This window comes from Drosophila serrata, unplaced genomic scaffold, assembly GCF_035046125.1.
Source record: "Drosophila serrata isolate PLE 108 unplaced genomic scaffold, ASM3504612v1 contig_240, whole genome shotgun sequence".
Taxonomy (NCBI): Eukaryota; Metazoa; Arthropoda; class Insecta; order Diptera; family Drosophilidae; genus Drosophila; species Drosophila serrata.
In genome coordinates, this window is record NW_028257138.1 from 5,152,973 (window position 1) to 5,223,724 (window position 70,752).

The window sequence follows — 70,752 nt, forward strand, 5'->3', positions numbered from 1 at the left end:
ATAAACAAAGGCTGCTTTGAGCTCAATAAGCCTTTACCAAATCTATGACAATTCCTCAAGCGTTATCAAAATCATCACAGACAAACTCATCCTGGACAAAATCCCCAAACGGTGTGGTTGGCTCCCCAAATCCCTGCTCTTCTCGCAGCCACTTGTCGTGGTCAATACCCTTCATTTCGCACACGACCTTGAAGATTAGCTCCTCCTTTTGGGCGTAGTAATCGGGTGAGTGGAAATTGGCATCCAGTTGATGCGATTCCAACTTGAGCTGCATCAGTTTCTCGTGTAGAATATGAAAGTCTTCGGTCTGGTCCTCACCCGTTTTCAAGGTGAGCAGGGCCAAGAATTCCGACAGGGTAGACTTCGGAAAAGAAGGTGTGAAAATTAAATGGTAGCCAGGACATCGAGAGGCTCTTATCCACTCACCACATTCCCGTGGCTCTTCAATAGGTTCTCGTCGTGGGCAAACTCCACCGCAAATTCCAAATTTCCTTCGTAAATTTCTTTCATGATGGTGAGATTCCAGTCCCAGGAGTGGAGACCTCGATGGTCTGAGGCAAACTGTCGTCGCTGTTGGAGAGACCCGCTTTCGTGCCTTCGTCACCATTTATTGGCCTGCAATTTGTTTACATTAAACACGGTGTGGTGATTCGATTCGCCTCACAATCTCCACCAGCTCAGCCCCCGCGGTTTGTTTATTTTCGCAGCCACTCATCGCTGTCGCCTAGACCCCGTCACTCTCTATATGTTTGTGGAAACTACAGAGCGTTTAGACACGTAATCACAACGGAAAAGCTTACTCAGCTTAAAAGGGTATAGTAAAAGTCAATTCTTTAGAATTTAATTAGAAATTGAGTAAAGAATTCAAGTGGGTTTGTGAACTATTTTGTACACAAATATTTCGTTTTTAAGAAAAGGTTATTCCAACATGAATAGAATTCTTCAATTAGAAAGAAACAAAGTCGAAGATTACATTAACTAAGCTTAAAAATTTATAAAAAATTAAGTAATTTTAATTTGGGAAGTTTTTTTTTTTGTTTTTTTCTGAATAAATAATAATTATCCTTCAAGGATACATATCAAGCTTTCAAATTACCTTTCTATAAATTGATAAATAAAATGTAAAACTCCATTCCCAGGCAGCTTCTTTTGAAAGAAAACCGATATCCGTTTTTGCCGCTTAAAAGTCAACTTTGCTTTGACTCAATTTCAAGTCTGTTGATTATTCCGAGTATTTTGAAATTCATTTGTCAGAGCTTCCCGAGAGTGTAAACAAATAAGAGTGAAGCGCGTTTTAGCTATAAATCAAAAACGAAATTGAACACACATGAGGAATATGTTTATCCGATAAAATGTTTTTCGATTCTGGATTCTTTCAAATCGACCATCGACCCAGGGAATGAATGCCAAACAAAAGCTGCCATAAGCGAGCATAAAAGTCATGCTGCTCCTGCTGCAGTGATAAAGTCAATAAAGCTGATATTCTGCCACGTGAAACACAAGCCGAGAAGTGTGTAAACAGAGTCGAAAAAATAAAAAGAAATAGCTCGAATGGCGCTTAGACAAATAAACATGCATGGCGGGGGAGTGCAGAGCAGAGGAAAAGCTGAAAAGTTGAAGGTTCCTGCCTCCACACTTCGCACTTTTCCCGTATATATTTTATGAAATTTTCCGTTTTGTTTATGTGACTTTTCGGACACCCCTAAAAGCTGAGACCGAGAGAGAGAAATATCCTTGAAATTGACCCAAGAGACCCGAGGCTTAGGGGCCATGCTATCCTGCCGAAATGTGCATAACTTTTGGGAAAAAGCTTCGCAAATGCAAAGTAATAAAATTTAAGTGTCGAGTGTATGGGAAAACTATATTCCCAAATGGTATGAATTTAACAAGGATAAGTGGAATATTTTCCGGGCTACCTGAGAATGTTTTACAGAGATTTATTTATTTAGCTAATTTAATATATACTTTGGTTTGAATTGAATTTATTTCATAAATGAAATGAAGTTGTGTAGCGTAAATTGCACAAACTTTGGGGAAAATAGGAGAGTAATAAAGGTAGTTATTAATATTCTTGAAATAAATAGAATTTGCACTCTTAAAACATTAATTATTAGGTTCCGTTTATATGTAAATTATTCCCATTTAATTAAGACCAAATTGCATAATGAAAAGAGTGCAATTTCCCCTGGCAGCCTTAAGATTTAATTACAAATAATTATCACAAAGATCTCACCAAAGTTAGATGCAGGAAATTTCAGTTAATTATGCAATTATATCTGCGTATAAGGTAAATTTGTGCCTCAGGCATCCGAAATTGACAGAAGCGAACTCAATTGGCTGCCACCAAAGGTTTGTGTCTTTGCCGTGGGATGTCCTCCTGATGACGAGGGAGGAAATGAAATAAGTCAAGGCTCATTAAGGGCCTTGAGGTAAACACGAGCTCACACACACAAACACCCAGAGACACATGTTATTTGTATTTCCATGTGCGATTTTGGGTATTTCAGGAATCCCCAACCCCCCCCCCCCGAAAGCAAAGTTGACAGTTGATGTCAACTTAATCATCGTCAAGGCAACATACATAGATTCTAAGGCGATGGCGCCTGCAGGAGTGAAATTTCAACTCCTTTTTTCGGGCGATAACAGGACATATTGCCAGCTCATTACGTCTGCGAGTGTGGGAGTGTCTGACAGACAGTGTCTTGCGTTTATCAGCCCTGCACTTATTCTGCGCCTTTGTCTCGGCCCTAATAATGGCAATATTACACAAGTAATTAGTCACGCATTTAATTATTATTTATGGCCTTTCTCCCAGTGTGTTCTTGTGTGTGGGGGAGTGTCATCTTCGTCTCGAAATTATCCTTTGGTGGCGTGTGTGTGTGTGTGCGTGTGCCTAACAATTATTACATGTAATTATCCACTTGAATGCTTGTCCTGAATCATCAGTAAATTTATATGACACATTGAGATAAAAGTTTGCGGAGGAGGTCTGTTTCGGATTGGCAAGCTATTAGCATATGCGTGATTGCGTAAGTAAATTATGCCACAGTCGACCAATGTAATCTGCTTAGCATTATAATATATAACGTAGCCGTAAGTTAATGTCTTAAGTAAAATATGTACTGGTATGATACAGTAATATAACTATTTTTAGTGAGACAGCTCAGTAAGAAGTTTATGGCTTTAAAGATATTTAATATTTTCTCACTATAAGAAATGTGTGTGTTCCTGTGTACTTTTACCAACAATTGATTAGTTAGAAAGAAATATGAACCAATTAATACCAAACCAATCCGAAAAAGATTCCATGCAGCAGCTGCTTTAGTCAATGGGGTTAAAGTTCAATCACGTACTTCACTCCTGACCAAATCTCAAGATGTTGAGGAGCCTGAGGCCGAAACTTTCATCGATTAAAAACTTTTCCGGGTTTGCCCAAGTATTATCAGCTAGCCCAAAAAAAAAATAACTTGTGACCGACAGCTGCCGGAATGGAAAAATGAGATTTGTTTGTTGCCTAATAATAATTGGAAGGCAGAGATTGGAGATTGTGAGATTGAAATGGCAAAAATCGAAATCCCAGAACAGAAATAATACGCCAGGATTCCCAGGAGTTGGAGTCGCCGAATCTTGGCCTGGCACGTCTCCCCTGTCAGCTGTTTATTGAGGCGTGATGTAATTAGCATAACACACCGACAAGGAAACAGCGGGGGCCGGGTGAAAAAAATAAACCAAGAAAAGACGGAGCAAAGACCTCGGCTTAGACGCAATTTGCGTAATGCTAAAACTTTTAATCACTCATACGCTCCGTGGCGCCACAGAGAAAGGCGATGGCGAAAGCGCAAACAAAAAAAAAAAAATTTTACGTCAGAGAAAATAGTCAACAAAGCGTTTTGGGGGCGAAATGAAATAAGTGTAAATACGACAAAAATTCACTGGCACACACACACACCAAACACACACTCACTCTGGGCCCCCAAATGTTCACTCAAATATGTATGTATGCGCATCTGATTAAACACAAGTGTGTGTGTTTCTTATATGACTTTTATCCCCAGCTGAGAAATGCATTCCCCTCGGGTTTCGCTAAAAAAAGAAACCTAAATTATATATATATATTCATCTGCTTTGCCTTAAGCTCGAGTTTAATTCCTGCTTTGACTTTTGCAATGAGCACTCAAAATGCCAAGTACTGTGGTTTACTTAAACAAATTCTGCTGTGAAATTACCAATTTTAAATTATAAATATTTTTTTTTAATATTTTTTTTTTCTGGCATTTTAACAAAGATATATTTGGTATATATGTATTTGTATAGATTATATTTTGTATATATGTATAATAAACCTGATTAATTAAATTAGAAATAAATAGCTTAGGTAGAAGTAATTAAATTATATTAAATAAATCTTTCACAAATTTTATATACTTGATTTAAAATATATTTTATTTTATATATACTAAGATTAATAAAAATTCTTTTGCTCTTTATAATTAAAAGGCCACTTAAAAAAATATTTGCATAAAGTCTTTAGGAATTTCTAAGTGACCCCACTGTCCCCTTTTATTAACTTCTTTTCCTCTAAACAGAGTATTATTTAATTGGGTATTTTGGAATTCATATAAATTTTATACATGTTCTTTTTATGTATTTTGAATTATAAAATAAAGTTCGAATAGCTACAGAATATATAAATATTATATTACCTTTCCTATCTTTGGTTTGGATTATAAACTTAGTGTGGCTTACAAAAATCCAGTTCTTTTTTAATTTCAGTTTTCAAGAATATTAAGTTTAATTATTCAGTTTAAGAACTAGTACTTTCCATTAATTAAAATTTCGTTTGTCAGTGCCAAAAAGGGTATTTAAAGATTCAACAAGCCGCAGCCTGACTTTGCGTCTTTTCTTGTGGTTTTTTTTTACTTCGCCAGTTCCTCAGTTCTTCAGATTACAATGTAAGCTGCGGCGCGTTAAAGTGCGACTGTGTGTGTGTGTGTGCTTATGCTTGCGGGTGGTGCTGTGGTTGTGTGTGTGTGTTTGTGTGCCGACCTATTTGCTTAAACACACTCTAACTGGCACTCTCAGCCCACTTGGCCACGCCCTCGGAGATTGACTCCCTTCCAAACCACCCCACCCCCGCAGAACCCAGTTCCTCTGTCCTCATAACACATTAGCGAAAGTGAAAGTGAAAGCCGCCATAATGACTGCCTCCAGTTGGTTTTCACTCGCTCCTCGTGTCTGGTTCGCTCGCCTGCATGCCCATACATTCATATTAGTTGAGCGAGTCGCCAAAAGCGAGAGAAATGCAAATTGGCCAGATGGAGAATGATGGGGGGATAACGGGAAGCTTACTTCTTGCTTCTTCTTGCTTCTCAGTTTCTCAGTTCTCCTTTCTGAATTTACAGTTCTTAGTTTTTTTTCTTCTCTGTTATGTGGCATTATTTCTCACTTTTCAGTTAACAGTTATCTGTTTTAAATTTTCAGTCCTTGCTATAAGCTAAAGATGTTTTAACCCTTAATTATCACTTTTTAGTATTTATTACTTAATTCTTTTAACCTTTTAATCAATTGTAAACATTGTTTTTTAAAGAAGCAATTCTAAAGATTTCTGTAGGAAATAATTAAACATAATTAAGAAGAACTAAGTAATCTATATAATACATAATATATTCAGATTTTACAATATTTTTATGCTAAAGTACCTATAAAAATTTTATTAATCAAGTTTACTGAAAATATATAGTAGATAGATATTTATTTTTACTTCTCTTTCCTTGCCGGATGTTTTTCCCTTATGAATCCCAAAACAAAAACCTCGAAGAGTATGTCATAAAAATCGAAAGAAACTCCAGTTGGCAACCGCAAGACTGATGATATTGTTGTAAAAAAAGTGTCAAGTGCTGAGTTTTCATACCGCCTTCCCAGTGTTTGATGGCCCAAAAACTTTTAAGCAAGTTAACAAAAATAAAATACAATTTTGAAGTGTCACTCAAACAGAACAGAGGCGGAGTATTCATGGGCAACTACTTTGGCTTCCATTTCAACTTTTAGAAATCTTATTTTCCATCGTAGTCCTGTCAATGGTTTCGTGATCTTTTTCTCTCTTCCCTATATTTTTTGTTTGCTTCAAAAGAAAAGTTGATAGAAGGAGGGCGAAAAGCCAAACTTTTATTAGTTTTCCGGCAGAACGTTAACCATATTAAAAAGCACTCGGCGCCATTAGTGGGAGAATATATATATATGTATAGATGAAGCCAAGTGTGTCGTCTGATAATCGGAAATCGGAGCCAGTAACAACAACAACAATAACAACAACAACAACAATAACGACAATAGGATGGAAATTGAAAAAACTGTAGCACACTTATTTCGGGGGCTCCAAGTGCCTCGAACTTCTTCAAAAACGCATAAAAAATCAATGGCAAGCGAAAGCAAGATGTGCGCAATAAATGTCAGCTACAAACGAAAACTTCACATGTTTTTTTCAGACTGAGTCTCGACTTCCTGTGCCAGGACTTCCGCTCTGTGCATGTGTGTGACTGTGTCAATTTGTAGAGCATACTTATGTGCGCTGTGGCTGTGGGAAGCGCCTGCAGGCGCCTGGCCCTACACACAAATTGAAATCCGCCATAAATTGGCGAGTCGAGCGAAGGAGAGACTGACTGAAAAGAAATAAAGCAAAGTCGAGTCGAGCCGGGCTGATGACAATTTATTGTTCACACTTGCAACTGATGATGGTGCTTAGGGGACTGTGCGAAAACAAACGTGTGTGTGGAACACACACGTGTATTGTGTGTGCGAGCGGGGTGTGTGTTCCGTTTGCCGAAGAATATTTCATTGTCTGGCCGTGCCCAAAAGTAGGCTCTACAAATTGCCAGCCATTATTTTGCTTCTATGCCAATACTTGCAAGCGCCATATATTTTCAATATATATACATACATAAACCTATATATAGATTTGTAATTTAGAGATGTGAAGGTATTCAGACAATTTATAAGGCCAGCTTGTGTCGATAGTTGTAAGAGTCAAGGATAAAAGCTGAATCAACTTTGATGCTTTTTACGTACGTAAAAGTTAATCGATATTTTTCTATGCTAATTTTTGGTTACATCTAAGTTTTTCAAACATCATAACTAAGCCAAAAATTCATTAATTTCAAGCTGGATAGCTTTTCTGTGGTAGATTTTTTAGGGTTAACAACATACTAAGTTGAAAAAATTTAAATAATTCAATATTTAGTCAATTTTTTGACAATTTTAACGATGTAACCCCTTATAAAATTATCAAAATTTTGAAAAAATTAATTTTAACCAAACATGGCCAGATCGATTCAGCTGTTTATGCTGATCAAAAATATATATATTTTATAGGGTCGGAAATGACTCCATCACTTAGTTTTTAGCTTTAGTCTGAAATTATAATACCACACTTTGAGCCGATAATTATCTATATTTTTATATAAAAGTGTTGATAAATCAATGCCTTAAGAAATGCATAACTTAGCCAAAAAGGCATTAATATTAATTCTGAAAGCTGCCCTATGCTAGTTTTTATAAGAATATTAAATCTGCATACTGAGTTTCAAATTTTAAAAGTTTTAAAATTTTGACAATTTTTACAATATTAGTCTTCTCTTTTTTTGACAAAAAAAATTGAAAAATTTTCGAAAAAAAAAAATGTTAACCGGACATGGCTAGATCGATTTAGCTTTTAATGCTGATCAAGGATATATATACTTTATAGGGTCGGAAATGACTCCTTCACATCATTACGAGCATCTGACTGAAATTATTATACCCTGCAAGGGCTTAGTAATATTACAATTAAACCCCCAAATATTATAAATAAATAATATATATGCTGTTTCTTAGTTTATTATCAAAGTTATATATTCTTTTTGTAACAATTACCCTATATTGCATGGGTATATTCCCAAAAGGAAGCCCATCAATTGTCACAAGTCGTTAAAGCGTAGCCAGTTCCACCGGAAGTACCGGAAACCTCGAAGGAATTTGAAAAACAAAAGCTTGAGGCGCTCAAAAGTAAGCTAAAGTGACTCAAGGAACCATCTCTTTTCGCCATTTATTTCCTTGTATATTACATGCACGCGTATCGAGATGTAAATTCATTTTATTTGCCTTATTTTTTTGGAAGTATGTATGTACAGGTGGTACAGGTAAAGGCGGTGTGCAGGCAATTTTCAATTGAGCGCCCTGTGCTCCTGGCAGGCGATGATTTAAATGCCTGGCAAGTTTTTCCGACGTGTTCCAGTATGGTGTGGCCTACTCTCTTTTCACACAACTTTTTCTGGAGAACTAAAACTTTTCCTAGGCCCCCCCAAAAGAAAGTTTGAACCAAAATACCACACCCAATAAGTGGAAATAAGTGGAAACTTTTGTGGGTCTTAAATTATGCCCTAGAATCATATGATTAAAGGTGATTTTTGCGGGGAATAAGATGGAAACTCCTTAGAATAGCTGGACAACCGACAAAGATGACTCGTTGCGGCTCGTTTAACACATTTAAATTCATGCCAAAAACGGCAGAAATCCACTTTCCACGGCCGTTGTTGGAATTTATGAGTTGTTTCGCTGGCCATTTCTGTGTGCCGCTATTACGGCTACTAAGTCTCGGCTAATAGCGGCTTTAAAATTTATAGAGTTTTTCGACTGGCAGCGACGGCTTAGCAACGAAGTGATTGCCCCTGCCAGCCTCAGTCCAAGTCCCCTTAATATTTATTCCACTTTGCTCACTGGCTGGCCGGCTTTCCTCGGCGCATGAAGATGATATCTTGAATAAGACAACAGTAATACGATACTTTTTTGGGACACGAAACCTTTCGGGGGAAAGACTGATGGGTTGGGGCCACCAATTAGAGGCTTAGGCCAAGAAATAACTCGGCGAATTGGAGGATGTTTTATGGCTTAAATGCTGCTCTTTGAGAAATACTTGTAAATGTCTTTTTAAATTCATAAGGTTATATAAATACTATTAGACTTCCTCTTAGATCTTGTCTGTCCAAGAATCCCTAGCTCTTAAGTTTATGCTTATCAATAAATAATCAATAAATATAACCCTTTTATCCCCAAGAAAGAGTATCCACACTTTGGCCTAACTAAAAAAAACCTTTGAAAGACGGGACGCCTTTCGTTGTTATTTAAGGCGTGGGGCTTTCTGTTTGCCTTTTGACATATTATGCCATAATTCCTGCGGCAAAACGTTTAGTTGAGCTACATAAATAATAAATATATACAGGCTCAGGCCCCCCAGCTACATATATCCTGACATATTTTGGGGGAGTGGGGTAAGAAGGCTGGAAGGAACCTTTTTCGGGATGTGTATCTCTTCTATGTTCTCCTGGTTTTGGGCCGTGATTTACAGGACACGCTCGAACTGTTAGGAAAGGCCTTTTAATTTGCATTTTGCCCAACTCTGGTCGTGCAGCAAAATTGTTTTCGCTAAGATTTAGCATAAAATATTGAAAACATTTACACAAACAGTAATACGACTTGTGTAAAATTTATTTTAATTGTTTCATCTACATTTTCTATTTATCTATTTCTCGATTTCTGTTCGCATCGATATGCAAATTTTGTGTGACAAGTCCGAGGGACTGCCGAGTAAATCGAAAAAGTTTTGATCTCTGCGTAAAAACTAATAGTCGTAAATATTTATGTGTGTAGATGGGAAAGCTCACAAATGTGTTCCGAAAGGCTCAGTGAGTCTTAGCTGCAATTGAATGGACCAGTATCAGGACCAGGACCAGGACCAACTCAATCTCTCTACTGGAGGAAAAACCGATTTTTATCAAATTCCCACTTTGGACTTAGGCAGCAGCCGGAAAGTCTCTCTTTTTCCTTGCATTGCTAATGAAATTAAATTGAAACTTTGCTGGCAAAGTCACAAATTTGCGACCGAGTTGGCAGAGTGAGCAAATAAGACTTAAATCAATGGCTTTCATTAATGCAAGGATTCGCAAAGTCTAGAGTCCTGGAGTCTGGGTGGTGAGAAAATGAGTTTCCTTTTGGGTTAGTTGAAAGCAAAAGAAAATCGATTAATGTCAGACAGTCATTTTTGTCTGGCAGCATAAATAATAAACTTTATAAATAATACAAGACTTAAGTGGGGTTTACCAAAGCAATTTGTTCATAAAAAATAACAATTCCGTGTTAGCTTGACACCAAATATATATACATATTTTAACCTTATTTTAAAAGATATTTCCAACTGAACTTTTAAATTCAAATAAATGTTAAACCCCTGCATATGCTTAGAAACTTCTTCCTCATGTAAAATTCAATAATATCAGCCGAGTTTCCATGATAAGATGGAACAACTGTCCGCAACTAATAGCCGTTGGCCATTTTGGGAAATAACATACGCTCCACTTTGCCTCCACTGACTGGCCATTATGCGCCTTCGACGCCTTTCGGAGGAGCAGGAGCTGGAATAGGAGCAGGAGAAGGAACCGTAACTGTCTGTGAAAACTGGGGCCATTAATCTCTCCTGGCCACATTGAAATCCATGTAAGCGAGACGTTTGCCAAGAGCCTCAAGCGATGCACTTTCAACCTCAACACGCTGCCATACAATATATGTACTTTGGAACGGAACGTTGGATTCCAAGCAAGGCTCTTCTGGTGGTGGCAATCTTGGGCCATCTCAGCCGAGTCCATTTAGCAGAGATTCCGCAGGCCGCAGGCTAGCAGCCCGTTTGCTTTGGCCACAGTAACAACCAAGCCAACTTCAATGGGTCCAAGCCCAGGACCTCAGAAATGTCCTGCTGCCGTCACTGGCCACTGGCGAAATGATATGCCGCTTAAACAAATATATATATATATATATATGTACATATATCCAAAGAGAAAAACAAGAACCAAAATAGAAGGGAAATCCTCTCGGGACATGCTTCCGCACAAGAATGTTTGGGGCCAACAGCCGCTCACAGACGCCTTTTGATATGCAAAATAAAAATTGTGAACAGCGATTTTAATAAATATTCCCCACACAGTCACTCACCGCAGATAGACAACTAGACCCGAGTCCTAGAGTCCTCCTCGAGGACATTGAGACAGAGGACTGCTTATTGAATTTTTCAAAAGGCGTTCTTTATTTTTTTTCCTTTTCTGACGTCCTGCAACTCCCCGAGGCGGAATGTGTTTAAAGTGCTTTAAGCCAAATGATTTTAAAGGACTTTGAAGGTGTCCTTGTGAAGGTGTCGGGCTGGGGGGTCAAAGAGTTTTTAAGGCGATTTTCCTAATTCTATAACAATAATTTTAAAGCTGTTTAAGCAGCTTAAAAGGTGTTATATTTAAAAAAATCGGGTTATAAATAAAGTAATTAATAAGCAAGTATAACTATTTATATTACTTACAAAACTTCTTTTAAGTTGTTTGCTTTAAAATATTGAAAAATTCATGCAAACCAAAAAGAAATCCTGATAAATAAATATCTTAGCTGTTTAAAGATTATTTTTTCACCCTTTTCTTATTTAAGTGATGAAAAGCTTTAGCTTTTCATTATATCTACTATCTGAACCTTTTTAGAAGATACCCAATAAAATAAACAAACTCATTGACACCTATTTATTGCCAGAGTCCTTTGCTCCTTTTTGTATCTCCATTATTACCGGGAAAATCAAGTCACCGTCAAATCAGCTTATACATTTTTACCCTCGAGCCTTGAAAGGTAAATTCGTCTCGAAAGTCATTAAGTCGACAAAGAGGCCTGAAATAATTTTTTGTCGCCCCTGAAAAAAAAGAAAAGCCGATTTTCCGTCTGCGTTAGATCGATTTCATGACAATCAACGCCTTATTTTTTTCTTTTGCTTTTCCGTCCTTTGGTTTAAGTTGAGTGAAAGGTTTTTATTTGTTTCGTTATGAGTCCACTCTCCCAGACTCAGAGCAGGTGAAGGGCAATAATTTGCTTTTTGCCTGCCGTTGATATTCATGGCGAATAAAAATATAGCCTGGCGCAAAACAAAGCATGAAGTTTATGGATGAAAGTTGGTACAAAAAAAGGGCCACTGGATGATGGCCATCAACCGCAGCCATTGGGTTAACCAACCAAACCAAGCCATTAAGCTGACTTCGCGGCACTAACAAAAAATCATCAGAAGTAAATAAAAAGCAAACAAAAACAGCGGCCGATCGTTAAATCAAAAAGCCGCATGCGAGTGCCTGCAACATCATTAGTTGCAGTTCACACACACTCAAGTGCAAGTTATGCTGCCATCACACCCACACCCACACCCAGGACACTCGTCCTGCCGATTCTCCTCTCTCGTGTGCGGCGCTTTTTTTTGCGAGGTGTCCAAATTAAATTTGCATCAGTTGCTCCACGAGCATCTAAATGATGCCAAAACTGAAAGTGTATCTCTGTGTGTGTGTGAGAGTGCAAGGATAAAAAGGATATGGCAAGGGAAAGAGTGAGAGAGTGAGAGGGAGAGAGTGAGAGGGCTAGCGAACTGCAGCACTCACTTTGGCATTTCGCATCTAGTTTTATTTTCCGGCAGTATTTTCCATGTTTAGACTACTTTTGCCATAAAAGCGTAGAGTTCTTTTCCTGCATTTTTTTTACCGTGATGATTGGTTGGAAAAACTAGATTTTTTTTAATAGTTTTTATTTATTTTTACCCATTTTAAGTTTATTTAAAATAAATATTTGCATTATTGATATCATTAAACTATGACAAATTATGTTAAAATTCTATCCAAAAATATTGAACAATAAATTCAAATATGTTGGCAATATAAAATTTTATTAAAAGTTCTTTTCATAATATGTAATAGAAGTTTGTTTCTAATTGTTTCTTTCCCCATTTCCCTGGATTAAAGGTTACTTTAATTAATTATTTTAAATAATAAAATATATAAAAGATCATGTAAACTATGGCAAATTATGTTTTAATTCTAAGAAAAATACTGAACAATAAATATAAAGATATATAATTTATTAAAAGTTCTTTTCATACTATACAATATTAGCTTGTTTCTAATTGTTTTAATTAATTGTTTAATTAATTATTTTAAATAATAAATTATATAACATACCATTTAATACCCGGTATCTACTGTAAATCGTACATCTCCATGTGGCTAGTTGCTCTCCCTTCGCATCAGCATCCTTTTGCATATGTGGGCATAAGTGCGGGGCAGGGCGGGGCGGGCACTTAAATAATTTAGATTTTTGTGTCTAACATGCACAAGTGCCACCCCAATGGCCTAAAAGATTCAAGTGCAGCCGGTAAAAGTGAGTGACCCAGTTAGGGATTGAAGGCAGTCGACAGCAGGAATATGGACATGGACATGGGACGAGGATGAGGAAAAGGATGTAACTGTGGGTGGGTTTATGCCATGACTATTCCGACAGTTTTGTGAGTTATGGTGACTCTGTGCTACCTTTCCTACCTGGCCATTATCAGCAAGCGAGTCGCGACTAGGCGACCCTGCCATTATGCGCTCATTAAAATGTCAAATAAATTCAAATGCAAAAACCTAGAGGGTGTGAGGATACGTGTCCTGGGCGCTGCGAATGAAGATAGTCCATGGTGCAGCATCGGTGCATCTTCTCCACCTGCAACATAGCAATGTTGCTGAGTGATTTATAATTTATACGCGTTTGTCGGCGTGAACTTTGAACCTTGTTGAGTCGAGCACGTTTCTGGTTTGGCAATGAGAATTCTCAAACTAGATGATGTCTGAATATGAAAAATGTTAAAAGAACGAACATAATATCTTCATAGAAGAAAAGTTATAAAAGTTAATGGCTTAAGGGGAGGCAATAACCTCATTTAAAGTTTTCATTTTTGATAATAAAACATTGAAAGTTATGCAGATGAGGTTAATTAAGGTTTAAAGTTGTGTGCATAAAGCTTGAAGTTATTATAAGAATTCAAGAATAGAAATAAACCATTTTTTGAGTGTATTATTATTTATATTTTATTTACTTCTGTCATCTATGTCCCTTAAGTGCTCTTCGCCACATTTACTTTGCTCGTTTTGATCCTTCCTGCCGCTTTATTACTAAATACTCTCTTCCTGAACTCATCACCGGCAGGAATAAATGAGTTTTATATTGCTGCAACTACCGGGAGTATCCTTTTCGGCTCTCTGATGACTCTGCACCCTGGATTATGGCTTATGGTATGTGTGCCAGGGCCACGGCCACTTGAGTCATTAAAAACTACTCATTTATTTTAATTAAAAACAATTTCCATTGTTTAGCCGAGCCTGGCGACTTGAAATGCGCCACGGAAATCGTTCAAATCGTTTGGCTATATATGATGTATATATATAAATGTTTATATATATAAATATAATGAGCATTTTTAGCCCATTGTTTTGTTTTATTGTTTTTATTGTCCTTCGCTTTGTCATCCTTTTCTGCTGCTGCAGCTAGCTTTCATCCTAACGAGCCGTAATATGCCATGTCATCGTGCATTTTTGAAATAAATTCAAGTGTGCAGTCCCACTTTTACACAAATATACATATATATTTTCGTATATATATTACGTATACGTATGGAACTAATACAGATCTGGATCTGGACTAGGAAGGATAGAAGCATTTGCTACCGAGTGTTGAGTGGCATTTAATTAATTTGCTCGCTTTTGACATATTCCTTTTAGTTTGCAGGATAGAGAAGGTCCTTCTAGCTTTTCTCTTTTTTTTTCTGGTTCTGAGCTCGTAAAGGACAAGCTGGGAGTAAAGACTTTTGCGGTTTTTAAACTGTTTCGGTTTTATTTCAATTGGAAACAGGGGGTTTTTTTCACAGAAATGATAGAAAGTGTAGAAATAAAAGATCAATCAGGAAGTGCTTTAAGAACTGGTGTTTAAAAATGGGTAAAACTGTTAAAAGAATATATATAAATGAATACAGTACATAATAATATATTAAACACGCATTACATTACATGAAACTGTCATATCCAGTGATATTTTTAACCTTAAAACCTTACAAAATCAGGAGAAAAAATTGTAAAACAAATATATACCTTGTTTCCCTTAAATGATGATTTTTCTATCAAATTTTCCCCACTTTTTTTAGCTCACATCGTCGATGGCAGGAACAACCTGTTGCCCATAATTTCCGCGCCACCGAGCATGGATAATGATTACGTTTACATTGCCTCTGTCAACAGCAAGGTGCCACAGTTTGGCAATGGCCTGGACGATGACCAGGAGGCTGAGGAGCAGCCACTAGACGAGACCACCTATCCGCCACCCGTTTTTGACTTTGGAATGCCGAGGAATATCACGGCCAGGACAGGACACACGGCGGCCATCAACTGTCGCGTGGAGAATCTGGGAGACAAATCGGTGAGAGTTAGAAGAGAGTCAAGTGATTGCATTTACCGGCTTATCATTGAATTGATTTCTTCCGCATTTTTTAATGCATTTTTAAAGAAAAATATTTGGATCGTCAGTGAAGCTGAAAATCAAGTTAGCAGCAACTTTTTCCCCTCTTTGAAACTTGTAGAATTTTCCCCCTTTGCTTGGTTTTAAGCCACCCTCCTTGTTTTGCCGGTTCAATGACAAAGTTTCCCTTCTGACCCGCTCAGAGTTTTCTTTATGAGCTTGGCTGTGTTTATTCAGTTCCTTGTGTTTTCCTTTCAGGAATTGTTAAAGAAGAGGGTGTCGTTTTTATCAGGGAGTTTTCCAGGGGAATAAAGGGCTTAAAGAGCAGAGTTTTGTTTTTTATAATTTAATTTATCAATTTCCATAAGTGTTTTATGGAAAGGTAAATGTGAAGAAGCATGATCTGATTTACTTTTAAATGTGATTAAATGTATAATAACTCTAATAAATGTTTAGTTCTCCCCGTATCCTTTATCCTTTCGCTTTCTAATTTTAATGATAACTATTTCGTGTCCGTTGCTGTATGTCCTTTGTTAATTTGTAAGGACTGCCAGTTTGTCCTTGGTCCACCATCATTCGCAATCATCATCCATCTCGTTCGCGAAATGGAGCGTAGTCTGATCCAGATTTACTATCGCGCACCTTGCAGGTTCATCTATTTACCACGCGTTCTGTCTGCGTATCCTTTGGAGGCACTTCCTCTCCATTCACCACTTTGACACTTTTAGTTTCGTTTATATTGTGGCTCCTTTTCCTCGTAATTTTTTCCTTTTGGTTTTGGGGTCGTTTGGGGCTCCGAAAAGTTTTTTGTTTGGCCCCGCGGCCGTCTGGGAGATTACTTTTTGCCTGCTGCAGTGGCTCTGGAATTTCTTTTTTTTTTTGGTGGTTCGAGGGGGATTTACTTCTGGCAACTTTAAGCCGCTGACATTTTGGGCACGCACTTGTCTCAGTTTTTCATCCCCGGCTCCTGGAATCGACTTTGTATTATGGATACGGTGGAATTTTTTACACCAAAAAATTATGGAATTTTCGCAGAGTTGGTCAGGAAGTTACGAACTTGAGAAATTAAGAATTCCGGTTGCCACAAAAATGTAACCGCATTCCAAGCAAGAACATTTTGAAGTGGTTTTAAAGGCGTAAGGGAATTACAATTTAAAAATAGATTTGTATACTTAAATTTTAAAATAATTAGCAGAGTAAATTGGAAATTAATAAAAGGAAAGTGTTTTATAATGAGGTTCCACTGTCTTTACTTTGGCTTCAGCAGGTTTAAGACTTTGCCTGCTTAGTTCATTTTGCCGCTTGGTTTATTAAATTTTCGTATCTATACATTTTTTTTTTGGGCTCCTTAGAAGAGAGGTCCTGAGCAGCCAGTCGAGTGGCAGGACCAGAGGCAATTTTGCAAAATTGACTTAAGCACTGGCACTAACAGCATTTGGTGTCCTTTCTTTCTCTTCTTCCATTTTGTGATTCCATTGCAGGTGTCCTGGATAAGAAAACGCGATTTGCACATTCTGACTGCAGGCATTTTGACCTACACATCTGATGAGCGTTTCAAGGTGCGTATACGTAATATAATCTTGGCCAAAATTAGGACGCCACCTGGTTGGGTTTACAGCAGGAGACGGAGGTAACTTATTAAATGTCCAACGGGCCTTGTAAGCCAAGTCAGCTTAATTGCGTATGCAATTCGGGCCAGGCAACTTGTATGCATTGATTAAATTTACCAAGGACTCTGCCAGTAAACCCCAGCAACGATTTATCTTGCCATCCTGTCTCATCCACCCACTCTATCTCCCTCTCTCTCTCTGGGCAGGTGGTGCGGACCGCCGACTCCAAGGATTGGACATTGCATGTGAAATATGCCCAGCCACGTGACAGCGGCATCTACGAATGCCAAGTGAATACGGAGCCAAAGATTTCGATGGCATTCCGCCTGAATGTCATAGGTGAGTAAGGCAGGCATCCAGCTGCAGCTGCCAACCCAATCTCCATTCCCATCCCCATCCCAATCCCCTCCAGCTTTCATTTTCCTTCTACTTACCTCCTCCCCTGTGGCAGGTGCATACGCATTGTCAGCGAGTTGCTGGCATTCGCACGACCTGCAATGGCAACTTTTTATACACTCTGCATTTCGTTCTCCCTCACTCTCTTGAAGGGCTTTTGTAAATTGGCCGTAAAGTTTGTTAGTTTCTGAGGACTTTCCCCCTCACGGAGATCCTGTGAGCCAGAGAGTTTCTCCTGGCAATGCTTCATAATGGTTTATCCCCGTCAGCCAAGGATCCTGGGCCAAGAGTGGAACATTAAGTCAAAAGTGATTTGCTGCTGGTTAGGGAAACAAGATTCTTCAACGTAATGGTTTAAACTGTTTTAAAATGTTTATGCTCTTGAATAAAACTTACTATGAAGGAATCTTAATATGGAAATTCCATAGCTTAACCCAGTTAAGACAAACCCCATGCCTTTAAGGAAAAGCACACAAATAAATTGATCAAATATTCACCACTTTTTTTTCCAAATTTCCTTATTCAAAGAGGCATTTGCAAGTGACTCGAGAAGGGTTCACGCTTTAAAGGTAAAATGGAAACTAAGTCGGTCAGGTTATGTAACAACTGTTGGCACCTGCCAGGAGCTCCCTCTCTTAACCCCAATTGTCTATTTTTCTACACGCTTTGCATGCAAACGCAATTTGCATTTAAATTCAATACTAAATTCATATGCTGGCTGTTGTAATACACACCCGAGAAGGAGCGTTACGTTGTTCCCCTTTTGCCTCATTGTCCTGCCATTTGGCAAGTTTTCTACAATGGATTTCCGTTTGCGATCCAAGTCAGGCTGGGCCACACAGGATACTCTCCCCCACTCGGTGTTTGTTTGTGGCTCTGTGTTGTTATAAATTGCTCCACAAAGCATACACGTTCATGTTTCATTCATGTACGTAAAATTGATTTGAAACTTTTTCGCCGCGCACCAGGCAGCGAAGCTAGCAAGTAAGTATTCCATGGCCGGAGATATCCTCATCCCGCCAGGGGACTCTCTTTCCCCAGTTAGTTTTCTCGTTTGTCGTCGTCATTGCAGGAGTTGAAGGATGAGGGTAGCAGGAGGAATATACTTTATACGAAGGAAAGTTTTTGTTTGTCCAGCGGGAAAGTTAATTGAAATAATCGGAAGGAGTTTTCTACTTTGGTCGTGATTGGTTTAGTTTCTGTCGGATTCCTCTGTTCAATGTTTTCCTGTAATGTTCCCTGAGTTTCGAGCAGAAATCTACACAAAGAGAAGGATTGTTTTTTAACAAAATATATGCTCTTAAAGTCTTTAAAGATTGCTTACAAAAATAAACCTTTAAAAAGTATAAAAAGTTATCTTCTCTAAATAAATCAATCAAGTTTTTGGGAATGTAAAAATACCCCTGATATTAAACTTTTTCAATTGCTTTCTAAGCCACAAGGAGTTATGTTGCATTCCAAAATATATTTCCCTATACATATGCCATTTCATTACTCAAACTATAAGCTTATTAAACTTTTCTCCCAAGTGCATTTAATTAAATTAACCAAAAACCATGGCCTGAATTTGTTCCGAGGGTAAGCTTGACTTAAACGGGATCGCATCCGGTGCTGATAAAAGATTGCCGCTCGAAATTGCCTGCCACCGGCAAGCTGCATGCCGCCAGTTTATAACGAACTCAAGTCAAAGAGTGTAAATCTCATCAAGAGCCATGTAGTTGCATCAGAGCTTCCAGCTTCCGCGGATCCGGATGCGATGGGGGAAAGGTGGGAAAACATCCTGCCCGCCCGGGAACTACACTGCGGATGTGCGCGAGGTAATCCCTCGCTCCTCGCTCCTCGCTCCTTGGTCCTTGGTCCTTTGGGGAAAATTGGGAGTGGAGTGAAGCTGAGCGGCGACAGGAAGCCGACAGCCATGTTATTCGCCAGGAAAAAGGCAGCAAAAGTCGCTGCCAAGTTAAGAAATTTATGCTAATGATTTGCAGCGACAGAAACGCTCGTCTGTGATGAAATCGTGATAAAAATATTTACGCCGTCGTCACGCGAATCACGTGAAGCGCCAAAGGAAATATTTCCCACTGATTTATGCCGGGCCAAATCCAAAAAAAGCTATGTATTCTCATGAAATGTGTGGGTAAAAGCCACTTTTGGATGATTTTTAATTCTTGGAAACAGACACATCCGAAGGAAGTTGGGGATTCTATAAAAAAGTTTGTTCTTCTTGGAATTGGAAAGATTGTCAAATCATGTGCGACATTTTTCGGGGAATGAGTTAAAAGAACAAATCTATTTATATAAATACCTTAAAAATTATCTTTAATTTTAAGAATATAGTTGCAGAAACGATTTGGTTTCAAAATGAAAATGTATAAAACTTTTACCCTTTCAAAGTATATAATTTAGTCAGAAGCTTCTTAAGATGTGAAGGCATAATTTCCGACCCTATAAATCATATATATTCTTGATCAGCAATAAAATCTGAATCGATCTAGCAATGTCTGGCTTAATTTTTTTTCGAATTTTTTTTTTTCATATTTTTTTGTCAAAAAATAAGATAAGATTAATATGTAAAAATTGTAAAAATTTTAAAACTTTTAAAATTTGAAACTCAGTATGCAGATTTAATATTCTAATTAAAACTAGCATAGGACAGCTTTCAGAATTAAAATTAATGCTTTTTTGACTAAGTTATGCGTTTTTTAAGGCACTGATTTGTCAACATTTTTATATAAAAATAAAGATAATTATCGGCTCAAAGAATGGTATTATAATTTCAGTTAGAAGCTAAAAACTAAGTGAAGAAATCATTTCCGACCCTATAAATCATATATATTCTTGATCAGCATAAAAAGCTGAATCGATCTAACCATGTCTGGCGAAAATGAAATTTTTTAAAAATTTTTACAATTTTATAAGGGGTTAAAATTGTCAAAAATTTGAACAAAAAATTTGAACTTTAAAAAATTTTAGATTGAGTATGCACATTTATTAACCTAATAAAAACTAACATAGGACAGCTTTCCGAATTAAAATTAATGATTTTTTAGCTTAGTTATCAGATTTCTAAACTTTGATTTGTGGAAAAAATTCTCATATAAAAATCTCGTTAAATATACATTCGAAGAAGGTGATTATTTTATACTAACTTATGATTGATTTCAAATTTTATCTTATAATTAATTTGCACATGGTGTATAAACGTGTGCTTTTCGAAGATAGCCTTTTCGAGGTATATATATTTAATTTGATTTATTATATCTTTTGCTCTAAACAAGAAATTGTATTAATACTTCTATTTAATTGATAGTTCCTTGTCAGTTCCATTAATTTTCTCTTCAACTTGTCACAATATTCTCCCACCTCTGGAGTGAGTAAAAAACTTAAAAATGATGGGGATTTACCTTCAACTCCCAAGCGACCCTTGTATAAAATAGTAGTATATGAACACGTTCATATGTCTGCTTCGAATTTCCAATCTCAGAGCTTGGGAAAGGCAATGGCATTTAAGACACAATCTATTGGGGGCGTCAATGGGTCCCACTAATGCCAAGTTAACTAACTAACCGAATTGCTCTTTCGCTCTGCTCGCCACTCAGCACTCACCACATATCCACTGCAGTTGTTTGTTGTTTGCGAGCAGCGCTCAAATCCGCCTTTATGCTCCACTGATGTCCCACTCCCATGGAGTCCATGGAGTCCTGTGGATTCAGGACTCGGGACTACCATGGTGGAGTCCTGGCTGTCTGCTCAGCTCCACTCGGCTCGGCTCGGCTGGGCTCTACCCCGCACATCATTAACAACGTCAACATTTGACTTTGTTGACTGCCTGCTGTGTTGGCCAAAATGGTTGGTCGACGCACGGAAAAAACATTAAACCAATTTTCAGTGCCTATAACGGGAAAGTGGTATGCAGAGAGAAAAAATATGGGTATAGATTTAAAGTCTTTAAATATTTATATAGTGGTTATGGGGTTATTTATACATTTAAGCTGTGTTTGCTGTTGTTTTATATTTAATATGTTGGTATTTAGATATTTGAGAAAAGATTTCTGAGATTTATCAAGGGATTATTTATTAAATCATTACAAATATTTTATTTTAAATTGGTTGTAATTTTTTCCCCTGCATTGGTATGGAAAGGCTGGTCCTACATCCTCCACACATTTGTCTCTGTCTGCGGCAGCTGGTGGCGGTGTCGGCGGATGGGAAGCAGCTTATCCTGTGCTCCCAAAAGAGCCAGCGCCAATATTAGAAAAGCCACACGTACACACATCTGCGTAATACGGATACGTACTGTAGTATATATGGACGGACCTACGGACGGACGGATAGGGGAACAACATTTAATGGCACGTCCGCATCCGGGGCAAGTTGGTCCTAATTCCAATGGCCCACCGGCTGCTCCTTCTCCTGCTCCTGCTGCTCGCTGGGTCACAATAACAACCGGCTAACAACACTTAAAATGTGTGTAAAATGCGAGACCACCAGCCAAAACCAACAGCTTCATCGACAAACAATGGGTCAATGATATGGCAGGCAGGACAAGTTTCACCCCAAAAGCCAAGCCAAGGCCATCAAAGAAGCCAACAAATTTTTATGTGTTAGTTTTTTCATTTAATTTTTTGGGTAACGATTTTTTACCAGAAGGAAGGCATAATAGCTTTGGTATATAAAAAAAGCAGAGAACTTGAGCAGCCATAAAGGTTCTCCTCCCTGTCGTAAGAAACTATTAAAATTTGTTGTTCATCCCGAAAAATCGAAATATGAATCGGCAATATTGGATTTTTTTATGCCGGCAATGTAAAATTAAAATTTTATATGATTTTTGGTACGAGCTTTTATTATTTTTCATTTATGGAGAGAGAGGGAGTGAGATAGAAAAGGCACTTAAAAATTGAGATTAATTCGAAGCGGTTTCTCTTAGGATATAATATTATATAAAGCACACTAAAAGCCTTTTAGCTTGATGTTTAAGCCAGGACGAAGGACCCCTTGCAGGGGACATCTTCTACCTCAGCCAGCTGCTCATTACCTGGCATTAACAGGCACTTGCATAAGTAGGTTTCCGCATTTATACCTTTAAGGTATAACCACCACAAAACACACAAGTATCCTGGCAGGCCATTTCAGAAAGGCTTCGAATGTTGTTCCTGCCTGCAAATCGCCTGCAATTTCAGCCAGACAAACCATACCCATACCCATACCCACCCATTTCTCCAATCAGTTGAAAACCCATTGAAATCTGCATGATTAGATGCAGTTCCCCGCCCCACTCCATCCACCCAACAACCCATAATTGGGTCCTGGGTTTGGAGCTGGAAGCTGGAGCACCTCGATATGCTATTAATCAATTTTCACCCTCCGCGTTCCGGCGTTCAGTCACGCCGCCAGATGCCAAGGCGATTATTGCCGGCCCGGCGGATTTGTACGTCAAAGTGGGCAGCAGCGTCACACTCACATGCCTGGTGAAGCAGCCGGGGACATCGGTCCAGGATATTGGGCCAATTTACTGGTATCGCGGCCCATACATTCTCACGCCGTTTGTCGCTCATCCGAATGATGCGGCCATCGATTTGCAGCGCATCTCCATGGAATCCACACTGGCCGAGAAGCTTCAAAGCAGGTGAGCAGCATTATATGTACATATACACTGGGGAATAGATGCCACAAATCAAATGGAAAAATTAACAGATGAGACATTTTCAGTATTTAAGAAGAGCATTAATAGAAAGAGTTAATAGTTTGCTAAGTAATGGGATTAAGAAGCTCAAGGAAAGAGTGAATTAAGCTCTAAGGATTGACAGAAGATGGAAATAATAATTAATGAAAATAATTAGCTAGGAAATATAAAAGTCATTATTTTTTAGGGTATTATAATATTAGACAGAAGCTTCTAAAGATGTGAAGGAATCATTTCCGACCCTATAAGTCATATATATTCTTGATCAGCATTAAAATCTGAATTTATTTAGCCATGTTTGGTTAAAATTTATTTATTTTTTTTAAATTTTGAAAATTTTAGAAGGGGTCGCATCATTAAAATTGTCAAAATTTTACCAAAAATAAAATTTTCAAACTTTTGAAATTTAGTAAGCAGATTTGTTAACCTTTAAAAAACTAGTATAGAATTGAAATCCGAATTGAAATTAGTATATTTTTTGCTTAGTTATGATATTTGAAAAAGTGAAATTTTTTACAAAAAATGATCAAGTAAAAATATTGATTTATAGTTTCTATAAGGGACATATTTAAGGGTTCCTTGGTGATAATTCGTGAAGGAATCATTTCCGACCCTATAAATCATATATATTTTTGATCAGTATAGAAAGCTGAATCGATATAGCTATGTCCGGGAAAAAATAAATTTTTTTAAAATTTTTAAAATTTTACATCGTCAAAATTGTCAAAAATGTGACAAAAAATTTAATTTTTAAAAACTTTAAATTGAGTATGCAGATTTATTAATAAGATAAAAGCTAAGATAGGACTGCTTTTTAAATTAAAAATAATGATTTTTTGGCAATGTTATGAAGTTTATAAATTTGAGTTTTTAAGAAAAATGGCATACAAAAATCTCTATAAATATTGTCACTTACAATTCATTTACAACGTGCAAGTATAGGCTTTTCAAAGTCTATTTCCATTCTAATATTTAAAGAATTTATTTAATAGCAAACATTTTTCTCGAGAAAAGAATAGAACCTAGTTACCAAGGTTTAAGAAAATAGCAAGCATATAAAACTCTTTTACATTTTAATAAATAAATATCAACCACTTAGTCTTTGTCCGAATTCTGAAATAAGATTTTGTGTAAATAATTTCCTAGCAAATACCTAAAAACTAATTGCCTTGAAGAGTTTCCAAGTGTAGTGAAAGGACAAACATACTCCATCCACTTTCTGTCCCGGTTAGAGGCATTCCTTGGCCATAAGTTCGTATGGAATGTGAAGGGGGGGGGAGGGGGATTTTTAAGTGCCAGCAGGTGCGAGCTTTTCCGGACGCTTCCTGCTCGGTATTCCGGGCTTTGATCGATGAAGTTGAATAGCAGAAAAGCGGAAAAGCAGAATACCAGGATCCCAGCTGAGACTGAGGATATGGGGGAGGGGGCTGCACTGATTCGCAGGCTGTGAAGGGGCACAAAATTGACGCAATTAAGCTGCACGTTTGCCTTAAGCTTTGCCCCATGGTTTCCATGTTTTCCCAGATTACGCATCGCCAACGCTCAGCTGCTGGACACGGGCAACTATACGTGCATGCCGACCACAGCGGAGGCGGCCAGCGTGGTGGTCAATGTCATCAATGGTAAGACTTAACTAGCCCGTGATTTCCCGCATTTCGCATTTGCATTTTCATTTCGAATTCGATTTTCATTCCATTTCATTGTGCAGATGAGAGTCCTGCGGCGATGCAGAAGAGCGGAGCCAGTGGCAGCTCCACACGGAGCAGCAGTCGCCAGATCCTGCTGCTGCTCCTGGCGATGGTTGTCAGCTCCGTGGTGCGATGGCTTATTGGTGGCAGGAGCAGGAGCAGCACCTCGAATTTATCATCCACTCTGCATATCAATTATTGCCACCTGCATTGGGAGATCGGCGATGAGGAGCAGCGGGCTCTGAGGTCACCCACCTTGGCATCATGATAATTAAGTGCTGTCCACTTTTAAGCATCCTGTATATACAATGAATTCATAGTTAAGCATAACAAACAACACTTGTGTAAATCCGAAGGAAATACGATGAGGAAACCATTTAAATGTTTGGAAATATTGTTTGTTTTTGAAGTGAATTATTTACAATGTATAGAAACTTTAAATTTATTACCCTTCACTCTCCACACCTCCCCCCTGTAAATGGTTTCCCATCAGCTAAACAGTAAACTAAACTATAACTACATTTAGTGCTAATTTTTATGCATAGCGTAAATAATTCTGTTGCCATTATATAAATAAAATATAATGCCCGACAACAAGTAATTATCAAATGTAAAGGTAAATGTGTGAAAATGATGATAAAAAACTAAATAAAGAACGAAAAGTAAAAAAAGAAAAACGCAATTACCGATAAAAATACAAAACAATTTGTGCATTTCAGCAGGCAAATATTATTATTCAGTTGTTTTCTGTTAATGCAATTAGCTAATTATATTTGTATCTGTCACAATGCCATTTAAAATCCCTTGACTAATTTCATTTTCATTTAAGTTTAGCTATAAATGATGAAATATCACCAATTTGTAACCATAATATAAATATAAATACATGCATATATCGAAATTCTCAATGAGAAACAATAAAATGTATTTGGTTTGAAAATAAAACTATTATTTAAAATACCTTTTACTGTACGTTCCACCCGCGCTCTTTTCCTATAATTTTATATATTGATTTTCAGGCAAAGCGAATATATTTTAATTAAATTTCTCTGCTGCCAACGTTTTTATGTAATTGCATGGCGTTACCTTTATTTAAATCGTTACATCGCTTAAATGCTCGATAATGTAAGTGGGCTTTATTTAATTTCGATTAATTCATGCCTTGACATCAAACACGAAAAGGAAAGTCTAATCAACGCGGGGCTTTAACCGGATCTCTATTGGTTAGCACACCTGGCGTATACTTAATTTCGAACTCTGACCTCACCTGCTTCAGTTCACACAGCCACTCAAAAAATACTACCCACTGGTGTCGGTGGCAAGGGTTTCAGCTCCGGTCACTTGGGTCAACAGTCCATACGTTACGCTTTCTAATTTGGCCGCAATCCTTGCACGGTTCACGGGGCGTATACGCGATTTGGTGGGCACACGGGGCGTATGCGCGATTATCAGGTAAATGAACGGGACGCGTGTGAGGCCGCATAATTACGCGCTGTTGAGTCGCCTAAATGAAATCATAAATTATCCTCACACGCTCACCGACCCTTGGCTTAATTGTGTGCAAATATTTGACAGACTAAAGCAATTTGCACTGATTGATACGTGTTTAGTTTTGGTTGTAATTAAAAAATGTAATCCTAATTCCAATGAGAAATCTTTTGGATTGGAAGGACGAATCATTAAAAAACAAAAGCAATCTTCAAAATTGCCTCACAACATTTAATTAGCTCTCCAAAAGTATGCAACTTACCTGAAATTAGCGAAGGCAATGTTTCGCTGAGCTATTTTCCAGGGGAAAATGGAAAATTTAAAACGAAAGCCAAATAAAGTTTGCAGTTAATTTCGCCCCGGCTGTGTACCGTGAGCGGCAGCAATTAAAATTTGAAAATAGTTTCATGGCAAAGTTGCATTCCTCCTCGGTCCTGTCGTCGTTGTCATATTTTGTAAAACTGTCGAGGTAACTCGGGTAAATAAATTGAACCATTAGCACGGAAAGTCAAAAAGTTTACCAGCTCCAAGTCTGCGTTTTTATTGTAGTTATTTTTATTTATTTTTATTTTATTTTTTTTTTTTTTGTGTCCTGCCAGGGTTGTTTACTTGCCGAGAAATCACCGCAGGGTCGCAATAAACGAGACAGAAGCGACAAAAAATATTAAACTCGTCACCTGTCTGCTTCGTCCTGCTGACGAGTCCTGGCTCCTGGTTCCTGGCTCTTTGCTCCTTTATCCTGGTGCTTTGTCCTGCCTGTCATCAAACGCAAACATTTATGCATTTCAAAATGTCAAAATGTCCGGGGAAACGGGGAGCCTGGCGTAGACTTTATGTGCGGGCGTTCCTTCACAACTTTAATTGTTTTCGTTTGTATGCGAAACTAAATTTTCATATTGTAATTTCGGCAGACAAAAGTCAAACGCGGGACTCCAAAAATGGCAGCTCATAAAAAGTTTTATCGTTTTAAAGTTCCTCCTCTCTTTCTCTCTGAGCAATTACACTGCGAAAGTTAATTAAACACCGCAAGCAAATAGAGGGCAGACGGAAGGGGAGTTTGCCTCTGCGAGTGACTCACTTTTTTACCATAATTTTATTTTATTTTTGTGCAACGAAGCGTGCCCGGGGAATATCCTTCGTGCTTTTCTGCTGCTGCTGCTGCATGCGTGCAAATGGCTCTGAGATACAAATCATTATTTTGTGGGAGTCCCCGAGCGAATCCATGCCATATATGTATGTAAGTTGCCTGTTGGGCACTGTGGGAAATGAGAGGAAAATTAGAAGAAAATCATACCAAATTGAGGTTAAAATGGTAAGTAAATAGCTTAAGGGTATAATGGGTAAGTTTTATATTTTCTGGATAACTAGAAGAAAAGTTTTAGATGACTAAATGATACCATTACATATTACTTGAAAATATATAGTTCTTAATATGTATCCCATATTTCACAACTTTCTCCCTCATTTAGAATTACTTTAACTCCCATCCACTGTTCCCAACCATGGCTAAGCATGCATTTAAGCCATAAAAGCTGACCAATATATATATGTGAGACCGGATATTTTGCATAACCAGGCACTTATTAAGGGGCATTATTAACTTGATAAAAGCAAATTACATGCCAAAAAACGGTCATCTATTAACAATAATGTTTGCTTCTGCATATAATACTATACTACATATATATGTTACTATATGTGTTCCCTTACTATCGCTTATAAATAAATGGGAAAACCACTGACGTTGGCACTTGCTTTTGGTCCTGGCACTGGCTGTGGGGCAACCACAGATCCACACAGATGTGGTGGGTGGATGGTATTTCCCAGGAACTTGGCTCCGGTGGAAAATGCAAAAGCTTGTACGATTTAATCTAATCTGCGTCCGATGAAATAAATTCATCCCATTTGCGGACCCATTTTTGCTGTTATTGTTCTTGTTTTGGACCTTCTTTCTCGGTGTGGCATGTTTGCGCCGGTTTCTGTTTAACTTTTACCACTAATTAAGTGCTTACACGAGAGATTTCAAAGCAAAAAGGGACACACAACAATGTCCAGGACACAACACACACACACACAATGGTAAGGAAAAGGGCCGGGAAAAATTGAAAACGAAGGCGGAAACAGCAGGCAAACGGCAAAGTCCAAGTTTTTTGGGGCTCTCTCTTACATTTTCCTGGAAAAAAGTGTTGGCGTTTAATTATAAATTTACACGTTCAGTCACCGACAAAAGAGCAAGTCATGCCAAAAAGGGTAAACACAAAATACATACAAATACACACAGGATATAGGATATATACAGGATATAGTACAGAGAAGAGAAACAAATTGTTGGGTTTACGAGTGTAGTAAACTAGGATGCTCTTCTTGAAATTATTTATGTTTGGAAAAATGAAAACTACGAAGAATTTATTTGTTTAATTTTTTTATTAAAGAAATGAATGAGAATATAATTTGTATTTATTTGAGAAAGTTATCCATTTGCTCTTTTCAATTACCAACTGACTTTTACAGGGGAATGCTTATAGTTTTCTATTTAAATAAAGACATATTTCTGCTTACAATTTGGAGATTATTCAACTTATTTTTAAAATTCTTATTCCCCATAGAGTATATCAATGAGAGGTTTTTCCAAGACGAAAAGAACCTCTTTAAGCGCTGCCTTCGCCTGTTTACCTATTTGGTTTATGTATATGGCTGGGTCAGCCAGCTTTCATATATGGGCAGATACATAAATACACATATTTACGTACTTATATTGCCACTTGTTTGCATTTAAGCCCCAGACCCGTCCATCCGTCTATATTTGCCAGTTTTGCGGGCGTTTTAGGCCACGCACCTTGGCAAATAAATTTGTTAAAGCGAGATGGCCCAGACCCGGGACACGGAGAATTAAATATGTTTTTGGCCAAATAGTAGTAAAAAGGGGTGTTAAGCCCCTAAGTGGGTAGGTCAATTTGATGCCATTTAATATGCACTTAAATAAAACATTTTGTGTACCATTTACATTTTGCTCTAAGTAGGGTATTTCTAACCATAATGAGCATTTTAAAATTGATTAATATGAGTGGGACATTCGTTATGCTACCAAAAATATGTTTATAAATAGTTAAGAAGGGAAAGAGAGTTCAGTGAACTATATTTAATGAAACATTTTTGCTATCAACATTTAAGAAAAGGTCATATATTTAACACTTAACTACAATATGGAGGAGTCACACACACATGGATCAGAAACTAATTATGTTTAAAAATTAAGTACAAGCTCGTTATTAAATGAAAATTGAACACAAATTGGATTATGAGACAGAGAGTCTTGTTGACATTTCTGCGTTTAACAATGGCTATCATTACGTGGCTGCAAGGATGTTGTTTTCGAACTCATTTCCTCTTTATTATTACAGCTCTCATCATTCTGATGCTGCTGCTAGGAAGCTGGAAGGTTAAATTTTTTAAATGATATTATTTCCGACGGAAATTGAAATACGACGACCTTATGTGGCAATGCAATATGGTATATATATAGTAAAGCTTTAATGTCTGATGGCTATCGGGACTTTATGTAGTCAGTCACTCACTGACTTTCTGAGGCGATTGACTGGCGTGTGTTGTGGGGGCAACTTTGTTCGATCTCTGGCAGTGAGAAGTGAAAAATCATGGAGCAACCATGGATGCACTGCACCCAGCTGCAGGACTCCCAAGCTGCAGTGCTTCATTATGACAGCCAAAGAGACTGTGGTGATAAATGACGCATCCTTTCGGGACACAAAAGCCGCAACGAAAGGGAAACAAATGTGCGGCGAGATGCGGATAAGTCGACATCGACGATGATGTTGATGACGCGCACATTGTCGCCTCGAAGCGAACGAATGAAGATTTATGGGGGCATTAGACATATGCACCAACTCTGGGCCAATGGAAACTTTGCCACCAGTTTTCCAAAGATGCCGTTTTCCACCACTATATTCCCTTGGCATAATTGCAGTCATTATCGGTTTTTCTTTTGGCAGTTTTTCCCTTGATAAGGTGCACACTGAAAAGTATTTATGAGAGAAAAGACAAGTACAATGTTTGGTATATATCTAATTGCTCATATAATATATTTCATATTCTGCTAGGAATTAATATGCCTGATTAATGTTATTTTAACTAATATATCTAACCAAATTACGCTATCAATAGATAGCTACCAAACATTTAAATTAATACAACAATAAACCCTTAGTTCATTCCGATTGTTTGTTTGTGTAACTCCATAAAGTTGCACTGTCTTTTGACATTCAAGTAAAGCTTTTATTAAAATAATGCCAACAAAGACCCCCAAGTTACCCCATTGGGAACAGAGAAATGCGCAGCATAATTGAGTTTTTCTGTTGAGAATTTTTTTAATTTCAACTTTGTTCCCCAGATCAACAATACGGCGGACCAGCAGGTGGGCTCTTTCCGGCCAACCCTTTGTGCCAGCCTTTGGGCCCTAATGAAGCTGTCTTCGGGGCAGGATCGATGTTTGGCACATGGTTGGGCCATTAACAGGACTCGACCGTGTTGTACACACCCATCATTAGCATGGGGCAATGGCATCGGGATAGGCACAGGCACAGGCAGAGGAATCGGATTCCTTCTCAAAGGTTAAGCTCATTGGCCTGCCATCTGATTTAATAGTACGGCTAATTAATAAAAGTTACGAGAATCATTGTCTGAAAGCTTAATACCGAAACTCTCGTTGAACAATATTGGATTCCTTGGAGGCCTCGCTGAAAATTGCTTCATTATGGGGCTTAACAAGTTTTTAAATTTACTTAAACGCTTAAGTGCCCCATCTCCACTTACTCTCTGGGTCTGGCGACTGCCTCTAGACTTTCCTAAGCTGAAAATGGTGTGTAAAAGTACATGAACTGTGTGCTGGGCCTTTTCACTACAAAAGTTACCTTAATCCGAGCCGTAATTCTGAATGAATTTCACGCTGAGAATTGTCTACTATACAAAAGTAAATGTTCAAGGATGAGATAAGAAAGGCAAGACTTTGCTGACCAAGGAAATATGCTAGACATATATATCCCGCAAACTTTAAGGTCTTTAATTTAAAATTTAAATAAACTTGAAGGGAAATAAATTAATATTTATTTATGAAGTATTTACTATTTATTTTATTTTTATTAGCACTTCTATGTGACTATTATTAACTATATTAAATGAGATTATTGTGTGACCATTTATTCGTAAAATAAAAGTTTAAAACACTCATAACTAAGCCAAAAAAGCATTAATTTTAATTCGAAAAGCTTTACTATGTTAGTTTTTACTAGGTTAATAAATCTGCATACAGACTTTTAAAATTTTTTTAATTCAATTTTTTTACAATTTTATCGATGTAAATGTTTCCTTTAAAAATGTTCAAAATTTTGAAAAAATTAAATTTTGCTCGGACATGGCTAAATCGATTCAGTTTTCAATGCTGATCAAGAATATATATGATTTATAGGATCGGAAATGACTCTTTCACGAATTATCACCAAGAAACCCTAAAATACGTCACTTATATGAACTATTAATCAATAAATTTAAATGATCATTTTTTGTAAAAAATCACAGTTTTTCAAATATCATAACTTAGCCAAAAATGCACTAAATTCATTTCGGATTTCAGTTCTATGCTAGTCTTTTAAAAGTTAATAAATCTGCATAAAGACTTTAAAAATTTGGAAAATTCAGTTTTTTCACAAATTTTTACAATTTTTACCAATGTAAAATGTTGAACATTTTGAAAAAATTGATTCACCTTTTAGTGTTGATCAAGAATATATATGATTTATAGGGTCGGAAATGACTTCTTCACTGCTTTACCAGCTTTTGATGAATATTATAATACCCTGCTAGAGTATATGTAAATAATCTTTAAAAGATTTTTACTACAAGTTTTTTTGCTTTTTAATGCCGCGATTTCGTTTCGCTTATTGCCATTTTACCGGGGATAAGGTGCCATTATTTCAGTCGTCCAATTTACACTTGCATTTTACACACAGCCAATTTGTTTATATAGCTTGTGACAGGAACGGAACCGGAAATAAAAAAAAAAAGGGGCGGGGAAATGGACGCGTAAATATGACAGCCTCGAATGCACAGCAACCGGCATATAGATAGCAACGAAAGTCGACGTTATTAAATAATAAAACACAGAGAAATTTACACTCGATTGCATGCATCATTCGAGGTCGATGGCAGAGGCACAAGGCAGAGGAGTGCGCCGGGCGTCCATTCATTTTCTGAATGCAATTTCCACCAAAAGAATGACGTTGGTCGAGAACAAAAAATAAACGTGAAATAAAATAGAGAGATGGCGATAATGAAAGGGGCGAACAAAGAAAAAATGCCGGCTAACAAGCAATTGAAAAGGTCTAAAAACAAACGAGAGCATTTTTTCTGCGAAATTAAAGCGCAGAAACGGGGGAAACGGCGATTTTATTATTAAAGGCGATTCCCCTTTTTTGAGAGAGTGAATCGAGAACAAAAAAAAGATTAAATTGTTCTTGAAAAAGTGAAATGATTGCAATTATTTGTAGAGATAATACGTACAAAAAAGGGCTGTCAGAACTGTCAATGTAAATTGAATAAATTACATTGCGAATAATAATTAAATTATTTACAGCCTTTGTTTTGCATTACTGCAGAAATAGTTTATAAATTAAAATGCTTTTGGTTTCGATATAAATAAAAGTGTCACCTACATTGCTACAATTTTAATTATTTATATTTTTTTGAAGCCTTCAGGAAATATATTTTTTTAACTTTATGTTGCACTTATTAAAAAATTATATGTAAATATTAAATACATGTTTTTCTTTAGACTTAAGTTTTGTTTACCTTTTTAGACCCTTTCAATGGTATTATTATTTTAGTTAGAAGCTTGTAATGATGGGAAGGAGTCATTTCCGACCCTATAAATCATATATATTCTTGATCAGCATTAAAAACTGAATCGATCAAGCCATTAATTAATTAATTAATTTAATTTAATTTTAATTTTTTCAAAATTTTTAATATTTTACAAGGTGTTACATCGTAAAAATTAAAAAAAAAAATTGAAAAAATTCCATTTTTTTTTAATTTTATATTGAGTATGCAGATTTGTAAATCTATTAAAAACTAACATAGGAAAGTTTTCCGAATGCAAATTAAAGAATTTTTGCTTAGTTAAATTTTGATTTTCATATAAAAATCTTAAAAAATTAATATATTATTAAATGGATAATTGCTAAGGTATCTAAACTTCGGCACCCTGAAATCAATTGTCTTCCTAGTTTTAAATCAATTTTACTTGAGGCAAACATCTAGTAAACTTCCTTAAAACAGTCTTTCAAATCAATTGATAGCAAACAAAACTATAAAACAACTCTAAAGCACTTTAAGTGACTTTTTTTTAGTCACAATACATTAAGCAGTAATTATTTACCAGCTGTAACAATTGCAAATGACCAAAGTTCCCCATTTAGTTGCATTTCTGACGCCGCCATGAACACATTCCCATCGAGAATTTCCCTTGGACTGTTGGCTGTTGTCATATTCCTGTCGCTAACCCTGGTGCATCCGGATATGGTTACCTCCGAGTTGGCCATTCAAATCGAAGTGGATCTGCTGGGGCTGCGGGAGAAGTCCGACAAGTTTGCCTATTGCCGGGCCCAGCGGCTGGAGAGACCGGACACTTCGCTAGAGAACACCAAATGTGGCTACTATCTGAGGCACGACCCAAAGCTGAAGATGGGTGACATGCTGCTCGCGAGCTGGCCGAAATGCTCGCCGGGATGGGGACTCCTCAGGGGCAGGTGCCGCAAGTTGGTGTGAAACCTTTAAGGACAAAAGTTTAGGCCAAATAACGAAAAAAATAAAGAACACAATGGCCCGCGATTGGTGTGCTGACAAACTACAGGCTGTCCGGGATTTCTTGAGTTGATTTTCGGGTACTGTCGTTTGTTGTTGTTGTTCTTTGTCTGCCATAAAAGTGAAGCATCCATCATATGGTCACAGGCTAACCCTAATCAAGGAATGGCCCGTCGTCATGTTGGCTTGTCAGGAGTGCCTCGGGCAAAGAACAACAATGGCCGACGGATAAGGCTGAAAGGAGGAGCGGCGGCCATTTTTGTTTATCAACCTTCCGTATGGGAGAAATTTTCACATGAAGAAGTCAATCAACTTCCGCTTACCCAAGTTTTAGTATGTGTGTGTGTGTGTTGCCATCGTCACTAAAAGGTCAAAACATTGAATATTGACAGGAGATGTTAAGGTGTGAACTCTGTAACAGGTAAAACTCAGTGACAGGCATCAAAAACTATAGTATACTTGTTATCCTTGGGTAATTATTAGCCTAGCTTAATTAAAATATATCGTACTGAGTTCCACTTTCATGTATTTCGTTTAATTGTAGGGACTGGCTTAGATTCTTGGTATTGATTCAACTCTACCTGTGTCCTGGCAAACTTTGTGCAAGGACTTTGTGTGAGTCCTGGCCAGGGCACTAACGATGCTGAACGGCGAATAGTTACGCAAAATTGCCGACGACTGCGCGTTGTTACGCGCCACGTGCTGCCACAAAGTTGCAGCTGCCGCTGACATTGCCACAATCATCAGGATTCCCCTCCCCCGCCCCCCAAACAATGCAATGCGTATCCTGTGCCAGTCGTCCTGCCTGCACATCCTGCACCGCAGGATTGGTGAAAGTTTTTATTGGCCAAATTCCCGGACTCGCTGCAGTTTTCAGTCAGTGAACAAAATTCTTGACCTACCACGTAACTTGACTTGGCTATTAAGAACAGAACTTTACCAATAAATATTCTAGCGATTAGGTAGTTTTCTTTTTAGAGGGAAAATGGGAAATGTCTTACTATTTAAATTTAAATTTAAAACATACAGGTAACTTGCTGTATAAGAAATTCATTTAAAATTTAGTTTCACTTGGTAATTCAAGGTGAGTGAAAGCAAAGAAATAAGTCTTAGCTGTGAATATTTAAGAATTTTTAAACCTTAGTTTTTAAAGTCATAGCATTTACTGCCAGTTCAGTCAGTCAATTAATTAAAATTATTAGAAATACGAGTGAAAGCCACTCAAAGTGAATAATAAAATGGCAGAGTATAAGCCAGGAGACATTCCTTTGGCGGAGACTGATGATAGAAAATTATGCTGTAAATTTCACTACAAAGGTGTTCTCATTTTATTAATACCTATAGCCTTTGGAGGCCTTTTGGCAGGAAAACCTGTTTTGGTAAGTCACACTCTGCACATTTCTCTATATAACATGTATAAAATAAAACCACCTACAGATATATCGCTTTCTCTACTTAACAATATGCTTATATCTGTATTATATACTCAATGTGATGGCCAGAGGTGCGGTGGCCTTTATCTATATAACTTTTATACCCATAGCAGGCATTGCAGGATCGGGTCCTGTAAGTTTCTCACATTATCCCGACTTAATGTTTCTGGTCTATGGCACTATCATGATGGGTGCAGTGATGGACTCGTCAAAACTTAGCCAACATCTGGGCTTTGCTGTCATCAGAATAGTTGGAAGTAGTTTTTTCTGGTAAGTCCTTAAATCGAAGACTTTATTTCATCATTTAATCTATGGAATCTATCGGACAGGCTTCAAGTTCTTCTGGCCGTGGTGGTTTCTACAATTGCCATTCTTGTGAATCCCACAGTAGGTGCTGCCTTTGGAATGAAGCTGGCCCAGGCCGTTGTCAACGAATATAATGATGTGAGTACAAGGCTCTGGCTTTTTAAACTGGGTTCAGAGCCATACGCATTTTTACAGAGGCGATCTAGCTATATAGTTTACTTTCTAGGCTAACGTAATCAAAAGGGATTCCGATGAAGAACCCTACGAACAGGGAGCGTAAGTATTAAGACAGGAGTCAAGGACATATAACTAATGTCTGTCAAATAGAAGAGCATATCCAACGCGTCCTGTAATTGGTATTTTCCTAACCTGTTGCTATACCGCCTCGTTGGCCGCCAGTGTGTCTCCCTTTGTAAATCCCAATGGCATACTAATAAAATATAGGTAACTATGAAACATAAATGTTATGCAATATAGTCATAAAATCTATCCCCTGTTCAGTATCAAAATGGAGCATATAATAATGATCATGGCATTGCCAGCTTTTTTGGGTATCTGCATTGTGATCCTTTGGCTTCAAATCTTGTTCATGGGTCTATTCGGTGGCAGTGTCAAGCGTGACCTTGCGGAAATGGCTGAAAACAAAGAAGATTTCCGGCTGACTGTCGAAGAGAAAAGAATGGATATGGGCCATTGGAATGCATATGCCATACTTGTCTTCATCCTGATACTCATATTATTCGTCCTATTGCACACCCGAAGGCCTCACCTGTACGTGGCCTGGGAGAATGTAGGGAATGGAGTTGAAACCGGTCTCTCCATTCCAGCCATTTTCATAGGATTATTACTCTTTGCGATACCGGCAAACTATCTATTCTGTCGGTACTATGTCTGCCGGGAACCCGATAAGCCGGGCACAACTCCATCTTTGCTCAGTTGGAAGACATTGAATAACAATGTTCCCTGGGAGGATATCTTTATGCTGGGAGCAGCCTTTTGCTGTGTCTTCTGTGGCCTAAAGAGTGGTTTCTATGCAAAAGTGGCAGAAAGCATGTGGGGATCCAAGCGATTTGATCTCAGTCGGTTTATGTGTGGCGCCGGCATGGGGACTCTGCTCTCGGCCCTGTCTCCTTCCACAACGCTGGCCAAGATGGCTGTTCCTGTGATGAAAAGGGCTGTGGGTATTTGGTTTTATTTAAATAATTTAATTTCATGAAATAATTTCAATTTCCTTCCAGGGTTATAGCTTTGCCCTGCCCTTTATGACGGCCCTGCACAATCAGTTTCTGCTGCCCATCAGTTCGCCGGCAAATATGATCGTTGCCGGTTGGGGGAATATCAGACCCTTTCAGTTTGTAAGTAATATTTTAAATTATCATTTCAATTGTTTAAGCATATGAATGTTTATAGTTGTTAGCTGGCATAGTACCAGCGATTTTCTTTATGCTCTTAACTGCCGCCTCCACAATGCTTTGCTTTGATGAGGTGGTATCTAAAGGTATAAATTCCAAATTCTAACTCCTGATTGAACACTAAAAAATTATTAGTTAATAATCAAAACTAAGCAGTCGTTCACAAGTTAATCATTTAAATTCAATAAAAATTAACACAACAAAGAGCTTAAATGCATATGAGTAATGGAACGGTAAGTAAACTAATATAAATTGTTGTTGTAAAAGGTCCTTAAGCAGAGATATCCTTGCCGCAAGTGCTTCATCTTACAAGCCCGGCGACATACCATTGGAGCAGACCGACGATCGCCGATTGTTCTGTAAATTCCATTACAAAGGTGTCCTCAGTATTCTCATACCTATAGTATGCGGTCCCATTTTACTAGGAAAACCTGTAATGGTAATATCCATATCATATCTATATTTCCCATTATAGTACCAGTGTTTCCGCAGGCTTTGCGCTTTGTGTACATAACAACATGTTTGTATTTATATTATATCTTTGATATAATGTCCACAGGCGCCGTTGCCCTTGCCTACGTAGTATTTGCACCCATAGCTGGCATTGCGGATTCGCCAAAAATATGCACCGCCTACTATTCGGATATACTCTTCTTGGTTTATGGCTGCTGCTTCCTGGCCATCACGATGCAATCCTCGAGGCTCCACGAGCATCTGGCCTTCATCGTCATCAGATGCGTTGGCAGCAACATAACAATGTAAGATCTCGAGAAGAGAAGAGATTAAATGTCATCTATATCGATGAGTTATTACGCAGGCTTCAGCTATTTCTAGCCATTGGAGTATTTGTCATTGCCTTTTTGGCTAATCCCACGGCAGCTGTTGCCTTTTGGATCACAGTGGCCAAAGCCGTCTTGACGGAATATGATAATGTAAGTAATATAGATAGGTAATAAAATATATAATATCCTTAATTTGAACACGTTCTAGGCCGGCGTTTTGAAGATGAACTCTGAGGAGAAGCTCTACGAGCCAGGGGGGTTAGTTGTAGACCAGAATATTTTTACTTAAATATCTCAAATATATAATATATTATAGTGCCCCTTATCCAACGCTACCCGTGGTCGGAATCTACTTAACCCTCTGCTATACCGCCACATTGGCTGGAGCTGTGTCCCCCATTGTGAATCCCAATAGTAATATTATTGATGCTTTCGTTGGGTAATTATAAACAATTCACTTTAGCAACTTATGCTTTTCATGCCTCCCCAGGCAGCTGAAGTTTGAGCACATCATATTGATAATGATAGTACCAATCGTTATGGGTCTCTGTGTCATGATCCTTTGGATCCAAATCATATTCCTTGGCCTGCTCGGTGGTCCCATTAAGCGTGAATTGAAGGAATTGGCCAACAATGCGACAGGTTTCCAGGAATCGATTGAGGCCAGGAAACAGGACCTGGGACCCTGGAAAGTCAATGCCATATTATCTTTTATCTTGATCTTGATTATTTTCATTATAATGCATACCCGAAAGCCGCGTATCTACCCCGGCTGGGATGATATATCGCCAACGATCTTATCCGGCTACTCGGTCCAGTCCCTGGGCGTAGTCATCCTTTTTGCTGCGATCCCGGCAAACTTTCTATTCTGCCGGTATTATGCCTGCCGAAGGCCGGACAAGCCGGGTACGGCTCCTTCGCTCCTGGGCTGGAAGGCCGTAAATAAGCGTACCCCCTGGGGTGAGATAATAATGCTGGGCGCAGCATTCTGTTGTGTATTTTGTGCCAAGGAGAGTGGTTTATACAAGGCCATTGCCAAGGCCATGTCAGAGCCACGCGGTGGCTTCCTCCAGTTCTTGTGTGGTGCGTGCTATGGAACCCTGTTCACGATCCTTTCTCCGGCAGCTGCTGTGGCTAGGCTGGCGCTTCCTATAATGAGAACTGCAGTGAGTAATTAAACTATTTTTTATTTAATTTAAATATTAAATTTTCCCATATTTTCCCTTCAGGGTAACAACTTTGCCCTGCCCTTTGCCACCGCACTTCACAATCAATTTATGCTGCCAATCAGTGCACCGGCCAACACCATCGTCTCTGGCTTAGGCAATGTCAGGCCCTTTCTTTTTGTAAGATATAATATTTAATATATTATTTACTTTTGATCACTGTATGAATTCTCATTTTTAGTTGTTCGCTGGCATAATTCCGACTCTATTCATGATGGTGATGATTACTACTTCGACCTGTTTTTTATTTGGCACCGCACTGCCCAAAGATAGTTTAAAAAATATGACTGAAAGCCTTAGCAAAAATGTAATTGATTGGTAAAAATTAATAGCTATTAGTAATGATTTTCAGTAATCCAAATTTAATGTTTTATAAACAAATAAAGTCTATACTATACCTATTTTCTAGCAGCTTTGTTGTGTTTAAAAAGGCTTCAAATTTTGAAGCACTCGTGTCCATCAAATGCCGGAAGTTCCGGTCTAGCCTTAATGGCCATCAATTATGGCGTATAAAAAGGGTGGTCTTGATGAAGAATTATTTATAGTCATTAAAAAAAAAGTAAGACAAATTTTCTATAACAAATTCAAGCATGGCAAACAAATATAAAGAGAGCTTCATTATATTAAAGCCTGTGGCGACTTGTATTTTCAAGGGCCAACGCTTTTAGGCAAATTACACAGTTTCCCATTTAGGGAAATCCCCGCCTGGCCATTCGCACCTAATTCACGTTGCTCTAATCCAAACATTGTCCACACAAGTGTCGCCACTAAATAATTCATTTGTTAATTTCGACGTGGACGTGAACCATGGTTCAGGTGTACTACTATTTACACCTCTCTTTGGCAAACTCTTTCCGGCTGAATACTTTGTGGCCATGCCCAGGGACAACCGCAGGACCTCTGCTACCGGAGGACAACGCGACTGGGAGGTATTTATATTCAAACTATTCAATTATTAAACGCGTCGCGCACGGTTCGTGAATATTCATAACACTCACGACATTTCAAAAATGGTGCATTTAATTGATTTTGCCAAGGTTAACGACCGAGGTTTGGAAATGATTGAAAATTATGTGAATATTTAAAATGTTCGTTGAAAACTTTTAAAATTGATAATAAGTGAAATAATAAAAGAAAGCCCTTTAAAAATAATCAACTTGATTTTGAAATTTGCCTTTTCTAAGGACATTTCTAAGCTGAATTTAATACTCACACATTTCTCTACAGCTTTTCAAAATTATTGTGGAAATCCCTTAGGCTCTTCTACTTCCTAGTCATACTGTCAATCGCTGCTGACTTTCCGTTTTAAAGGCATTTTACTTTCCCCCCCAAAAAAAGGAAAAAGCTCGCAAATTATGTATATGTATTCAAATATCATGCACGCCTTAAGCTGATTTTCCACACTGGCAAACGCAAGCTCCTTTTGGCTTTTCCTCATTCACAAATCCAGGCTCATTATCCTTTTTGACATCTGCCCAGGTTTCGCGAACAAATTGACAACACAAAAAAATGAGGGAAAAAAGGAAATGTTTCACAGATATCAGTCATCATTTTTGTGGCTTTAAATTACTTGTGATTTTATCAAGTAAATACTTAAGTGAGCATTCAAGACTTTAAGGAATTTATTAACTAATAGAGACAATTAATGTATTTGTGTCACATTTAAATCCGTAAAACTGTCACATTTCAAAAATTTGAAGATAATGCTCAATGACCGGTAATCCAATTTACCTTATTTTATGGAAACCTTTTCTCCGGATATCTATCCAGCTGAGAGCTGTCAGTTGCCGTCGCGTCTGTGTCAGACTCTGGAATGCTGACAGGAATCGAAAGAGAACTAAAAAGCAGGACATTTTTACTATTGTCTTGAAACAAAAAGCCGCAGTGCAAATTGCGATGGCAAACAGAAAAGAGTTTGAGAGGAGAAAATCAGAAAAAATGTGTGCCAGTCAGTGTCAGATTATTCACCTACGGCGTCACTATATATCCATTCATTAAAACTCTCCGAGCATACTCCTTTTCTATATAAAAAATGCCTTAAGAGTATACTTGATTTTCTTGTTTTTTCTTCGCTTTTCGTTTGCATTGTTTGCGATATGGACAGGCCCCAAGGGTGTTAAGATAACCACGGAAAAAGGAAGCTAAAATCGTTCATTGTCCTTGTTGTTGACATGTAAAAAAGTTGAAGATAGAAAGGGCGATGAGCTTAGGTAAATGGAAAGGTGATGATGATTTTTTAACATAGTTGCAGGTGATATTAGCAAAAATAAAAAATATTCATCTTTCTTCCAAGCTCTTCCTTTTTAAATTAAAATGTTCTAGATAAAAATTACCATTAATATGGTTAATTAACATTATGCTCAACATGGTTAATCAAGTGTATTTACATGTACACTTTTCCTATTATTCTTTGTATTTGTCATTAAACAAAAAACACTCGAGCATCAATTCATAAAATACACCAAAATGTTCATTATTAATTGAATTCATAACAATATCCTGGCACAATGAAAACAATAATGATAATCTCGAATGTCTGTCATTTGTCACAGATAAAGAGACAGGACAATAAAAGCATTTTTTAAATTGTATGCAAATAGCTCGTTGAGCTCACACCAGGAATCAAAAATATATATGTATATACCCACAATGAAGGCGGAAACTAATGAAATTAAAATGATTTTATCGGAATATAAAATAAACAATTGCCATTGATGGCGTCGCGCATGTGCACACAGCCATAATCATGATGGCAAATTATATTCAATTTATGCTCGACACGATAACAGCCTCATTTTTGGCCAAGTTGTTTGCTATTTTCATTTTTATTTTGTTTTTAATTTAACCGAATGAAAAAGAGCTGTTAAATTAGCGCACAGCATACACACAGCGGCAAAAGGAAAAAATTCATTTGCCGCCGGAAATCGGAAATCGGGCAGCCATGACGCCATTTTTCAAACTGATACAAAATGTCCGTTTTATAGTCGTCCTTGCGACTGTCTGTCCTTCTGTTTTGTCTGTCTGTCCCGTTGTGATTAGCTGTCACGAAGCTGCGGAGCAAGGCAAAAATGAATTATTATCGCGTTGCGTACCAAATGTTGACATAGATTTAGATTATTTGTAACAAAATCAACGAACTGTGTCCTCCGCTCGGCTTCCTTTTCTTCCCTTCCTTTTTTTCTTCTCTGTCTCTGCCCAATTTATCCTTCAGCTTGCTCACGCCCCAAGGTCCTGTTTCTGATTTGATTGCCCAGCAAAATGTTTTGGCAAACACCACAGAAACCACCATTTGGTATGCTCTTTTAGAGAAGTCTTATTTTCCATATTGAAATGGCAGGTTTGGTTTTTAAGGGTTTGAGGATGCTTGAATGTTGGAAATATAGCTTAAACATGTGTAAATTTTAAAGAAATCAATATTTATCATAAACGTTACTTTGCTTTACTTAAAATATACTTATTTCCTTACAAAATTAATAATTTAGGGTGCCATTAAATGTTCTACAAAAACTCGAAATCTTTATGGGCAATAAAACTCATTAATTATACCTTTGCAGGGAATTATAATTTCAGTCAGAAGTTTGCAACGCAGTCATTTCCGGCCATATAAAGTATATAAATTCTTGATCAGCGTTAACAGCAGAGCGCGTCGGATCGAACGACTATATCATATAGCTGCAGTCGGAACGATTATAAAATGTTCAGAAAACATATGATAACTTTTCTAGTTTTCAACATATTTAATATTATTTTAGATATATCCATTTAGTATTATTTTATAATTACGGTATTAATTTTATTAAAATCGAACAGTACGATATTATATAGCTGCCATCGAAACGATCATTAAATCTGTGTCCATCACTCTTTGTTTATCTAAATAGATGTTATTCTCTTTATTACTCTTCACCTAGCTCAAGCTCTTGCTCTAGCTCTTGCTCTAGCTCTAGCTCTAGCTCTAGCTCTAGCTCTAATTCTAGCTCTAGCTCTCTTTGCTCTCTTGCTCTCACACTCTCTTGCTCTAGCTCTAACTTTAGCTCCAGCTCTAGCTCTAGCTCTCTTTGCTCTCTTGCACTCACACTCTCTAACTCTAGCGCTAGCTGCAGCTGTAGCGCTAGCGCTAGCTCTAGCTCTCTTGCTCTCGTGCTCTAACACTCTATGTTTCTCTTTACTCGCGGACTATAAATACAGGCCAGACCCGCCGCTCCCGCCTCAGTCTGTATACGAAGTGCCCAGTGTTAACATCGAAAGTGATAGTGGCAGTGATAGTGGTTCGATCCCATAAATATGACGTGGCCCAAGCAACACATGTGGATAATCAGGAGGATGTTTACATTGATGCTACCAATCGAAGTCTAAATGAAGTCATCAATCACGCACACACACATCATCACACTGGAAGGAATGACGCAGTGATAAAAAGAGATAACAGTGTGTCCCCAACTCCGGTAAGTCTTTACTATGACAATTATATTATATATAAAGATGCGACTGATCAGTCTGGAATTAGCTGAGGATGGTAATGCATTTGTTTTCCAATTAATTACCTTTTTTGTGCATGGACCCTATTATTTAATTTTAATTTGAAGTGTATATCACCATTTTTTATAAAGATATTTATAAACGTATACTAACAGCCCAACTAAAATATTAAGTAAAAAGTTGATTTCTTACCCTTATGATTTTAGTCCGAAGCTTGAAAAGTTGTGAAGGAGTCGTTTCCGACCAAAAAAATTATATATATTCTTGGTCAGCATTGAAAGCTTAATCGATCTAGCCATCCCCTGCTAAAATTTATATTTTTCAAAATTATGCAAATTTTTTAAGGGTTTTATCGTTAAAATTGACAAAAATTTACAAATATTTCAACTTTTTATATTTTAAAACTAAGTATACAGATTTGTTAAGGCTATAAAAATTAGCACACAAAATCTATCCGAATGAAAATTAATGCATTTTGGGCATAGTTATGGTATTTCAATTTACCAAAAAATTAGCATATACAAATTAAGTCAAAAATAGAATGATTGCCATAAGTTATATATAGAAAAGTTCTCCCAAATTGTAAATAATACATATTGAATTATTATAATCGATTTCACATTTGAACCCTTGATCCAATGAGTAACTGCAAGGGTATACACACTTCTCCTTCTCGAAATTAGCTATCTTCCTTTTTTATTAAATTACATTTTGTCATCGTTAGTGAAAGGAATAATATTTGCCATAAAATCTAGATGCTTCTCTCGCTTAGTTTAAAATTGCCTTGGAAAATGTTCGTCACGTAGTTCCCAGAAACATAAAGAAGAGGACAACTAATAGGCTCAATTAATAAACTTTTCCGGAGGCAAGGGAACTCGTGATGGGCTGGTTACCAACTTTTCCTACGGCTCATTTATTCCGAAGGCTCTCAGTAGTGGTAACAAAATTGTAGCAAATCCAAGTCCTGTGGCAAGGCCAATGCCGTTGTCATTATTTTCACTGCCATCTCAACAGAACAATATATAATTAGGGCCTCGGTTGGTCGGATAGATTGGAAATAATGAATATTTCTGGGTCAAATTTAAGGGTTATATTCTTGTTTACAGGCAACAAGGGCTTACTTTGTTTTTCTTTCTTGTTGTTCTGTTTATTTGAGAGAGACTACCATTGTCCACAACGAATTATAGTGAGTTTAGTTTTGGTCCGTTTCCATGCCATTGGGCCAGGTTCATGTCTTTGCCAAGGACTTCCGGTAATTTCTGAGGATACAAGAACGCCAAGATGTCAACAACAAGAAGTGTTCTTTCTTTTTTCATTTTCTTCTTTTATCTGAACTTTGTTTTCCACCTCCCCATTACCTTGAGCCTTTCCAGCTACTATGTTTTCCACTTGTGGCATTAATTTCTGCTGTGTAAGCAGATAAATTGCAAAACGTCAAAAGTTGTTGACAGTCATTGCCATCAAAATGGATTCCAGTCACTTGCCGGACCCCAAGTTGAGGTGTCTATCAGGGTACTGAGTAAATTTAAACACTTCATAAATTGCCGCTTTGACGCAGTCAGATTATGACTTGAATAAAGTCCTTTGTGCTGTAATTTCCTTGAGGTTTAGGAGGGTAAATCTATAGAATATGATATATATGATTAGATAAATTATGGCCGGCAGGTCCAAGTTACCAGATCCGATACCCAGAGATGCCTTGAGCTGCATCCTTTGTATCCGAATGTCAGCAAAGGAGGAGAACTGACCCAAGGCCTGCTCCAAGGTAATTAGCTAATGTGCCACCTGCGGCTGCAACAATTAGAGACAATTAGTTGGGGGATTGATTCATAGGCCGGGGCTCATCACATTACCAGAACTCCCTCCATGCCATTGGGCCAGGTTCATGTCTTTGCCAAGGACTTCCGGTAATTTCTGAGGATACAAGAACGCCAAGATGTCAACAACAAGAAGTGTTCTTTCTTTTTTCATTTTCTTCTTTTATCTGAACTTTGTTTTCCACCTCCCCATTACCTTGAGCCTTTCCAGCTACTATGTTTTCCACTTGTGGCATTAATTTCTGCTGTGTAAGCAGATAAATTGCAAAACGTCAAAAGTTGTTGACAGTCATTGCCATCAAAATGGATTCCAGTCACTTGCCGGACCCCAAGTTGAGGTGTCTATCAGGGTACTGAGTAAATTTAAACACTTCATAAATTGCCGCTTTGACGCAGTCAGATTATGACTTGAATAAAGTCCTTTGTGCTGTAATTTCCTTGAGGTTTAGGAGGGTAAATCTATAGAATATGATATATATGATTAGATAAATTATGGCCGGCAGGTCCAAGTTACCAGATCCGATACCCAGAGATGCCTTGAGCTGCATCCTTTGTATCCGAATGTCAGCAAAGGAGGAGAACTGACCCAAGGCCTGCTCCAAGGTAATTAGCTAATGTGCCACCTGCGGCTGCAACAATTAGAGACAATTAGTTGGGGGATTGATTCATAGGCCGGGGCTCATCACATTACCAGAACTCCCTGCAGGCCCAAGTTGCAACAATTACGCACATTACAATACCCTCGGGGCTGGAAAGGGGTTTACCTCTGTAACTAATCACTAAAATCTGTTGAAAATGCTGGGTAAGTTTGATTTAAAATCATAAAAAGAAAGAACCAAGTTAACTTTGCAAAAAACATTAGTTTCATCAAGCAGCGCATAGTTTATATTTGAGTTTGAATTTCATAAACAATCGAAAAATGTTTTCTTTGAGTCGCTGGAACAGGCCACGTTGGATCTTAACCCTGATGCCATATTTCGTGATGTCGAATTACTTCATGGATCTCCTCTACTCGTTTGTTCATTTTTTCCATTTGTCCAAAGAACGAGCTGTGATAATGGACGTGACCGGTGTGTTTGGTCACATCTACACCATGTTCGATATGAGCCTCATCCTGGTGTCCCTTGTACTCACCCTCGGCACCCGGATCGAGGAGAGTGGCGTTACTCTGATACTCATTGGCAGAGTGATCCATCGCCTGCTCCTGTCCATTTGGAGCATGTTCATGTATTACCTCGTTGGTGAGTGTCAGGATATGGGCTGTCTCCTCTTGCTGCTGGCCACCAAGGCCAAGATGCGGGCCCAGATGGGATGCCCCAAAATGGAGATTAGTAGCTTTCATATCCTGTTGTTGGTGGCTAGGATTTTCCTTTGTTGCATGTTTCTAATTTGGCTGGATGAGGATGTAAATGTAAGTAGAGTTTTATATTTTCTATTCTATTCTATTTTATATATTTCTTGTTTTCTATTATTTTAAGGAGTTCTTTAATTTCATTTCGGTGCTTTTGTGTATTTTAATTGCCATGGGTTTATACTGCAAAGTTGTTTCTTACCTGACCATTGTGGCCTTGATGTATCACGATATCTTTAGCAATCACTGGAGCTTGTTGTGGGGCTGGCATGATTATTTTCTTTCCCTAAATTACTTTGCCGTGTTCTTTGGCAAAATCGGAGCATTCATGATGCTTTCTGAGCTGGGTGGAGGCAAGTGGTCCATGGATGGTTATCTGGGACTTAATGAATACAATTGGAATCAAAAGGGAAGCAACAAGATCATTAAAGAGCAGGCAACGGCTTAGTAAAAGTTATTCAAATTGAAATTAACAATAAATATAATAAAAGTTAACAAAAAATATTTGAAATCAATTTAATCTTTTCTGATTATATTTCTTTATCAAAAAGTATAAACAAAACCCTTGTCTAATCGAGTTTTTTATCTACTTTCTTTTCCTTGCTTTCTGAACGTTTGAGGGATTTACATAAACTTTAATGGGAAATACTCTGCCGGCGGCTAATGCTTATTTTTATTTCTATTTCTATTTGTACACCTGCCTCTCGGCTACAAAGAGGGCACTCCAAATGTTCTTTGATTCGCGCCTCAGTCGACGTAAATTATTAAAAAGTCTCGAGTTGCGCTTAAGCGGCTTTCCCTTCCACTTCACAGTGGATTAAAAGAGCAAATTTAGCTAAAAAAAAAAGTTAAAAGGACTTGAACCTGAAACACCTAGAGATGTCAGGATAGTTTTGGTTTTAAAACATTTTCAAACAAGATTTTCTTAATTTACTTTTATTATTGTAGCTTGTTGCTTATCCATGGCAACATTCCACTGTATTTTCGGGCTCCTTTTACTGGCAAGGAAATTGAAACTAGCGCTGGGAAGTAATGCCATAAAATTCTTAAATGCGAAAAAAGAAAATCGTGCAGAAAAAAAGCAGGTGGAAGCTAAACCGGCAGTGGGCACAGCGAACACAGGATACTCTGTCCGAGAAAAAGGTGGTCTGCAGTCGCTCAGCGGATTAAGTCAGCATCAGAGGTCCTTCGGAGTAGCAAAGAAAAAAAAAAAAAGCAGAAAAGAAGGTATTTCCTCCACGTGTCGCTGTAGCAAACGTCTTCACTTAATTATTGCGACTTTCGGCATCGGGGCATCGGGGTGCTCCGACTTAAAAGGCAACACTGCCGTTAATGAGTTTCTGGAGGCGGGCCAGTGGACCAAGACCAGGAGGAGCTGCTGCTCCGCCACGCCGTAAGATACCATCCAGGCGTGCATTTAACAACCGCAAAGGACGCAGTGACCTTCGCTCTTGGCTGCAAATCCATTTGCATAAGCGGTGGCGGGGTGGTTTTTCCATCCCGCTTTCCCGTGTGGAGTGGAGTGTCCCCAGCGATGGCAACGACATGTGGAAGGCGGAGCTGGGGCTTTTCCTTCACACCTAGAAAAACAAAGATTTAAAATAATCGCCTTTGATTTCAGAAAATCTCTCAGCAACTTTCAGTCAATGAAAAAGGTTTATCTATGGAATATTTTTATAAAATGAAAGGTATTTGTTTCAGGTAATGTTGCTGTTCAAAAAATGTTCCAATATAAAAGACGTACAGAAATAAGTAGACAACTTTAATCCTCTTGGAATATACCCAAATTCTTTTAAATCTAAGAAAAAGCTTTATAATATTGCTCAATATATTCCAAGATATTTTATTTAATTACCAGCTTGTAATGCATTGTATTTTTATTTTTTTGAGTGCATTGTTGACCGGCTCAGAAGCCCAGCTGTAACAGGGAATATTTTTTACTTTATTTTCCCTTTTCCTTTACTTACCCGCAATGCGTTACTCTTAATTGGAAAGCAGTTGCGATTTCTCTGTCCCAATCCGAACGTTAAATGTAATTGACAGTAGGTTAAACAACGTGCAGATTCCGGAGAAAATGGATAATCCGGAAGCTGGCAGTTAAAGGGTGTAACCGACTGTACTCAGAGGAGAGATTAAGGTGAAGTAAATGGATGTACAATATTTATTCAGCCTCAGAGTGGATATTTTATTACTATTTAATAAAATATATAAACAATCCGGTTGGTTTTGTTTTTTTGTCCTAAACAAATCCAACACTGCGTTTGAGTAATATGTTCGATGAAAGGCACATTACTTATACGCAGTGTGGATTTTTTACTGAAACTCATTTTGTTTAGAGATTTCTCCAGGGTTTTGTAGTATTCTGACTTACTTTATGTTACAATTATCAAATCAACATTGCGTATAAGTGTTATTTCTGATGAAAAGCACATTACGCATACGCAGTGTGGGTTTTTTAATGATACTCATTTTATTTAGAGAATTTTCTGTTTTTTTAATATTCTGACATACTTTATTTTTTAATTTTAAAATTATCAAATCAAATCCACACTTCGTATGAGTGATATGTCTGAAGGTAGGCAGATTACTCATACGCAGTATGGGTTCTTTACTTATACTCATTTTGTTTAGATAATTTCCTGGCTTTTCTTATATTCTGACATACTTTTTTTATTTTTTAATTTTAAAATTATCAAAACAAATTCAACACTGCGTATGAGTAATATGTTCGATGAAAGGCACATTACTCATACGCAGTGTGGATTTTTTACTGAAACTCATTTTGTTTAGAGATTTCCCCAGGGTTTTGTAGTATTCTGACTTACTTTATTTATTTTTTAATGTTAAAATTATCAAATCAAATCAACATTGCGTATAAGTGTTTTTTCTGATGAAAAGCACATTACTCATACGCAGTGTGGGTTCTTTACTTATACTCATTTTGTTTAGATAATTTCCTGGCTTTTCTAATATTCTGACATACTTTTTTTATTTTTTAATTTTAAAATTATCAAAACAAATTCAACACTGCGTATGAGTGATATGTTTGATGCAAGGCACATTACTCATACGCAGTGTGGATTTTTTTAATACTTTATTCTAAGTTTTTTTCATATTTTAGTGCATTCTTTATTTATTATTTAATGATTATTGATTAAATTGAGGTACCACAAGTGTTTTTAATAGTTTGTCTTAAGTGTAATTTTTCTTTTATTCTCCCAAATAACAAACAATAAGTGATTTTAATTGTTTTTAATATATAATGACCCATAATAGACTATATTAATTACTTTTAAACTGACCTAAATTTATCTGAATAGTAAAAGGTCTTAATATCACGCACTCTTGTAATTTTCTAAATGAAAATCATATAAAAAATTCAAAAACCACACACACACACAACACAAGGGCTGCTATATTAATAAAATAAAATATTCCTGGGGTTGGCGATGGATAAAAAGTCATAAACCAACGGGAAATATGCAAAAGACGAGGTGGTGTGTGTGTGCTTCACGTGGTATTAGAACAACTATGGCAACAAAAACGGCGGAAACGGAAACTTGTTTAATTAAAATGCTGCAACAAAATGCTCGAGTGTGTGTGTGTTCATGCTGGTGTGTGGGTAAAGTGAACAGTGTCCTGTGTCTGGATTTGCATTTGCATAAGTAAAGCACACACACACATACGCAGAGAGAGAGAAATGTACAAATGCATTCATTTCTTCCCCTCCACCCTTAAGTTCTTGGCTAAAGAAGAGTCAAAAGCGTTTAAGTTTATTTACCTTTATTTACCTGTCCTGGCTTCAGATTTGGAACAGCCAGATAAGGCCCGATCTTGGGCCATTCAGGCTTTTGGCTTAAACAAGACTAGGCTCAAATAACGTTTCCGTCAGGTTAAACGAACTTAACCAAATACATGTGTATAATTAATTTTACCAGCCTAACTTGAGTCAACGAAATGCCTGCAATTGAGGACATTTTGGGGTAAGCCTCATTTTGCGGTTGCCTTAAGGCTTATATATCTGGAATCTAATATTAACTTTTGACATTAAATTTGCATTGTACTTTAGGTATGGAATAGGTATAACTAAAGTATTAAATGGGAAATGGGTTAAGGGAAAATTTTGATGACAAGCAAAAATGGAATCAAATATTTCTGATCAAGCTATAGAAAATAGAATGAATCTATGTTAGATTTTTAAGAGGTTTAAAATCACTTTGAATTTATTTTAAGCTTTTTGTTTATTTCCCTTTTATTTTCCAGAAAAGTAAGCTATTTTGTTTGAATGTATTTTAAGCCAATGAAGAACTAGAAGAACTACATTTTACTTTATGCTTAGGGAGCAGAAAAGTTGGCTCACCTTAAGTTGGCAATAAATTTAAAACAAATGAAAAAGGCTTAGTGAGAATCGAAGCTTAGACAAGATTGGGAAAACCAAAGAGTTTCCTGTTTGCTTCTCTCCACGTATGTGTATGCATAATCCCTTAGATTTTAACTTTAACTTTGAGAACTGTAAATTTCACTTCAAGGCCGTTTCACACGTACGAGTCGCAATTCCTGAGGGTGTGCCTGGGAATTGGGGGATTGGGGATTGGGAGCGAGGTAGGAACCCGGGGACCCCGGGACCATTATCATCCCGGTCTCAGCGACATTGTCGCATTACGTAAAAGCGCTTTTACGACTACATTTGAGCAGCCGCAAAGAGCTCTGAGCGCGCTTTTCCACCCACCAAAAGAAAAACAAGTGAAAGTGAAAGTAGGCACGAATAAATGCGATGGCAACGGAGGGGCTAACAGGTAGAATGCGACCAGAGATTTGAGCGGGTGCAAATGGCAGAGACAATAAAGCTTAGACACAGAGAGAAAGGCGCCTCCCATTTCCCTGGCATTATGCTTTATTTTTAAGCATTTTCCAATCAACTCCAGAGCTGGATTACTTCTGTGGCGTGACATTAAATGGCTTTTCAGCTTCATAAAAATTCTACGTTTCTTTTTTCTCTCTTTTTTTTGGCATTACAAAGTCATTCCGTTTCGATGTTCGGGCAATTCAATAATAATGCCAGTTTTGCTGGGTTATTAAAATTTCATACAAGCAAACATATTCATGCTGACTTTGACTTGTGCGCCGGAGTTTTCCTTTCACTCGGTTGCCGCTCTGTTTCGTTCTGTTTCGTTTTGTTTGTGTCCTTTTTCGTAGGCGCCAAAATGTCAGCGACACGTTTTCCAACAGCGGCAATTTATCATAAATATGCATGCACACATATAATATATGTTTACATGGCAGTGATGGCCCCAGCTCTATGGGAGCTAAAATAAAGCTAAGCTTAATTGTATAATTATAGGAAAAGTGAGTTATCCTTCTTTCCTTGTTTCATATTTCAGATTTGTTAGTAGTTTTATCTACTGTAATAGTTGTGTAGTATCTATAAAGTAGGAAGAATTTCTTTAAGTTGAACAATCAGTTTGTTTAAATTACAAAAAAAAGGAGCTCTTAAGAATTTTGCTATAAGGTTCATTTATGAAAACACTTTAAAAATCCCTAGAGGTTTAAAATCTCCTTAAATTTCATCTTCAAAATATCGTAATATTATAAAATACATAGTAAAACCATATATTATTTACAGTATACCATTTGATCATAGTTTTAGAAACTTTTTTAAGGGACTTGAAATCCATATTCTTCCCTTTAGCATTCCCTAAAGCATTGCAACTCAACATATGCGAATATTTGATACAGTATCAATTCAATTGAATATTTTTTCTCAAAAAAAAGGACAACGTGACATCACTGCCACATACATGCATACATGTATGTGTGGCATATAAATCCTGGCTCCTGTTTTGGGGGCCGCCGCCTGTGACGACCTTATGGCAAGCGTTCGGGGGGCGCGGTTCGCCTTTTGTTTATGCCGCTGTCAGCGCTCGTTTAATTCAACATTAGCGCCTTGCAGCGAGGTCCGAGGTGAGGCTGTTAGCTGTTCGCCACTGTTTTTCCCTCGATTTTCCCACTGATTTCCATGCCATGTTTTCAACACCGTTGCGATGGGAGCCCTTTGTGCGCCCGCGGCCACTTTCACGCGCTTTCCCGGGTTCGCCCTCCGCCTGTTTAGCGTTTATTTCTTTCTTATTTTTTTCAAATTGTCAAACTGTCAAATAAATTACACGGCAAACCGTACAAAAGATCTGACGCAGTTGGGCTTCTTTTGTTGGCCTCAACTTTTGTGCGGATGTGGCATGTGCATAGGCTCATGAGCACATAATGTGGCCGGTCTTTGTGGCCGGCCTTTGATTCTGTGGCACTGGTGGCAGCCAACTCGCCCAAGAAAATGGGCTTTTCATATTTTCGGGATTCGGCGTCAAGACGAAGGAATAATTCGTGGCAACTTTTGTGGTTACAGGCGGAGAAAAATTATTAATTTAATGTCTAAATAATTTTAAATAAGGTGTTCAGGTGTTCACTAAAATAATGTATATGAAATGATTATATTTATTTTGTATATAATCAATTTCAAATTATGAAAATCGTAATTACGACTAACTTAAATTTTAGTGTAGTAATTTTCCAGCCTTTGTTACTTTTCCTATTTTAATAAATACACAGTTCTGGCTTGTAATTTTCTTAAACATTGGCTGTCAAAAAAGTGCACAGACTACTATTTACTTAATTGGAAAGTCTTTAGAAGAATTTAAGCAGAAATTGCTAAACTCTCCTACCATACAATTATAATTAAATAACAAAGAAGAAAAGAAAAACTTCGGCATTCTGAAGTTAAAATACTCTTGAAAATGATAAAAGAATCATTAAAAATATATAAAAAATAGAAAATAAAAATTACAGGGGATATGTAAAAGATATATATTTATACATATTATAAAACAAAAACATTTACAAATATGTTATATACAAATATCATAAATATATAAAAAATCATTATATGATATAGTTAAGGAATATTCACAGTTTTTAAGATATCATAACTAGGCCAAAAAATGTCCAATTTCAATTCGGAAAGCTTTTCTATGCTAATTTATAGTAGTTTAATAAATCTGCATACTCTATTTAGTAACCCCTTAAAACAATTTTCAAAATTTTGAAAAAATAATATTTAACCCGGACATGGCCAAATCGATTCAGCTTTGAATGCTGATCAAGAATATATATGATTTATAGGGTCGGAAATGACTCCTTCACTTAGTTTTTAGCTCCTGACTGAAACTATAATACCAATCTTTGAGCCGATAATTATCTATATTTTTATATAAAAATTTCTACAAAACAATGCCTTAAAAAACGCATAACTTAGGCAAAAAGGCATTAATTTTAATTCTGAAAGCTTTCCTATGCTAGGTATTATTAGAATATTAAATCTGCATACTCAGTTTCAAATTTTAAATATTTCAAAATTTTGACAATTTTTACAATTTGAATCTTTTTTTTTTGGCAAAAAAAAAATGGAAAAAATTTCGAAAACAAAAATTTTAACCAAACATGGCCAGATCGATTCAGCTTTGAATGCTGATCAAGAATATATATGATTTAAAAGAGGTTAAAAACTACTTAAAGAGTTTCAGTTTGGATTCTTGTATTTCGAATAGGTATTTCTAAGACCCACATCCACACACTGTCATGGCCAAATTGCGTAGAATCTCTGGCTCCGATGCAAGCAGGCGCGGGCAATAAAGACTTGGCCAAAAGTCAAGCGGATTTCGGTGTTCGCAAAGTTTGTCTAGGCGAAGAACGAGGAAAGCCGCTTAGTCTAGTTAAATAAAAGTGCTACAAGGAGCTCAGCCCGCACACACAAACACACACAGGAGCAGCAGGAGCAGCAGCTGAAATTGGAATGGTGACCGGACTTTAATTGCATTTTGCAGTGAAAACTTAAATTATGCCCGCAGGGTGCAGCAGGATTCGTTTTACGCCCAATTTAAAGGGATTTCTTGCGCTTGGAAGCACTCCAACTTTTTTGGCCCCTTTGTCTTCCTTCGGCTTTCACCTTTTCGAGACTCGAAAAAAGGACAGTCTATTTATTTATGCCAGATGTGCGACGTCGCACATGCCAGTCTTGAATTTAAATATTTAAAATGCGGTTTGGGGAACTCTAGCGCCTATAAATATGCAATGAACTTTGAGCGGCTTATGGGCTGCGCGTCCTTGGCTCTTTTTTCAATCAACCAACTTTTTTTATTATGCTTTTTTAACTAATACAAGCTGGCGGCAGCAACACCATCGTCGCTATCCAAATGGCCAAGTTAATTAGTGACAGCTGACGCCTTCAATTTCATTATGGACAGACTGCAGTATCTGCCGGAAATGCGAGAGAGAGAAAGAGAGAGAGGAGGAAAACCTTCCCCATACACAGGGAAATCCTCATCTACGGAAGTCGTAAAAAGTTTAACGTGTTCTTAAACTTGTCCGCCGACCATCGATGGAATTTTTTGTTCACAGCCCCCTCAGAAAACTCTATAAAAGTTTCAAATTGTTACACGGCGAATGACACGCGCCGGCTCTGGCTTTGGTTTTCTTTTTTTTTTTTTTGCTCCTGCTCCTGGATTCCCCTTGGTCCTTGCTCCTTGCGGCCTGTGTGTTAATCTGTTGAAATTTGCGTTTTAATAGAAATGTGTGTGTGGTTGGTCTTTTATTTGTTATATACCTTTGTGTGTGTGCTTTTTTTTTTAATATTTTTCACCAAGCTCGTGGGCAGGATATAAAAATGCTTATTGCCTTTAAGTACGTGATTTTGCTTTTTGAAAATTTTGTAACACTCGCACGCGGACCTTTTTTGTGACTGCTGCTTGCTGCGTTGACAGATGCATTAAGCGTATTGGTTTTTACGATTGACGACGGCGTGCGACGAGGTCGTACGAATATAATTTAATTAATGTAATGGCCACGAACAATATGGCCCAAAGGCGTCGCAAAACTAACGAGAATAAAACGAAGATTCGTGTTTTGTGCCCGCTCTTTGATACAAAGGATTCTTGCCAAAAGGATGATGAGGGGCTTTAAATGTGTACATATTCTAAATATTTTTGTGTGGGGAGTAAGAGATTCATTTACATAAAAAAAGGGAGTTTTCCTTTAATTAGGTTTTAGGGTTGCATTGGCAAATTGGTAGCTAAACTTTATTAAATAAATGTCCATGTCATTGTTGGTTTTTAAGCAGCAGTTTCCAAGAAACTTAAATTCCTTTAAAATTTAAAACAAATGAAATGTCTTGTTGAAATTTAAAAGTTCAAACTTTCTTAGTCTTCCTTTGCCTTTTTGCTTTTACACAAGTTAATTACAAGACTTCCTGGAACTGAAAAATTGTATTTCACGTAATAAGACCCAATTGTTTCATAAAATGCCTACTATTTTGATGGAATTTACCGAGAAAAATCCTTGTTAACATTGAACAAAATGAAATTGAACTTGCAAGCCTGAATTAAAAGCTACAATTCCTGTATGAAATTCACTCATTTGCATTCAATTGTCTTTGGTGAGCATCCGATTTCGAAGGGGGAAAAAAAGGTTTGCTTGGCTGGATGCCCCTAAGCAGAAAGCATAATCAAAAATCTATTTGTGATTTGGCTCAGTCAGTTGGAAAAACCCTAAACTTCCTTGTGGCTTGCCTATTTATTTGTTGACCGAAGACCCAAAAACACTGTGCATTTTTGAACAAGAGCAACAATGTATCAATGAATGAATGAAAGAAAGGCAGCAAAATGGCACAAATGGAAACAGAAATGATGGAGGAAATTTGCATGAAGCCACGTCTCTAATGAACACACGAGACACATAAGGCAGCAATAGCTCTCTCTATCTGAGTGCTGGACTCATTCAATTGTGCAAATGGAAATTTTAGATTTTGTTCTTGATACAAGTACGAACGAATATACCTGAGACAATGTAATCGAAATATCAGCACATGCTCTGCCCCGAGGAGTGAAGTAATCATTATAAATTGAAAATTAAAACTCTGGTTTTTTGCTGAAGGGGAAGGAATAAATCCCCCACAGAGATAGTAGTTATACCCATCGACTGGCTCATTCATTCTGCCCCGATGCCGCGACACGAATCCATCATGCCACATACAAAGTGCTCTGGCACCATAATAAACTTGCATGCAACACACACACAACAAACAGCGTTTTAAATTTCATTCTCTGATAATGCGCTGCTCCTGGAATTCCTTCCTGACGACTTTGTCAAAAAAGGTGGTCTCGTGGTAACTTTGTCACCGGTCTCCCCTCCACCTCATTGTGCGCAATTTGTGTTTAACAATCGTTGGTAATCTTTATTGGATGTCAAGCTCCGCACTCGAGTAGATACGGAGTACGTACTCCTTGTGCTAGGACACAGCACAGCATCGCTCTTATGCCGTAAAGTTCTTCACTTCGAGTGTCAAAGCCGGGACACAATCACACATGCAAAGCTTTCCATTTTCATCTCCATCTCCATCTCCATTGCCATCTCCATCTGTGTTCTCCTTGGCGGCCAGGAAGATGTTTTAGTGACAACGAAAGTGTAATTGAGTGCCACATAACAGACGATTCCAACGCTGCCAAGTGGACGATGCAGGAGCAGTTGAAACAGCAGCAAGGACAACAAAAAGGTTTACAAAAAAAGTGTTCAAGAAAATTGCCATAGCCTCAGGGATGAGTTTCTCTTCAGGGTTGCAGGAAATCCTAGAGATATTTCTGGTTTTTTAGTGGAAAACGTGAGTTTAATACCTTTTCTTACACTTCTCATTGATAAAGTAAGAAATTCTGGATCCTTGTCTAAAGAATTCTTAGACAGGATTTGATTTCACTGCTGCTTAATCTTTTACTATAGATAATTTTAGTGTTATTTTATTTGTATCAACAATCTTATGGCTTATATTCTTAAATACTTTCCTGATTTTATTCATTACTTAAAAGCAATGCATCCCTGATACTTTGCTAACCAAGAATCTCATGCCATTATGAGTTGTTCTATTTGATTTTTCATTTCCGCTCGGCAGCTACATGTGCATTGTGCTGGATTTGTTGCCTTTAGGCTGTAGGCCGACTCGGCCAGGAGGAGAAGCAGTGAAACAAGGACGAGGAACAGGAGCAGGAGCAGGCACAAGAGCTGAAGCAGGAGCAGGAGCAGGCAGGACTACGGCATAGTTGGACATGTTGCACATGACAAGCGTAAAAGTTTTCAAGTGCTGCAAGGAGGAGGCGGCAGCGGAAGGGGAAAACGAAGGCGTGGCACTTGGGTAATCAAGCACGACAGCAGCTGCCATTAAGTTGAGGTAAAGCGAAAGCTGGAATAAAGGATCCAACCATTTTTTGGGCACCACCGGAAGGAAGGGGAAGACGACAAAATGGGGGTTCTGCGGGGGGTAGAGGCAAAAACGAGTTTTAATTAAAATGCCAGGCATACTTTAAGGCACGTTTTGTGCTTTATGTCTTCGAGGTACTTCAGCCAGCGAAAAGAGAGCGACGAGACATTGGTACGCAAAAGAACGGCATGGAAAATCGATTAATGTGATATTTCAGGAATATTTTGGAGGCCTTTTTCCAAGGACCTCACTTTGATTTGCACAATTGCAAATATTTCGCTCTCATAAAAGGACTCTTTTTAGGAAGAAGGCAACAGCACGAAGCAAGTTGTTTCTACAGAGGAAATGGTGCAAGGATCTTGTTTGTAGATTTTCTTTCCATCTTTATGGTTAAATATATTTTCTAAACTTATAATTTCGATAGCTAATGTCAAGGATACGATTCCCCTTCAAACAAATTAAATCAACAACCCAACCTCATTGTCCTCTGTTTCATTTTTGTAACCCATGGAGGCCCAAAGCTTGTTTGCCATCAAAAAATAACTAATAACAATTGAAGCACATGCAAACAATTATATTCCGCTAACAGACATTACCTATTTGCTGACAATTGCCAATATCAGGCATCTATCTATCAACTTGATCCCATAATGTTCAATGTGTTTACGCGATATAACATATATATATAGAATGGCAACAAATTGCATATTTGGCAATAATTAATATTTGAGTGCAGCTTGTACTAATTTAAATGCATTTTGTTGCACTCGCGGCATGCATTTCGATTCCATGCCGCACACAGCAATAACAATAATAACTTAGTTTGGCTAAAAGCCTGTGCAAAACGCTAATTGAGTTGGCTCTGTCGGTGCCAGTGCCGCTGCTCTGCTGGAAAATGGGCGGAAGGATTTTCCGGCCAAATTGATGTGCGTAAAGCTGCTCATTTTTGGGAAAGCGCGAGGCTTTATTCAACTTTTGGCTAGTTTTCTATGTGCGAGAGTGCGTGAAAATGCCAAACTGCTGACTCCAAAATTTGTCACGCGCAATCAGCGTGGCAGCAACGGCGGCTCTGGTAAGTGCTGACCGGCCACGCCCACGAGATCCTGTGGATTATTCATGCCGCCACACACACACACACACACACACACACATGGATGGGCGTGGCAACATCACACACGGTTAGCTGGTAAATCCGCACTCAACATTTTCAAGGCTTCTGCCGGCCGCCTCGTCACCAATAATGAAAAGTCTATGGGTCCGCTTTTAGTGGCCGCGTTGACAGCTGCCAAAAACATTTCTATGGCTCACTCTATATGACGCTCCTGAGCCACCATAAGCCATGCATTTAATTAAGCCGCCCCCTAAAAATATTTAATTGCCAACTGGCCAACTAAGGCCAGCATGGAAGCGTGGAAGCCATTCGCGAATAAAGTTTATAGAAGGCTTGAAAGGTGGATAATAATGGATCAAACTTGGAGCTTTAAATATCTCAAGTTGGCCAAGGGAAAAGGGTATTTGGTTAAGAAGAAAACCTTCAGTGCTTTAGTCATATTTTCTCTGTTATTAGACAAACCATTAAATCCTGAATACTTTCCATAATAATCAATCATGTGAATGCCATATTTGATTCCCCTTGAACACCTCTCTCCTTTTGATTAAAACCAAAACTCATTCCAGTTCAACGCAAATTAATATTTTTAATCAAACTGTCAATTAAACCGGATGTTAAACAAGTTTTCGCACTTAACCTGTTAAATGACAGATGAAATGGACTATCAATTGGTAAATCAACAGGCATTTCCTGTCTGGGACACCATTGCGAATGTCATGTGTCTAGCTAAAATTAAAATTAATTAATACCGCGCGATGTCGGTTCGCTTGTGCAAACAATTATCGTATATCGATTTTAATTGATTTTAAACCGAAAAATTCACCAAAATTTGCAAAAAGCATTCATTTTGGGTTGGCTTCTCTTCAGAATGTTCAATCAATACGAGAGAAATTTGATACTGACAAAAAAAAATATCGTATGTTGTTTGTATATCCTTCACATTAACGAGGGTCACGCACATGTCCTGGAAATTGCACATGGAAATCCAAAGGATAGCTCACAAAATTTGTCTGAATAAAATTGGTTACATATTTGCGCATTTTATTTGTTTCCAAATAAGTTTTGGGAAATGGAAAAGTGTTCTTTGAAAGCAGCAACAAGTGGCGGACAAATGATTATTTAGCTTAAAATTTAAATGAATATAAATACTAATGACAGCAATGTTTTGAAATGAATATTATTCAAACTCTAAAGTAATTTTATATACTTTTTAAATATATTTCATAACAAGTAAAATAAAATACAGCATTAAAATTTGTGAAAGAAGCAAGTTAAGTTCACGTTTATATAGAAAATTGTGTTTAAATTATATGTAAGATTGAAGTTATTTATTAAAAATCTATTTTTGAAGTTTAAAACGAGAATAAACTTCTCTAAGATAAGACTGGACGATGATAGTATTTCCTAGTTTAACGATTTTGAGTTGATCTCTAATCTATATTAAGTATACGCCCCCGTGGCAATAATGATGTCAAGTCTCTTCTATAATTTAAGGTTTTTTTCCAGTGCTAGCTAAACGGCTAGCAAATATTACCTGTTCCAGGTAGTACCGTCCTTCACACACCATACACACCCCACACACACCGCACACACACACCACACACACCACACACACACTGTACTCCAGTTACTGGCCTCGAACACGTGGTTCTCCTTGTCGTAGCACGTGTGTACATTTTTAATTATGCGAGCGCACACAGAGCGCGCCGAGGAGCGTGAATGTCGGGCACAACTAACTTATTAAAAAGCACTCGCCAGGCAAAGCATATATTTGCCGAATAAAGCGGAAATTAAGGCAAACTATGAACACCTTTTTCCATTTCACTATTCTTTTTCCACCCCCATTTTCCCCACTCTCAAGGTTTTTGGATGACCATCTGGTGGGAGGCCCTAGGAGTTACTCAAGGCAAGGCAATTTGCATAACCGTAGGCATAGATAGGCTGTTGCTTTTGCATCGGATTGTATTCCAGAGTCCGAGTAATAGAGAAATGTCGGGAAAACCCCATGAAATCCCCGAGTAATCCGGCTTACTTACTGACTGACTGATGATAACCTAAAAGTGTGCAAAGCCCAAGAAGCTGCACAAGGCGGCATCAGAGAACCAGCGAATAAATGAACAAAAAAATCCCAGAGTAGATAGAATTGTTTTGTGAACTACTCGTAAAATTGTTACTTTCATAACTGAGTTGGAAATTGCTTAATTTGACGGTGGTGGCAAATGGAAAATTGAGCTATAAACGAAGTTGAGATACCCTAAATAAAATATATATACAGTTTATGTATTACCAAGGTTTAAATAACTCATAACTCAGCCAAAAGTGCATTTATTTCAATTCGGAAACCTTTCCTGTGTTAGTTTTTTTTTTTATAAACGATGCTTTACTTTTAGTTAGTAGTATACATAGTTTCCCCTTAAATACACTCTCTCTCACTTAGCAACATTCCTTGTTTTTCTGTCTTTTATGGAATCGACATGCCTTTAATACCGCTCAATCAAACCCAGACTCCCGGAACTGGCCCACCATAAATCTTATGACCAAAAAAGAAAAAAGGAGGGAATGAGGACTCTCGGGCTGGCCAAAAATTATTACATGCCTCATTTGCCAGCGCCTTGAAGAGTCTGCTTATTATATTTTGATTATTTTTGGCACGCGTGTTCCGCAGGACCAAAAGGACCTTGCCGCGTTCCCACTTCCGTTTCGAGTGCTGTAAACAAATTCGTCTGGCGGTGGTCAAGGGGGCGTTGCTGGTGGCTCATCAGTCGAGATTGGCGGGAAGCTGGGAGATAAACAGGCCAGCTGGATTTTCTTTCTGGTTTTCTTTTTTTCCAGTTTTTTTTTCTTTGCACTCTCCCTCTTTCGGTTGCATAATTTTTTCATTTTATTTTGTACTCGTTGTTGGCCCGCTTTTGTCCATAATGAGATATCTCTATTCTCCTTTGTTTCTTTTCATCATTTTTCCGCCGCACTCCGTCCATTGTGTTTTTGGTGTGTGCGTGTGTGTTTGTTGTTTTTGCATTTCGCGAAATGCCGCTGGGAAATTCGTGTAACGGTAGGAGCAAGGAAAGGAGGAAAATCTACTGGGCTCAAACGGCAATGATGGCGTCGAGGTGGTCTTATTAATTAGGACACGCGCCCTGAGTTATATATTTTTTCCCCTAATATTCACATGAAGCATCGCAGAAGGGACAGCGGTTTTTTGTTATTTAAATTCGCAGTAATTTTTTGCAGGCGAGCTCCTCTTGATTGCCAAATGTAATTTGCATGAGAATGCCCCGGCGCGAAAAAAACTACAGAAAAAAATATACATAGTATAAATAAAAGGGGACTTCACCACCGAAATGTCAATCCCAACAAAAGAAAATAATTTCAAAAGACAATAAAAACGGAGTTCTGAAGAGAGACATTTATATACTATATATTTGTATACTTTCATTCTAGAATATTTCAAAAGAAGCTTAGCAATCCTTAGGTAACATGTCTTATTGATCTTCTCCTAGATTCTAGACGTATTTCATTCCCAAGTAGGTAGCTGGAAAACCATTCGAAATTAAGCCACAAATTTCGAGTCACTACTGAAGTACTGACCTCTCACTGTAATCCTTTTTGAGAAAAAAGAAACGTGTCAAGGCCATGTCCAGAGGGATGACCATGGGCTTTGCCCGGCTAATCAATCCGGGCGTGGTGCTCCATCCGGAGATTCAACAGAAGATAGCCGTCTTTGAGGCCATGGGGGCAGAACGATCGCAGCTGGAAGGTGACCTGGGTCGATTGCGTCGCAAACAAGAAGAAACCGAGGACAACTTGGCCGATGCTCTGGCCGAAGATGAGTTCCAATGCAATCTGCGTGGCCAGCAGTATACGGGTCCCGGCGAGGACGAGCTGCAGGACATACTCAAGAGACACCTGAGCGGCATCATTGAAAAGCTGGCGACCAAGTATGAACGCATCATCAACCTGGACAGCGATATCAGGAAGCTGAAGGGCACCATCGAGAAGGCAATTGCCACGGCCAATGAGGAATCGGCTGCCGCTGCCTCCCAGTGAAGTGATTTTTCACTCTTTTTCCCAGCCATTTCCCTTCAAATTTTCGTTTGATTTAAAGCAACTTGTGGCTTCTCCAAGGAAATGCTGCAAAGGCTGATAAGTAAGTCTACCTGTTTATCTGTGAATTCTATATATTTTATAAATACCTTCAGCAGAAAACTAGACTGGCAGAAAAACTCAAGAGAAACCAACCGCCCTTATGTATTTTTAAATTAGTTTTATTAACCAAGTGTTATCAGAAGTAAAACAAAAAAACTTGGAGAAGCCAAAACTGAAGGTATTTTAAATATTTCCAATTAGTTTTCCTGTAATACACCCTCCTCAGCTTTAAATATACTTCCTGAACTATATTTTCATAAATTTAAAACCGCAACAATCTCATTTCCTGCCGTTTTTCACACACACACAAGTGAGACTTTTGCAAATTTAATTGCGTATACGCACTGTGGCCTCGAAAAGCCCGGACTTACTGCAGATGCGCTCTGCTGACTCTATCCCTAAGTGCATAAATTCAAGTGTCTGGCTTTGTAAAAAGATATAGCATTGGCCAGAGATCAATATGAGAATTTATTGAATTTCCTGTGGCCGGAACAGTCACATGCACTCCAAACTTGAGAACCTTATCCCAGCCGCAAATAATAATATTTAATATTATAAATGCATAAGGAGTAATTAAATTGCCAAAACAATGCACTATTTTAATTGGGAAAAAGAGCCACAAAGTGAAAAAACATTTAAATACAGACGATATGGAAGTGCTGTTTACCTATTTGTTGTTACTTCGTCTTGGTTAAGCATTTATAGCCCGAGGTTTTCAGGAAGCAGACGAGAGATTTATTTGAACAAAGGCAGGCAATCCATTTGGCTCTCCTACTACCTTTACTTTACCTTACTTTACTCTAATTAATTAAATTGGAATGTGTTCCCCCAGCAGTATTTTGTTTGTGATAGTAGTAAGTAACCAAGGAAGGTTTTCCCCCTCTGGCCAATGCAAATTTCCCAACCAGACACGGGGCTTAACGAGAGCATTTGCATGAAGTCAATCATCTCGACTGCTTCTGGTGGTCAGTGAACCGAGGATAAGACACTTTGTGTCTGTGCCTTCAATTCACTGCGACTTGGTGACTCCTCTGATTGCCTTTCATCCCATTCAGTTGGAAAATTCGCACTAACAAAGCATTATCTATAAAATATTCGCAAAGCACACGAAAAGAGAGTGGAAAATTATTGATGCTGTGAAAATCTCCGTGAATGGGAAAATCCGAAAAGGTAACAACGAATTTTGATTTCATTCGATTCTAAACATGTAGCATGAAATTGATCGAAATGTTTCCCACACTCTTAATCGCTTTTTAACCAGTCTTGACCTCATCAATTACAATTCCTACAACTTTAAAAAGTTTAATCAGCATTTTTTCGAAGGTCATCTGTGGACGGCGCCTCGTTTGTCTTCATTATGATAAATTGCCGATGCGAACATATTTCATCTAAGCGCTGAAATTCAGAACGAGGCGATAATGAGATGTTATTAATATCAACTTGCGACTTATTTAGTGACAAAACTCCTTTGGGTTCCACAGGCAAATAAAGCGGCGACGAAGAGCATAAGAAAATGTTTAGAGCCCTCGGAAAACCCTTGAAGGAAAAAAGTGAGAATAAGCCGGCTCTCGTTGAGGAGCTTTCAGAAGTGTCAAGAAAACAAATGACGGTCAGTTTTTTTTCCCCCACCGTTGCTCTGTTGTGTGTTCCTAAGCCAACCTTGAATAAACGGAAGCCTGGGCAAGTGTTAAACTTTCTTTTCTTCTAACATCAACGTTGCCCTTTTTCCTGAAGCCCTCCTACATCCCTGGGTTCGTTTTGTAACTTGAGAACATAAAAGGGACTTTCTGGCTGTCAAGAGAAAAAATATATCAAAATGAAGTTTATGACGAAAAATATGTATCCTGTCTTTGGATATTGTTTTTAATTGCACAGCAACAGACCCAAAGGGTATTATACAGTGCTCTTTTCTGTCTCCTAATCAGCTAATAATGTTACCTATTTAAATATCTGATACTAAATATATTTGCTTGGGGGTAATTTTCTTTCAATTTGCTGGCCAAACAGAAATGGCCAAGGCATAAAATACGGCCAGACCGATAAGGTTCCCTGATAAGGAAATTTGTGTGCCAAGACGTAACAACAATGGGGGACAAAAAACCCTCGGGAACCAACACAACAGCCGTCACACACATAAATCAAATAAATGGCAACCAAAAAAATGTGGCCAATAAAAAACCAAGCAAACAAAAAAATTAGTAGTAGAAATAGTGAACGGAAGGAAGCATTTGCAAATGCCTCTAATCCAAGAACGAAGAACGATCTGAACTAAAAAGGCAGAAATAAATCATCACTACTTTTTATATGTACTTCATAGGTGGTATCTTTAAGTGTTATTAAATGTTCCAATAATTTAAATTTATATATTTATATTTCCCTTAAATTATTCCCAAGGCTCAAAGAGAGAGAGAGGGGGTAATCGCATGTGAATTTCCATTATACAAAATTATGGGCAATTACATGTGCCAGTAACTGAATGATAATGTGCCACGGAGGACCTTCTTCGACTCCGATTTAGCCCATTCAAGCATATTGAATTCCACTTTGCTAATTTGCGTAATTGCGCAGCACACCCATCATGGCATTATTGAATCCTGCAGGATGCAGGCTGCAGGATGCGGATGCCATAAGGTGGCTTTAAGTAGGCAACACATGCACAAAGTGCCTTAAATTTCTGTATTTATTTATGCACATTCTTGTAATAATTGTACACTCACTAAATATAATAGCTTGCAGTGGTAGCATATAGAATTTATGCTAATAATTAGTCAACTAAGTGTACTTTGAGTCTTTGTAGTAAAGGCTTTTAGGGTATAAATAAAATAATAACAATACGAATAGTAGGAGATATTTCTGTGCTTACTATGATACATTATTAATAAAGCTAATAATTAAGAGAGCTTTCTCCTCAGATCCTCAGACTTACCTTTAGTTCTTTTTGTATTTCTTTAAAAATCTTAAATTCAATTGCCTGTCCGAATCCAATTTCCCGCTTCATATTGATTTGAGTTGAACAACTGCATCTGCTGCCAGGTGAAAACCATTTTGTGGCTGCTCAGATTTCGTTAATGGCTTAATCCAAGCCGCATTTGCTGCATCTGTGGCAACAGTTTTCGGCAGCCAAGGGCCATTTAGTCTTGCGAACACTCTCCCCCCCGGGGTCAAGTGACAACTGACAAGTGCAAGGCTGGCAGGTGGCAATTTTCCTGAATTTGCAGGTGACAGGCGACGGGCGACAGGCGACGTGACCAGCAACAAGTGGATTCTGGCCTGGTCTGCGGCCAGAGAGAGAGAGCCCCAGATCATTGCGGATAATTAAATATTTTATGCAGCTCGCGGAATGCGACGAGTATCCTTAACACTACATAAATGTTATGAACGTGGCGGCGTAAAAATTAAGTCATAATGCGATTTGTGGCAATCATAAAAATGGCAGCGGCAACTACATTGTGTGCGTTATTCGTTCGCTGCGCGTTCAGGGGTCAAAATCGCTTCTTGTCCCATAAAAAGAGGCGATTGCGATTGCCGGGCGTCGTAAATCGACACTTCGAGTGGCAGTAATAGGGATCATAAAGTGCGACAACAAAATAATCAATTTGTTGCCCCAAAAAAAAAAGAAATGTTTAATAAATTGCAACTAAGCCAGGCTCTGGCCTGCTCCTTGTTCCGGGGGCCCACGTGTCGTATGCGTCATTTGCTAAGAGTTGTGAAATTAACACGCATACGACGGCACTTAATTTGTCACTAAATGGCTTCGCCCAAGCTGCCAGTGCGTGTGTGGCATGCCTCACAGGAAAACAAGAAGGGCAATAGCCATGTGGCAAGAAAAACAGAAAAGAAACTGGAAAAAATAAATTCGGAGATATCTTACTTGAAATTGGGCAGTATTTTCTATCAAATGAAGAGTAATACTCTATGAAGGAGTCATTTGCGACCCTAGAAATCATATATATTCTTGATCAGCATGAAAAGCTTAATCAATCTAGCCATGTCCGGCAAAAATTTAATTTTTTACATCATAAAATTGTCAAAATTTGAGAAAAAATTGAATTTCCAAATTTTTAAAAGTGCACATGCAGATTTGTTAAGCTTTTAAAAACTAGCATAGAATTGAAATCCGAAATGAAATAAGTGCATTTTAGGCTTAGTTGTGATATTTAAAAAACTGTGATTTTTTACAAAAAAGTGTCATATAAAAATATTTATTTATAGTTTCTAAAAGAACATATTTTAGGTTTTCTTAGCGATAATTCATGAAGAAGTCATTTCCGACCCTATAAATCATATATATTATTGATCAGCATTAAAAGTTGAATCGATCTAGCCATGTTCGACAAAAATTAAATTTTTTCCAAATTTTGATAATTTTATAAGGGGTTAAATCGTTAAATTGTCAATAAATTTACAAAAAAATTATATTTTTTAAAACTCTATATTAAGTATGTAAATTTGATAACCTAATAAAAACTAGCATAGAACTGCTTTCCGAGTTAAGATTAATGCTTTTTTGGCTTAATTATGAACATTTTCATTTTGGATTTATGGAAAAAATTGTCATATGTAACTATTGATATATATCGTTCCAAAAAATACGAATATTTTAAGCTTAGTTATGATCGTTTTACGATACCACCCTATAATTCAATGGTAAGCTGCAGAGGTATATAGACTTTGGCTACCCAATGTAAGTTTATTGTTCTATATAATATACTTTTGTAGTAGTTTTTTCCAGTTTGTAAATCATTTCTATTTCTTCTGCTATTTTTATGAAATTTTCTCTCTGTGTAAACCGAGCAACACGTTGTGTAGCTTAAATTGAAAATTACAAAAAGCGATACAAACAAGCACGCAACACAAGGCGCCGAGCGGAGCAGAGTGGAGTTTCTTGAAGAATGCCACGATGTTGGCCCCCGGAGGAACCACAAAGGCGCGTGATGTGCGGACATCCGCTGGCGCAGTGGCGTTGTAAACGGGAAAATGGAGACCAAAGGGACGGGGGCGGTGGTCCGAGGAGGGCGTGGCTCAGGCAACGCATATGAAAATTTCGCACGACAATTTATTGCCATGCTTAAGGAGCGTGCGTATGAAATAATATACAAAGCGGGAGAAGGACCAACATCCAGCAAGGACATGTTCCTGCCGCAACAGCAGCCACCACAAGCTGTGGTGTTTGCCGCTTCTGATGCTGAATTTTAAAATGTTCTTTAAACAATGTTCTCCCTCAGAACTGATGGCAGCGATTTGTTCAATGTTGACAATGTTGTTAGCAGGGGAGGAGAGGGACATAGCCAGGACACACTGTCTCCCCATCGAGTGGCTACTTAAAGCTTATTTGCGGCTTAAAGCTATCTAATGGCCAAATTCCGGGATGAGTGATGAGCGCACTCTAGTTGAAATTTGTTTAATGCGTCTCAATTAATTAGAGGAAATGAATTGAATTTAATAATCTTGCCAAGGTACATTAAAATATATTGGCTTAGACAACGAGAAATTTAGATAGTAGTGGAGATTAATGGAGTTTTGGAATAAGGATTTATAAGAAAGAGATTATTGTAAGGATTCTTAAAAACCTTTGGAACCTGCTTTGATTTTAAGGGAGTTCTTTAACAATTTTATTGCCAAGTTTGTGCTTTTGTCTTGTCCTTTTATCTACGGGAAATGCTTTTAAGATGCCCCTTTCACCTCATTGCATTCAGCAAAAGAAATATAATAAAAAGGTTATGGGGAAAGTCACCAAAATCGTACAAGTTTTCCCTTATTTGTACGATTTGTAAAGACCATCCTGACAACCAGCCTGACATCCATCCCTCCGATGTTTACAGTTTCTTTTGGCCGCAGGACATGCCTCACTTTAGCCCGGACACCAAGAACAATAAATATATGTAAATATACAGAGCCACATATGCATACACACACTCTCTACCCGGGTGAAATCTTAAACTACATAATGCCAATGGAAACCGAAATCGTTGCACTTGGCAGCCAACGACCCAGAAACGGAAGACCGGCTGGCTGGGATGGGGAAAAGGGGTTGGGACAATGGCAGACTTGACTCCGGACTCTGGACTCCGGACTGACCAGCACCGGACTAAGTCACGTCACGGAGCCTTCATTGTTTGCAGAAGTAAGTAAGTGTACATAAAATTTATACGTGGAGCCGTGATGCGGTGCCGGGGAAGCTGTGGAAATCCATGCAGATGTGCCCGGTTTCTTGAGTTCTTTGCCTTTTGTTTTCTCCGCTCTTTATAATAAATGTGTACGATTTCATTTACCATATATATATGCGAGTATTCTTCCATATACTATATATATACACATTGCAGACAGGGGTAGTGAGGGTCCTGGGGAGGCAGTAACGATAACAGTCAAACTATTGTACAACAGGGAACATTGATGTCTTTACAAAAATAGAAAAATCGAGGACGATGCAGTTTCCCAAATTCCATTTCGATTTGGCCAGCACAATTTCATTCTGGCCATTACTTTAAATGTGAGTTGTTCTGGGTTATTTTTTAATATGGCTAAACAACGTTTTGAAGCGGCTTTAAATGCAAAATAATATGAAAGTATAATGAAAGTATGTTTTATGACTAAATAGCTTTCTTTATTTATTTAATTAAAAACCTTTTACCATATAAATTGATTTTTTAAAGCTTATTTATCGATCGGTTTTTTGCACTTAAAGTCGCGCGGCCAACATGTCGAATGCGCAATATTACTTAGTAGCTTCTTGTGTCAACTTATGCAAATAGCGGGGCAATGAAAAGGAATAAAAAAAACACACACACACTCGCAAAGGAATGTACAAAAGGGCAAAGAAAACTACAAGTAATAAAAAATGCTAATTTAATGTTATTGTTGCTGTTTGCTTTGTCTTGCCCTTGTTTTTTTGTATTCGTCTTTCCTTTTTTTGACTTTGTCATGTCATTTTGGCGCTTCGTTCGTTTTTCATTCTTCTTTTTTTATTCCCTGTCTTTGCAAAGCTTTTATCTTCCGCTCTTTGGCTCTGCGTTGCCTTGACACAAACAGGAAATGATTTATGCAGAAAATTCTCGACGCAACTAATTCAAAACTTGCCACGCCCCCCGCCCGGCAGACGGGATTTTTGATTGCCGCACAACATTTTCGCCCAGTCATTGGAGCTCATATCCTGATTACATCCTCGGAGGCCTGGCCTTATTGAAATTTCCGCTGGCCGGATATTGAAGAACGCCATTTTGTTATTTATTTGGGGCCCCATTCTATAAATGCCTATGTGTGTCGTGTGTGTGTGTGTGTGTGTGTGTGTGTGACCCCGGGCCACTCATT

General features: G+C 37.9%; 7 protein-coding genes and 1 long non-coding RNA gene across 9 annotated transcripts in view; 7 read left to right on the plus strand and 1 right to left on the minus strand.

Moving 5' to 3' along the window:
• LOC110183433 (uncharacterized) overlaps nt 1–592 on the minus strand; it is a 673-nt gene extending 81 nt beyond the window's left edge. Inside the window, exons 1-2 of the mRNA XM_020951714.2 lie at nt 427–592; nt 1–361 (exon numbers count right to left, since the gene is read on the minus strand). The exon at nt 1–361 is cut by the window's left edge and continues 81 nt beyond it. Coding sequence (XP_020807373.2) covers nt 56–361; nt 427–510 — 390 coding nt within the window. The 5' untranslated portion in view covers nt 511–592 and the 3' untranslated portion in view covers nt 1–55. The remainder of the gene's footprint in view (nt 362–426) is intronic.
• Nucleotides 593–15,052: 14,460 nt separating this feature from the next.
• On the plus strand, nt 15,053–25,676 carry dpr2 (defective proboscis extension response 2). Its single transcript, XM_020951713.2, has 6 exons — nt 15,053–15,318; nt 16,839–16,916; nt 17,174–17,306; nt 22,743–22,986; nt 24,568–24,665; nt 24,752–25,676. Exons 1-6 carry the CDS (start codon nt 15,103–15,105, stop codon nt 24,997–24,999), a joined length of 1,017 nt encoding a protein of 338 aa, XP_020807372.2. The 5' UTR covers nt 15,053–15,102; the 3' UTR covers nt 25,000–25,676.
• Nucleotides 25,677–33,565: 7,889 nt separating this feature from the next.
• On the plus strand, nt 33,566–34,137 carry LOC147643997 (uncharacterized). Its single transcript, XM_086830769.1, has one exon. It carries the CDS (start codon nt 33,726–33,728, stop codon nt 34,053–34,055), a length of 330 nt encoding a protein of 109 aa, XP_086686895.1. The 5' UTR covers nt 33,566–33,725; the 3' UTR covers nt 34,056–34,137.
• A 1,095-nt stretch (nt 34,138–35,232) lies between these two features.
• LOC110183422 (protein I'm not dead yet) lies at nt 35,233–37,458 on the plus strand. The gene is made up of 8 exons (XM_020951700.2): nt 35,233–35,470; nt 35,529–35,794; nt 35,854–35,968; nt 36,057–36,106; nt 36,158–36,274; nt 36,332–37,007; nt 37,069–37,185; nt 37,241–37,458. Exons 1-8 carry the CDS (start codon nt 35,330–35,332, stop codon nt 37,346–37,348), a joined length of 1,590 nt encoding a protein of 529 aa, XP_020807359.2. The 5' UTR covers nt 35,233–35,329; the 3' UTR covers nt 37,349–37,458.
• LOC110183421 (protein I'm not dead yet-like) lies at nt 37,335–39,651 on the plus strand. Its single transcript, XM_020951698.2, has 9 exons — nt 37,335–37,475; nt 37,540–37,681; nt 37,735–38,000; nt 38,060–38,174; nt 38,233–38,282; nt 38,341–38,463; nt 38,515–39,190; nt 39,254–39,370; nt 39,432–39,651. Exons 1-9 carry the CDS (start codon nt 37,468–37,470, stop codon nt 39,570–39,572), a joined length of 1,638 nt encoding a protein of 545 aa, XP_020807357.2. The 5' UTR covers nt 37,335–37,467; the 3' UTR covers nt 39,573–39,651.
• A 6,689-nt stretch (nt 39,652–46,340) lies between these two features.
• LOC110183471 (uncharacterized) lies at nt 46,341–47,410 on the plus strand. The gene is made up of 2 exons (XM_020951750.2): nt 46,341–46,957; nt 47,025–47,410. Exons 1-2 carry the CDS (start codon nt 46,466–46,468, stop codon nt 47,343–47,345), a joined length of 813 nt encoding a protein of 270 aa, XP_020807409.2. The 5' UTR covers nt 46,341–46,465; the 3' UTR covers nt 47,346–47,410.
• A 9,417-nt stretch (nt 47,411–56,827) lies between these two features.
• Nucleotides 56,828–58,297, plus strand: LOC147643998 (uncharacterized). The gene is made up of 2 exons (XR_015271335.1): nt 56,828–57,596; nt 57,882–58,297. It is a non-coding gene; the product is annotated as an uncharacterized LOC147643998 (long non-coding RNA).
• A 4,493-nt stretch (nt 58,298–62,790) lies between these two features.
• Nucleotides 62,791–63,616, plus strand: LOC110183470 (uncharacterized). Of its 2 annotated transcripts, none has more exons than XM_020951749.2 (2): nt 62,791–63,445; nt 63,498–63,616. In XM_020951749.2, the coding sequence occupies exon 1, from the start codon at nt 62,932–62,934 to the stop codon at nt 63,343–63,345; it is 414 nt and encodes a 137-aa protein (XP_020807408.1). In that variant the 5' UTR covers nt 62,791–62,931; the 3' UTR covers nt 63,346–63,445; nt 63,498–63,616. The 2 variants fall into 2 exon arrangements, with proteins under 2 accessions (XP_020807408.1, XP_086686897.1); XM_086830771.1 differs by having other exon boundaries at nt 63,501–63,616.
• The last annotated feature ends 7,136 nt before the right edge of the window (nt 63,617–70,752 follow it).

What these genes read in the sequence shown, in the direction of transcription:
- dpr2 (XM_020951713.2), top strand. Translation starts at nt 15,103, where the DNA reads ATGGATAATGATTACGTTTACATTGCCTCTGTCAACAGCAAGGTGCCA. An exon ending in ATTCCGCCTGAATGTCATAG is followed by an intron (nt 17,307 to 22,742) that starts GTGAGTAAGGCA and finishes TCCGGCGTTCAG; the next exon opens with TCACGCCGCCAGATGCCAAG. An exon ending in GCCGAGAAGCTTCAAAGCAG is followed by an intron (nt 22,987 to 24,567) that starts GTGAGCAGCATT and finishes ATGTTTTCCCAG; the next exon opens with ATTACGCATCGCCAACGCTC.
- LOC110183422 (XM_020951700.2), top strand. Translation starts at nt 35,330, where the DNA reads ATGGCAGAGTATAAGCCAGGAGACATTCCTTTGGCGGAGACTGATGAT. An exon ending in GGCATACTAATAAAATATAG is followed by an intron (nt 36,275 to 36,331) that starts GTAACTATGAAA and finishes TCCCCTGTTCAG; the next exon opens with TATCAAAATGGAGCATATAA. An exon ending in ATATCAGACCCTTTCAGTTT is followed by an intron (nt 37,186 to 37,240) that starts GTAAGTAATATT and finishes GAATGTTTATAG; the next exon opens with TTGTTAGCTGGCATAGTACC.
- LOC147643997 (XM_086830769.1), top strand. Translation starts at nt 33,726, where the DNA reads ATGAACACATTCCCATCGAGAATTTCCCTTGGACTGTTGGCTGTTGTC.
- LOC110183471 (XM_020951750.2), top strand. Translation starts at nt 46,466, where the DNA reads ATGTTTTCTTTGAGTCGCTGGAACAGGCCACGTTGGATCTTAACCCTG. An exon ending in GGCTGGATGAGGATGTAAAT is followed by an intron (nt 46,958 to 47,024) that starts GTAAGTAGAGTT and finishes TATTATTTTAAG; the next exon opens with GAGTTCTTTAATTTCATTTC.
- LOC110183470 (XM_020951749.2), top strand. Translation starts at nt 62,932, where the DNA reads ATGTCCAGAGGGATGACCATGGGCTTTGCCCGGCTAATCAATCCGGGC.
- LOC110183421 (XM_020951698.2), top strand. An exon ending in TTCCTATAATGAGAACTGCA is followed by an intron (nt 39,191 to 39,253) that starts GTGAGTAATTAA and finishes TTTTCCCTTCAG; the next exon opens with GGTAACAACTTTGCCCTGCC. An exon ending in ATGTCAGGCCCTTTCTTTTT is followed by an intron (nt 39,371 to 39,431) that starts GTAAGATATAAT and finishes TCTCATTTTTAG; the next exon opens with TTGTTCGCTGGCATAATTCC.